The 51137-nt window shown below is 42.2% G+C and overlaps 2 protein-coding genes and 1 pseudogene across 2 annotated transcripts; 2 read left to right on the top strand and 1 right to left on the bottom strand.

Moving 5' to 3' along the window:
* The first annotated feature begins 12836 nt into the window (after positions 1-12836).
* On the top strand, positions 12837-13784 carry LOC115282507 (putative olfactory receptor 3A4). Its single transcript, XM_029928566.1, has one exon. It carries the CDS (start codon positions 12837-12839, stop codon positions 13782-13784), a length of 948 nt encoding a protein of 315 aa, XP_029784426.1.
* Positions 13785-19827: 6043 nt separating this feature from the next.
* Positions 19828-22948, bottom strand: LOC115282734 (annotated as a pseudogene).
* Positions 22949-34470: 11522 nt separating this feature from the next.
* LOC115282549 (olfactory receptor 139) lies at positions 34471-35421 on the top strand. Its single transcript, XM_029928638.1, has one exon. The coding sequence runs from the start codon at positions 34471-34473 to the stop codon at positions 35416-35418; it is 948 nt and encodes a 315-aa protein (XP_029784498.1). The 3' UTR covers positions 35419-35421.
* The last annotated feature ends 15716 nt before the right edge of the window (positions 35422-51137 follow it).

Below are 51137 nucleotides of genomic sequence, written 5' to 3'. Positions count from 1 at the left end.
CCCTCTGCTTTCCATTTACTCAAAGATATCCCACGTTGCCCAAAGGAAGCCAGTCTGCTTCCCATGCCTCTTCAATGCTGTATCTCAGGGTCTTCCTCTGGCTGATGGCAGGCAGCAGTGCCCGCTAGTCACAACCTCCCTCCACTATCATAATCATCACCCTCTATTCCCATTCTCCCAATTAAGAACTCGGTTCCTTCTCATGTTGAGAGATTTTCTGATAATTATAAATAGTGCATGAAAACAATGACAGAGATAGGAAAATTACAGGAGTTTAGAATATCTTGCAACATCCTTGTCTCTGGTGGTGTGGAAACCACCACAATGGCCTCTTGCTCTCTTTTTCCATTTCATGCTCCCTTGGCCAGGAACGGACCCCTTTAGACCCTGCAAACATCTTCTTTTCTATCCATGTGTTCTTTCATATGTGTAGTTAAGGCAGACCAGCAGCTACAGACATGCAAGGATAGTGGGTGAAAACCTCAATCCCAGACCCCAAATTGGGCCCTTATATTGTGGCAGTGTCGGTTTTAGGGGATGCTGCTTAGAAGATTCCATGTAGGGGAGAAGTTTGATGCAGGCCTTTTGTTAGCTCAGAAATCCATGGCTGCTGCTGAGTCACCCTATAGGTCTAATTACAGACTTACGCGTTCTCATTTAGTAGACACTGTGTGATTTGATGCCAATAAGAGCAAAACAGCTCTCCATACATATTACATAATTAAAGAATAATTAAACTGCCTCCCAAATGCCCTCTTGAATCTACTTGAACTTGCATTATAAGATTTCATATTCTTTGATTTCACACTCCCCTGTCTTTGCTCAAACTGTTTATTTTATCTGAAATGTCATCTCGCTAACTCTAAGTGCTCAAATCCTTGAAGACTCAACTAAAATGTTTCTCTTCTGTACAAGTGTTCCTGATCATTCCCCGCCTCAAGCCCCTCTCCGCAAAATTCATGTGACATTCTAACTGCATACTTCAAGGCAATTCTTTCCCTTACTCTCTTACATGGACTTTTCTCTCTAGCGACTCCACTACTTTTCTGCCCACTTTAACTGGCCTCCGAGCATATTAGGCTTGACTCAGCTTTCCATTCTTAATGCTTATCATCACATTCTACATGCAGTAGGTGCTCAATGTTTCTGAAATAAATAAAAGAATCAACTTGGCAACTCTGACCATAAGATCAAAAAGGTTTTGTTGAAAGGTGGCATCCGATTGAGTTACAGTAGTTTGGGAAGGTTTTTTGAGATGGAATCTATGCAAGCCTAGAACAATTAATAGAACTTGAAGAAAGTGTAAGTTTGAGTGAAAGGCACAGAACTACCGCTGTAAGAATATCCGCTCTGTTTATCTAGATGGGGCATTGAGACCAGTTGAGATAGTAGTTAAAACAATCCCTTCATGGACATAGTGTCTTTTCTTGAAAACAGCTCCAAAGAATTTGGCAATTCAGAGGGAGTAGAACCCTATGAATAAAAAAGTCTAGGCCAGAAGACTACACCCCACAGAGATGCCAGGTAACCCTCACTCTGCAAAGGTGAGATTTATCACCACCAAGATTTTACAGGTGTAATAGTCCTCTAGCTGGTCTTTGGTGTTAACTTGCTCCCACATAATGTACTCCTTATTCGCTGACCTAAGTAACAGACTGTAACAGAACTGACTTACTTTCTAAGCGATTTGCCCATCACTGGCCTTGAGAAGTGAAGGACTAGAACTTTCCCAGCCATAGAAGGCAGCAAGTCTGTTTGAAGCCTCCTTAGCTTTCTGAGTAGCCTAACACTTTCATTAGCAAAATAATTTTCTTTCTCAGGTCACACAAATGATTTTACTAACCTCCTTTTGTGTATGTGTAGACCTGGCCCTCCTTTGCAGAAGGAACATGATACTCTTGCACATCACACAAGAGGAAGTGGATTCCCTTGCACAACCCCCAAGCACTGAGATATTTGTAGCTGGCATTATGGAGTCTACCAACGATGGAGAAATGTTGTAGGCCACTGCACTCACTTTGCTGACCAACTACCGTGAAGCCCTTTAAATATCCCTGGGCCAGGCAGAAACCTGGGAGGTGATCTTTGGACAAGAGTCTGTATTCTTCTCAGGTGGCCAGCCTCCTGGGTAAAGCTCAAATTTCTTTCCAATCAAAAAACTTGTCTCTTTACCTTTCAGGGGACAGGCAGTCCCACTTGAGCTCAGTAACATGATGACTGCTGGTCTATGCATCTAGGAAGTCCATATTTTTTAAATGTTTTTATTTATTTTTGAGAAAGAGAGAGAAAGACAGAGCGTGAGCAGGGGAGGAGCAGAGAGAGAGGGAGACCCAGAATCTGAAGCAGGCTCCAGGCTCTGAGCTGTTAGCATGGAGCCTGACATGGGGCTCGAACTTGTGAACTGAGAGATCATGACCTGAGCTGAAGTCAAATGCTTAACCAACTGAGCCACCCAGGTGCCCCAGAAGTCCATCTTAAACAGGATCACCATAGTCACCTCGACTGAAGAGATCCTCCTAGATTCTTGGGTGAACCCCGAGCTATCCTTGCTGAATGTTCACTGCTCCCCACTCTGATATTCCAACTGAAACCTTTATCCACCTGATGATAAAGACACACTCAGCCCACCTGATATAGGGGCCTGGCCCAAGGTTACTTCCTAAGGAACGGGTCCAGCAGGGGGACTAGATTATACAAATGCCCTCATTCTCACTCCAATTAAAAACAGAAGGCAAGCTTTGTCCGAGAATGACAGGTGTTGGCAAAGTGCTTTGGCGCAGGAGGGTGGCAACCCTTTCCCTCACTTGATGTTTTACCCTGGGAAAGACTCTTTTAACCAAATCCTCTGTGAAATAGAAGGTTTGACTTGCTTGGTAACAACTCAAGTGTCTTACTTATTGTTAGGGAGCAGAAGGAGGACCCTGGAGAACACTCACCTTGTTACAGGTACAGAGCCAGTCAGGTTTCTGGTGAAGGGAATGAAGAGGGTGCAGTATCATGCAGGCCCTGGCTCCGGAGAATCCGGAAGGGGCCATATATAAGAAAGCCAGTGAAAGAGAGATGAGGTCATCTCTGTTGTGGGACTCTATCCACTGCCGTGCTGTCCCCTGCAGACCTCAAAAATTAGTCCTCCCAGGGAGGGGTGGGGCTTTGGGGAGCCACAGACTGATAAACAACCCAAGGCTTTAATGATCCCAATAATGATGCTTCACAACTCTGTGATGCTTTTGATTTTCTCAAAAAGGGCTCGCATCGAACTCCTTACTCCACCTCTCATATGGTTCTGTGGGGGCAATCCCATTTATCACCCAAGGACAGTGAAGTTCAGAAAGTTTATCTTTCTTTTCAAAAAAGTCTTAATTTAAATTCAAATTAGTTAACATACAGTGTAATAGTAGCTTCGGGTGTACATACAATATAGTGATTCAACACTTTTATACAATACCTGGTGCTCATCACCCCAAGTGCACTCCTTGATCCTCATCACCTATTTCACGCTCCCCCCTACCAGCCTCCTTTCTGGTAACCATCAGTTTGTTCTCTACAGTTAAGAGTTTATTTCTTGGTTTGCCTCTCTCTTTTCCCCTTTGCTCATTTGTTTTGTTTCTTAAATTTCACATATGAGTGAAATCATATGGTATTTGTCTTTCTCTGCCTGACTTATTTCACTTAGCATAATATACTCTAGCTCCATCCATTTTGCTGCAAATGGCAAGATTTCATTCTTTTTGATGGCTGAGTAATATTTCAATATATTTATCAATCTTCTTTATCTATGTATCAGTTGGACACTTGGGCTGTTTCCATAATTTGGCTGTTATTGATAATGCTCCAATAAACTTCAGGGTGCATGTGCCCCTTTGAATGAGTATTTTTGTATCCTGTGGGCAAATACCTAGTAGTATGATTTCTGCATTGTAAAATAGTTCTATTTTTAACTTTGTGAGGAACCTCTATAGTATTTTCCAGAGTGGCTGCACCAATTTGCATTCCCACCAACAGTGTAAGAGCATTCCCCTTTCTCCATGCCCTCACTAACATCTATTGTTTCTTGTATTATTGATGTTAGCCATTCTGAAGTGATATCTCATTATAGTGTTGATTTGTGTTTCCCCCATGATCACTGATGTTGAGCATCTTTTCGTGTGTCTATTGGCCACCTGTAAGTCTTCTCTGGAAAAATGTCTGTTCACGTCTTCTGTTCATTTTTTAACTGGATCATTCATTTTTTGAGTGCTGAGTTCCATAAGTTCTTTATATATTTTGGATACTAACCCTTTATCAGAGATGTCATTTGCAAATATCTTCTTCCATTCCATAGATTGCCTCTTAGTTTTGTTGACTGTTTCCTTTGCTTATTCCTGAGTTGCAAAGGTGGTTCAATATTCCCAAATCAATCAATGGGATACACCACATTAATAAAAGAACATATAAATGCCATTTGATCCTTTCAATAGGTGCACAAAAAGAATTTGAGAAGTACAACATCCCTTTATGATGAAAACTCTCCAACAAAGTAGGTTTAGAGGGAACATACCTCAACATAATAAAAGCCATATGTGAAAAACCCAAAACTGATATCACCCTAAGTAGGGGAAAAACTGATAGCTTTTCCTCTGTGGTCAGGAAAAAGAAAAAGATGTCCACCCCCACCACTGTTACTTAGCCTAGTTCTGGAAGTCCTAGCCACATCAGTCAGATAGCAAAAAGAAATAAAAGGCATCCAAATCATCATGGAAAAAGTAAACTTTCACTATTTGCAGATGTCATGATACTCTTTATAGAAAACCCAAAAGACTCCACAAAAAGTTTGCTAGAGCTGATACATGAATTTAGTAAAGTTTCAGGATATAAAATCACATAAAGAAATCTGTAACACTTCTATACACCAATAATTAATTAGCAGAAAGTGAAATTAAATAATCAATCCCATTTACAATTGCACCCAAACCCATAAGATAACTAGGAATAAACCTAACCAAAGACGTGAATGACCAGTATTCTCAAAACTATGGAACACTGAAGAAGAAAACTGAAGAAGAAAGACATTGAAATAGAAAGGCATTCCATGCTCATGAAGAAATAATATTATTAAAATTTCTATATTACCCAAAGCAATCTACACATTTAATGCAATCCCTATCGAAATACCACCAATGTTTTTCACAGAGCTAGAACAATCCCAAAATTTGTATGGAAGCACAAAAGACCCCAGATAGTCAAAGCAACCTTGAAAAAGAAAAAAAAAACTGGTGGCATCACAATTCCAGGCCTCAAGTTGTTATGCCCAAGTTTTAATATTGTCCCCCAAAACCAGAGACCACCAGGGAGACTGAGTCACACATGCAAAAGCAAAGGGCTTTATTGTTACTGGCTTATAAACTCAGTCTCACAGACTTCACCAGCGCAGTGGATCCATGCTGAGAGCCCCGAACAAAGGCAGGGTAGGACTTTCAGGAGTTTTGGGAAGGGGGAGTTACAGGAAATTGTGACACAAGTACAGGGGTCCAATCATTATAGCATAACATCATTGGCAGTGACTTTAACCATACACATTGTCCAGAGTGTTCGGGTTTTTACTTTTGGCGAGACCCAATCACAACATTTAGAGTGTTAACCAATTACAGAGTGGACCCAGGACCCTCAGGTAGGGTGTAACTAACCTTAAGTAATAAGTGATTACCTATAGCTTCTATTTCTAGGTCTGCCCTTAAGAATGTTAAGGGTGTTACAAGGGTGGTCCCTCCTGCCTTGGGCAATGTGTGTCTTTTTATTGTCTAATGATTCTGAGAAACCAACACCTAGGCCTCCAGGGACAGAGGGGAAACTGAAAGCCTGTCATGGAGTCAGTTTGATTCAGACCTGTGTCCTTACAAAGTTATACTACAAAGCTATGGTAATCAAAATAGTATGGTATTGTCACAAAAATACAGAGATCTACAGAGCAGAATAGAAAACCCAGAAATGAACCCACAACTATATGATCAATTAATCTTTAACAAAGCAGAAAAGAATATCCAATGGGGAAAAAGACAGTCTCTTCAACAAATGGTGTTGAAAAAACTGGAAAGCATTATGCAGAAGAATGAAACTGGTCTTATACCATATACCCTGTGTCTTTTGATTGGAGCATTTAATCCATTTACACTCAAAGTAATTATGAATAGATATGTATTTATTGCCATGATTACTTGTTTTGTCATTGTTTCATATTTAAGCAAAATTACAGAAATGAACAAAAAAGACACATTAGAGAGCCTGGGGATAATATGTAGAAATTTGATATGTGACATGGGCAGCCTACAGAGCAGTAGGAAAAAGAGACCTTTCAGTATCTCATAGAGAAACAGTGTATCATAGAGAAAAAAATATGACGCAATATCTCCCTCTTGCCATACACACAAATCAGCTTCAGGTAGATGAAGTACTTGTATTGAAGAGTAAAAATGTAAAACCTTGGGGCATGTGGGGAGTTCGGTTGGTTAGGTGTCTGACTTCAGCTCAGGTCATGATCTTGTGGTTCCTGAGTTTGAGCCCCGTGTCAGGCTCTGTGCTGTCAGGCTTGGAACCTGGAGCCTGCTTCGGATTCTGTGTCTCCCTCTCTCTCTGCCTCTCCCCTGCTAGCACTCTGTCTCTCTCTCTCAAAACTAAATAAATACTTAAGAAATTATCTTAATGTAAAACCTTAAAAATAGTCAATGGGATATCTTCATGATCCTCTGTTGTAGGCTAGCTGATAGAATGTAACAAGTTAAAACTTCTTCTGGAATGTAAGGGGTTAACTTCTTCTGGAATGTAAGGGGTTAACTTACTGAATGTTTTGTTGTAAACTGTTCCCCCACACCTTTTCTGTGGTCCGATCAAGACCTTGCTTACAGTAAAGTGCTTAGTCATTGCCCTACTATGATTGGTTCTTATTGTCCAACTATGACTGGTTCTTATTGTCCCACTATGATTGGTCATTTAGATGAGCAAAGAACAAACGTGATAGGTTCCCATCAAAACTGGTGATCGGGCGTGTTACAATGTAATTGGCTAACACAGAATCCTATGTATGCCTATATAAACTCAACGTATCCATTATTCAGGGCCATTCTCTGCTCCTTACCACCTGGAGTTCAGGTTTGGCTGTGCTGTGACTAAAGTTTTGCCTCGCCTCATTTAGGCTTTGGGGGTCTCTTCAACATCAGGCTACTACACCTCTAGGAGCTCAGTCATTCTTAAAGCATTAATTATTTTTTAAAAAGACTAAGAGATTTGCCTACATTAAAAGTTAAAACCTCTGCTCATCATAGGACAATTTTTAACTGAAAAGACAGATACAAATTAGAAGAGATTTGCAGCCCATAGAACTACTCTAAAGAATCCAAGACATAACAAAAACTTCTACAACGAATACAAAAAATAAGTGATAAAATAGATAATAGGCAAAAAATGGGATTTCACAGGAAACACAAATGGCCAGTGACATTAGGAGAGAAAGCTCAGGCTTATTTGTAATTTAGCAAATGCAAATGAGAATCTGCTGGAGACATCATTTTTTTCCTTTTTTCCCCCCAGAGATATAGAGAGTGTGTGCGTGTGCATGTGCATGCACTAGTGGGTAAGGGATGGAGGGAGAGGGAGAATCCTAAACAGGCTCAATGCCCAGCACACAGCCCAACCACTGTGAGATCATGACCTGAGCAGAAATCATGACCTGAGTCAGTTGCTTAACCAACTGAACCACCTAGGCATCCCTGGGGACACCATTTCATACACATTACTCTGTCAGCACAGAGCCTAAAATGGGGCTTGAACCTACAAACCATGAGATCAGGACCTGAGTTGAAGTTGGATTCTAAAGTGGACTGAGCCACCCAGGCACCTCATCATCACCTTAGTTCTATGGTGAAATAACTTTCATTCTCAAGCTGAGAACACCACTGCATATGCAATATAGTTATTGTTGTTTTATTTATGAAACACATTAAAAAGAAAATGAGGGGTGCCTGGGTGGCTCAGTTGGTTAAGCATTTGACCTCACCTCAGGTCATCATATCGCAGTCTGTGGGTTCAAGCCCTGTCTGACTCTATGGTGACAGCTCAGAGCTTGGAGTCTGCTTCAGCTTCTGTGTCCCCTTCTCTCTCTGTCCCTCCCCACTTGCACTCTGTCTCTCTCTCTTCCTCAAAAATAAATAAACATTAAAAATTGTTTTAAGAAAGAAAATGAATGGGCAAAGTATTATTAATCAAAAAAAATTAAAAAGAGATTTTCTAGACTTTTCCAGCCCCATTGCAAAATGAAGTCTGGACAGTGTAGCAAGGTTTTCCTGTTGAGTAAATTCTGTTTCACTATTGTGTTAAGTAAAAATGATGGCAGCCATCATTGCCAGCTGCTGCAGCATTCTCATAAGTCCCAACATTAATTAAATGGTCTAAAAACTCAAGCAAATCTGCTCCTTCCCACGAGGTGATCATTATTACATGAGGGCTTTGAATTGCCCCATGTTTATATAATTAATCTTTTTTTTTCCTTTATAGTTAACTGAATTGAAAAACCTATGTTAACAAATAAGTCAACAGGCCTTGAAGCCAGTTAAAACTCTCAAAACAAAGATATGGGCAGGAAACATGAACAATAGAGGTGGGGGATGTGAAGAATACATGTATCGCTGTCCCTTATATAAAAGAAAGTAGTTAGGTAATATATGCTTTTGTCATAAGTAAGAAGGAATCTAGTCTTGCGAACATAGAATATCAATGGAAAAGACAAGTTCTTTGCACAAATTAGGGGTAGAAACCATTCAGAACACAAGACAAAGATTAGAGAAGCAGAGACTAGGTTCCACTATTATTTATAATAGTGAAAAATTGGGAACAAAATATCCAATGGTAAGGCAAATTTTGGTAAATGCAAATATTAGAGTTTTAGAAGGTCATTATACAAATTTGAAGACTGGGTGGCTCAGCCGGTTGAGCATCCGACTTTTGATTTCAGCTCAGGTCACAGTCTCATGGTCCGTGAGTTTGAGCCCCACTTTGGGCTCTGTGCTGGCGGCATGGAGCCTGCTTGGGATTCTGTCTCTCTCCCTCTCTCTGCCCCTCCCCAACTCATGAGTGTTCTCTTTCTCTTTCTCAAAACAAATAAATAAACTTTTAAAAAATTTGAAGAGTACTACAAAAAATGAAGCTCAAAATATAAAGGTAATTTTTTAAAAACTGAAAAAATTCATTCGGTATTATGCCCCTTTTGGCAAACACAAAAAATGATAAGGTGTGCATATGGCAGAGGGTGTGGGTGTGTGAATGTATATGCGTAGTGAATAAGAGATAACTATTGGGTCAGGCTCGCCTTTTTCACGTGAGCAGGGACCAGATATCTTGCTCACCTCTTGTCTGGCATATTGCCTGGCAGTATTCTCCTCCCTTTCAGTAGCTTAGCAAGAAGTAGGCTCAGCAGTTCAATGGCAAAACCAGGGCTCTGCTCTCCCGGAGACATCCCCATTTAACAAAACTACTTCCCCATCCTGGAGGTGCCAGCTGTTGGGCAGCTGCCTGGGTGCTTCCTTCTCACTTCCAATTCCCAACAATATATTGAGTGTCTGCGGGGGGCGGGGGGGGGGGAGTCCCTCTCCACTGAAAATCTTGGCCTAGTCTGTCCAGTCTAGTGATGGTCACCCTTTACCACCCTCCACGGGGAATAGGGAGAGTTCAGGGATCACTGTGCTCTGCTACTTCTTTGCTTGTGACCTTTCCACAAAAAGTGCCATGTGGTTCTAGTTGTACTTGATGCCTAAAGCCACTTTTAGGAATTAGCAAAAGTAGGGCAGTCTTGGTCTAAAACATACTCCAAACCTTTCTCTTTCTTTATGATGTTGGGGGCCTTGAAGGTTGGAAAACATTTAGGATCAAGATGGTACAGGGTCTTGATGGTACAGTGGGAACAGAAAAATGGCAAAGCATTTGTTTGAGGCTAGAAAAGATGCTGAGTTTGAGGATGGTTAATGTGAGCTGTGTTTCGAGATGTGACGTGAGCTTGTGAGATGATGGAGGTCTGGGGATGCTGCTCCAGGACTGAGATCGGAGAAATCCTGCCCAGGCTCCACCCTCCTCTCGGCTCCAAGCTGCAGGCAAGGCTGGGCAGTTACAACACACTGCTCTTCCCCACCCAAGCCGATGGGCTGAACTAACCCAGAATCCCAAAGTCTCAACTCCACCTCTGAAACTGTGTGAACTTTACCATACTTTAAGACTTTCTGAGGGACGCTTGGGTGGCTCAGTCGGTTAAGCGTCCAGCTTCAGCTCAGGTCATGATCTCACGGTTCGTGGGTTTGAGCCCCACGTCGGGCTCTGTGCTGACAGCTAGCTCAGAGCCTGGAGTCTGCTTCAGATTCTGTGGCTCCCTCTCTCTCTGATCCTCCCCTGCTTGAGCTCTCTTTCTCTCAAAAATAAATTTTTTAAAAATTTAAGAAAAAGACTTTCTGAAATTCATTTTAATTCCATGAAATGCTGATAAAAGTGCAAATACACAGTGTGAAAATTAATAAAGGGAAACATCACTAAAATGGAGTGTGGAAGCCACAAGGGGGAGCTGTCACTCTGCACCACTCCACCTCAGGTCCAGGAAGAACTGTCGATTACAGACCCCAACAGAAGAATGCGCAGGGGACAAGAATTATCAATTTTAGGCCCCAACCGAAATAGATGTACATTGCACCTCTGGCAAGTAATAGACCACCCCAGCAACTCAGCCAATGAGAAATCATCATCACTCTTGCTTTTCTTGAAGGGACAAGAACTCCTCTCAACTTCCTCCTTCTTTATAAAACAACATTCCTCTCTTTTGTTTGTGGGACTCACCTGTGGTTTCTGCCATAACTTGCTTGTCCCAAACTGCAGTTCTCTGATATTCCTGAACAAACTCCTATTTGCTGATAAAATAACTGATTTTTGTTTGTCAGATTAATAATAATAGGTGGTGAAGAACATTTTTGTTAAATAAATGAATGAAATTTTCCATATCCATGAAGGTCATACTTGGAAACATGTTGAGAAAGTCCAAAACATTTTAAAAGTTCTACAGATCATTATGTCTATGGCGAACACACTTGTTTACCTGGTTCTGGCTCCCCCTGGAAGGTGCTAATTTCTGGGGCCTCAAGAGGTAAGGGTGGAGTGGAGAAAAATCCCAATGTGAAAATGATGTCATATCAGCTGTTTGTCTCTATCTCTCTGTCTTTTATAAGCTATTGCCTCTGTGAGGGCCTTTGGGCGAGCATGACTGTCCCTCCTCTGGTTAAGAAGTGTCCATCCTCTTGTCTGGGTGAGTGCCGTCCCAAAACCCCTCACTGGACTCTTGACTTGGTTTACATATCAAGGGAACGGGCTCTGGAATGGCTTTTCCCTTCCCCTAAAATATCAAGTGGGACTTGGATGCTTGAATATGAGAGATTAGAGAGAAGGCAGTGATGATTAAGGTTGCCACTCCTGCTACTGGGAGGATGGCAAGGTTGCTACCAAAATATTTAAGTCAAGAGCAGATTGAGAAAGATCAGTGCAGAGCTGGAGGGATTGACTTGGAGGTGATACTGTGAACAACATGTCCATGTAGAAGAGGCTAGGCCATTAATTGGTGGTGTTTGACCCATTGTGGTCTTGACATTATTCTCAAAAGTAATCATCAGGAAATGTCTTCCTCTGCTTATGCCTTTTGCCACTTGGGAGACCCAACTCCAGCCTTTTCCTGTTCAAGGAGACTTAAACATCCATCCTTCAACCAGAAGTTGAGACTATGCATTTTATTAGTGTGACCACTTTGGGGAAAGGCAAGTATTACCCAACTGGTCATATGGGGCCAGTCACAGCACCATCACAGCTTCTGTCCTTATCTCCATCAGGTCTATGATAGCATGTATCTTGGATGATGTGTGACTAGGGCGATGAGATAGAGGAGCAAGAAGCTAAGTGATGGTGGAATCGGAAGCAGAAGGGAGTTCAGAACCTGGGTATGTGCTTGTTCAGCTCTGCGAGAGAGCTCAACTGGGTATCCACTGATCCCACCTGGGAACTGCCTGCAAATTCTCACCCTACTCAAAAACCTTTTGTACATTTTTCTTAATCAGCAAAAGGTCAGTACTTTGGATCCCAAATTTCCCAAATTCTGTATGGAGAAATGCAATATTTTTTTGCTGTTTAGAAAATCTACAAGGCTGGTATTCCCCAGCTGTGGAGCTGGAGATGTCCTCAATGGTATCTTCTCATTTCATGTCACTATTTCCATTTCTTTAATTTCATGTCACTTTTCTGAAAAGTCCAGACCAGTGCTCAGCTTCATGAGTTAATCTCTTGATAGTCTGGCCAACAGCAAGCATCTCAATACCGCCATCAGACATAATGACATGTTATGTGAAGATGGTGGAGACAGGTTGTGGGAGCGTGCCTTCCCATTCCCTTCCCCTGAAGCCTCCACTTCACCCCCTGGGATCTTGTGTACCCAAATTATGGCCATGCCACCATCCACAGGCTTGAAGTTTTCTTCTTGGAACTTTGGTCTCAGAAAAATCATCTTTCCCTTTAACTTTCAAATATTGCATTTGTTCCCCATTTTATGTCCATTCATTTAGATCTGTTTGAGTCTCTCCAAGGCTGTTCTTACTCATTAAGTATCATATTGATCAAGTCTTTTCCTATTATGTCACAATCTTTAACTCTGTTACATTTTATGTGTCCTTGCATCCTGGCCCTCTCTGGGACATTGCTACACTTGGTGGTTGCTATCAGGAATCTCATTCTCCTTTCACCACCATTGGCACCTCCTAGTTTTTGCTCAGTTCTGCTGCTGGTGGAAGAAGGCCATGGATCTGGGAGCCTCAGGAAACTATTCTGTTGTCACTGAGTTTGTCCTGCTGGGTCTGTCAGAGACTCCAGCTCTGCAGCCCATCCTCTTCATCATCTTTCTTCTTGCCTATGTAGCTACCCTTGGGGGCAACCTCAGCATCCTGGCCGCCATCTTGGTGGAGCCCAAACTCCACACCCCCATGTACTTCTTCCTGGGGAACTTGTCCCTCCTGGATGTCGGGTGCATCAGCGTCACTGTCCCGGCCATGCTGAGGCGCTTCATGTCCAATAACAGAAGCGTTCCCTACAAGGCTTGCCTCTCACAGCTCTTCTGTTTCCACCTCCTGGCAGGGGCCGACTGCTTCCTTCTGACAGTCATGGCCTATGACCGCTACCTGGCCATCTGCCAGCCCCTCACCTACAGCACCCGCATGAGCTGGGGAACTCAGCAAGCTCTAGTGGGCATGTCATGTGTCTTTTCCTTCACCAACGCACTGACTCAAACTGTTGCCGTATCTACTCTTAACTTCTGTGGCCCCCGTGTGATCAATCACTTCCACTGTGACCTCCCACAGCTCTTTCAGCTCTCCTGCTCCAGCACTCAGCTCAACGAGCTGCTGCTTTTCGTAGCAGCAGCCTTCATGGGTGTGGCCCCACTGGTCCTCATCACTGTGTCCTACGCACACGTGGCAGCTGCAGTCCTGAGAATCCGCTCCGCTGAGGGCAGGAAGAAAGCCTTCTCCACGTGTGGCTCCCACCTCACGGTCGTCAGCATATTCTATGGAACAGGTGTCTTCAGCTACATGAGGCTGAGCTCAGTGGAGGCTTCAGACAAAGACAAAGGGATTGGCATCCTCAACACTGTCATCAGCCCCATGCTGAACCCACTCATCTACAGTCTCCGGAACCCTGATGTGCAGGGCGCCCTGCAGCGGGTGTTCACAGGGAGACGACCTGCAGAGTGACATCCCTTCCTCTGGCCTTAACGAATGTCATGGCTTTGCTTACAGCTTCCTAAAGGTATTGCGACTAGTGCAAGTGGGAAGGGAGTATGATGAAATGGGGTTGGAGGCCGGCCTGGGAAGGAAAATACAATAAAAATTATAATAGCTATCACTTATTTTATGATACATGACAACCCTCTTCTCGGTGACCGACATCCACTAACTCATTTAATCCTCATAATAACCTTATGAGGTAGATATATAGTTTCAATTTAGGAAATTGAACCTTAGAGAGGTCAAGTAACTTGCCCAAAGTCACACAGCTAATGGACACCAGAGCTGGGATTTGAACCCAAGCAGGTTACATTTTTACCGCATCTCATTTCAACGAGGAAGGATATCTATAAGGTGCGTGGGGCAGGGGTGGGGGTGGGGAATCGGCAACAAAAAGAACGAAAAAGGAAAGGAAAATCAATGTTACAGGGAAAACGTTATTTAAATAAAATAGAAATGTGAATCAATTTTATTTTTACTCCTTTGACAAATTGACACGTTGTTCCAGGGCAGCTGGGAGAGATTAAAGGGGTTGCTGGAGGCCAAGTTAACAAATAAATCAACAAAAAGGAAACAAGTGTTCAAACCAAGCCTGAGGGAATAGGCCCTGATTAGAAATATCAGAGGTGAGGAAGAGTATGTTCATATTCATTTCAAAAATACAAAAATTATGTGTAATACAATTAGGTAGAGAAAGAGGTTTGGCTCATTGGGAAAAATCTTCCTGACAGAATGGAGATCTTTACCATCTCTGATATAAATTTGAAATCAACCCTCTCCTTCTGCATTGCTGTAAGGAGAAAGCACTTCGCTTATTCAATTTATAAACTTTAAAGAACTTTTTCCACAATGTAATAAAAGTGCACGAAGGTAATAAAAGTTCAAAAAGAGTAAGGGCTCCTCGGTGGCTCAGTCAGTGGGTGCTGGCTCTTAATTTCAGTGCAGGTCATGATCTCACAGTCGTGAGATGGAGTCCTGGGCTGGGCTTTGAGCTGAGCATGGAGCCTGTTGGGATTCTCTCTCTCCCTCTCTCTGCCCCTTCCTTGCTTATGTTCTCTCTCTTGCCCTCAACATATATAAACAGTTTTTTAAAAAAAGAAAGTTCAAAAAGAATAAATTGACCTTTAAGTTTGCCATTCAGAGATAATCATTATGGTCATTAAGCATATAATTGTTAAAACATTTTCATAGTTAATATTTAGTTGCCAAAATAAACTAATTCTATACCTAAATCTCTGTAATCTGCTTTTTTCAGATGTAAGGGGACAGCTTTCCATGATAATTAATATAGATCTTCCTCATTTTTCCCCCATGGTTGCATAGCATTCCTTTGAATGGATGGAACAAAATGAATTTAACAACTACCTGTTAGTGAACTTGTGTTGGTTCAAGTAATATTGTACAACATAGTGCAGTGAGCTTTCTTCTACATTCACCTGTGCACACTCGTCTAAATATTTGCTGAGGGTAAATTCCCACTAATGGAATTCCTGGGTCAAAGGATATGTAAATTTTCAAGGCATTTGAAAACAAATTGCCAAATTGCCATTCAAGAATGATTGAATAAATGGATACTTCCGTATCACCCATAGCTTGTATCTCCGCTGATGTGACAGGTCCAACATTATACCTCAGTGCTCTTCTCATTCTAAATTAATCACTAGTAAAGCTAAAAATGTGTGTGTGTGTTTCTAAGATCTTTTTCTTATAAACTTGGAAGTACTCTTAATTGGTTAATGATATTAATTCATCTCAATAACATAGCAGCTATTATGCTTTCTTTTGTCATACACAGTTTTAAATTTATACATGGTAAAAGGACTCCATTTTCTCAGTCACAAAGTTTTGGCATCTGGTTTTGACATGATATCTAGAGAAATCTTATTTATTTTTGAATGGATGGGTTCTTTGATTCTTTCCCCCACTGATATTAAATAACATTTTTTCCATTTGCTAAATATCCTTATAGTTTAGGGTTTGTTGTAGGACTATTTTTCTAGCACTACACTAGTTAATTATTGTGGCATTATAGTGCAAATCACTATGCAGTTCTTAAGATCTTTCTTGTTATCCCTCTTTCCCTGGCATTGGTGTTCCAACCTCTCCAATTTCTGCAGCTGCCTACTCCCATCAATCATCCTTCTAGATTAATTTTATAATATGCTCATAATAATTCTAATATAGAGCATATCAATAAATGAATTTAGGAAGAGTGGACAACTTTGAGTTGTTAATTTTCCCATTTTGGAACAAGGTATATCTTTTCAGTTCATCAAGTCATCTTTTAGAGTGTGAGAGATTTTTAAAAATTTTGATTTTAATTCCACTTAATACCCAGACAATGTCATATTAGTTTCAAGTGTACAATATAGTGATTCAACAATTCCATACAAAACCCGGTGCTCATCACCACAAGTGCACGCCTTAATCCCTATAACGATTGAACCCATTCCTCCACTCATCTTCTCCTCTGGTAACTGTTAATTTGTTCTCTATAGTTAAGTCTGTTTCTTGGTTTGCCTCTCTTGCTCTCTTTTTTCATTTTGGTCATTTGTGTTGTTTCTTAAATTCCACATATGAGTGAAATCATTCAGTATTTGCCTTTCTCTGACTGACTTACTTCACTTAGCACTATGCTTTCTAGCTCCATCCATGTCATTGCAATTGGCAAGATTCCATTCTTTTTAGGGCTGAATAATATTCCAGTGTGTGTGTGTGTGTGTAGATAGTTTTATATCTATCTTTTTTGAGGAATCTCCATGATATTTTCTAGAGTAGCTGCCCCAGTTTGCATTCCTAACAACAGTGCAAGAGGATTCTCCTTTCTCCACATCCTCATCAACATCTGTTATTTCTTGTGTTGTTGATTTTAGCCATTCTGACAGGTGTGAGGTGATACTTCATGCGGTTTTGATTTGTATTTCCCATATGATAAGTGAGGATAAACATCTTTACATGTGTTTGCTGGCCATCTGGATGTTTTCTTTGGAGAAATATCTGTTTGTGTCTTCTACGCATTTTTAAATTGGATTATTTATTTTGGGGGGTGTGGAGTTTTATATGTTCTTTTTATATTTTGAATTCTAACCCTTTATCAGATATATCATTTGCAAACATCTTCTCCCATTCCATAGCTTGCTTTTAGTTTTGTTGATAGTTTCCTTCGATGTTCAGAAGCTCTTTATATTGATGTAGTCCCAATAGATTATTTTTGATTTTGGTTTCCTTGCCTTAGGAGACATGTCTACTTAAAATTGCTACAGCCAGTGTCAGAGATGTTACTGCTTTTGTTCTCTTCCAGTATTTTTATGGTTTCAGGTCTCAAATTTAGGTCTTTCATCCATTTTGAATTTATTTTTGTGTATTGTAAGAAAGTGGCCTAGTTTCATTCTTTTACATGTTTCTGTCCAATTTTCCCAACACCATTTGTTAAAGAGACTGACTTTTTCCCATTGGATATTTTTTCCTGCTTGCCAAAGATTAGTTGACCATATATTTGTGAGTTTATTTCTGGCTTTTCTATTCTGTTCCATTGGTCTCTGTGTCTATTTTTGTGCCAGCACATACTTTCTTGATCACTACAGCTTTGTAATATAACTTGAAGTCTGGAATTGTGACGCCTCCAGCTTTGCTTTTCTTTTCAAGGTTGCTTTGGCTATTTGGGATCTTTTGTGGTTCCATGCAAATTTTAGAATTATTTGTTCTGGCTCTTTGTTCTTCCAACCCATAAGCATGGGATGTCTTTCGATTTCTTTGTGTCCTTTTCAACTTATTTCATCAGTGTTTTATAGTTTTCAGAGCACAGGTTTTTCACTCCTTTGGATAGGTTTATTCCTAGGTATCTTATTATTTGTATAATTGTGATTGTGATTGTTTTTTAATTTTTTTTAATTTGAGAAAGAGAGCATGATTACTAGTCAGGGGGAGGGGCAGAGGGTGGGGAGAGAGAGAGAGAGAGAGAGAGAGAGAGAGAATCTTAAGCAGGCTACACGCTCAATGTAGAGCACAACATGGGGCTCAATCCCACAACCTTGGGATCATGACCTGAGCCTAAATCAAGATTTGGGCACTCAACCGACTGAGCCACCCAGGCACCCCTGTAATTGGGGTTATTTTTAAATTTCTCTTTCTTCTGCTTCATTTTTGGTGTATAGAAATTACACACATTTCGGTATGTTGATTTTGTATCCTGCAACTTTACTGAATTTGTGATCAGTTCTAGCAATTTTTGGTGGAGTCTTTTGAGTTTTCTATATAGAGTATCACATCATCTGCAAACAGTGAAAATTTTACCTCTTCCTTACTGAGGTGGATTCCTTTTCTTTTTGTTGTCGGATTGCTATGGCTATGACTTCCAGTATTACGTTGAATAAAAGTCGTGAGAGTGGACCTTCCCGTCTTGTTCCCGACCTTCTTTAAATGTTTGGTAGAATTTGCCTATGAAGACATCTGGTCCTGGACTTTTGTTTGTTGGGAGTTTTGTGATTACTGAATCAATTTCTTTGCTGGTTAACAGTCTGTTCAAATTTTCTATTTCTTTATACCTCCATTTTGGTGGCTTTTTTTTTTTATGTTCTAGGAATTTACCCATTTTTTTCTAGGTTGACCAATTTTTTGGTATATAGTTTCTCATAATATTCTCTTGTAATTGTATTTCTGTGGTGTTGGTTATTTTCCCCATCTCCCTTGTGATTGCATTTTTTTGAGTCTTTTCTTTTTTTTATTGATAAATCTGACTAGAGGTTTATCGATGTTATTGATTTTTTCAAACTATCAGCTTCTGGTTTCACTGATCTGTTCTATTGCTTTTTTCGTTTCTCTATGATGTATTCCTGCTCTGATCTTCATTATTTCCTTCTTTCCGCTGATTTTAAGTTTTTGTTGTTGTTGTTGTTGTTGTTCTTTTTCTGACTCCTTTAGGTGTAAGGTTTGGTTATTTATTTGAGATTTTTCTCGCCTCTTAAGGTAGACACGTAGAACAGCGTTTTCTGCATCCTTTGTGTGTTTTCATTTTCATTGTTTCCATGTACGTTTTAATTTCTTTTTTTATTTCGTGGTTGCCCCAGTCATTGTTTGGGGGTATGGTACTTAATCTCCATGCATTCATGGTCTTTCAAAATTTTTTCTTGTGGTTCACTTCAAGTTTCATAGTGCTGTGGAAAAAAAAAGATACATCACATGAGTTCAATCTTTTTTTAATGTGTTGAGGCTGGTTTTATGGTCAACATGTGATCTATTCTAGAGACTGTTCTATGTGCACTTGAAAGGAATATGTATTCTGCTGTTTTAGGATGGAATGTTCTACATATATCTATTAAGTCCATCTGGTCCAATGTGTCATTCAAAGCCATTGATCCCTTGTTTATTATCAGTTTAGATGATCTGTCCATGGATATCAGTGTGGTGTCAAAGTCCCCTACTATTATTGTATTATTATTGATTAGTTCCTTTATGTATGTTATTGACCGTTTTATGTATTTGGCTGTTCCTATGTTGGGTGCACAAATATTTACAATTGCTGTATCTTCTTGTTGGATTGTCCTTTTTATTATTCTACAGTATCACTTCTTGTCCGTTGTTACAGTCTTTGTTTCAAAGTCTACTTTGTCTGAAATATGTATGACTACTCTGGCTTTCTTTTGACATCCATTTGCCTGATAGGTGTTTCTCCATCTACTCACTTTCAATCTGCAGATGTCGTTAGGTTAAAATGTGTCTTTTGCAGGCAGCATACAGATGGGTCTTGTTTGTTTTTTATCCATTCTGACATCCTATATCTTTCCATTGGAATGTTTAGTGCCTTTACATTTGAATGTAAAGTAACTGTTGATAGATATGTATTTACTGCCATTTTATTACTTGTGGTTGTTTCTGAAGATTTTCTCTGATCCTTTCTTGTCTTTATTGCACATTTTGCCAATTTTTTAGTGATACATTTGGTTTCCTTTCTCTTCATTGTTGGCGAGTTTATTAGTGGTTTTTAGTATGTGGTTACCATTAGGTTTATATATCACATCACCTGCGTATAGCAGTCTGTATTAAGGTGATGGCCATTTAAGCTTGAACCCGTTCCTTTCTCCTCTCCTCCCCATGTTCAAGCATATGTTTTATATCCCTTGTTTATTACTTCCTTGACTGATTTTTTAACAGAAATGTTCGTTTTCACTGCTTTTGTGTTTCCTACTTTTATACTATCACTTTTGTTCTCTCCTTTCCACTCAGAGTTCCCTTTGATATGGCTTGTAGGGCCAGTTTAGTTATCATGAACTCCTTTAATTTTTGTTTTTCTGGGAAACTCTCTCTCCCCTTCTATTCTGAATGATAATCCTATTGAATAGAGTATTCTTGGCCTCAGATTTTTCCCATTAATCACTGCTGTGTGTGTGTGTGTGTGTGTGTGTGTGTGTGTGCATGTGTGCACACATTTAATTGTATTGCGACAAAGTAATTTGTACACTTTTAAAGTTTAAAACTGAGAACCATCCTTCCTTTCCAATGGACCAAAAAGAAAATTTTAAAATAAACAGGAACAAAATTACAATGGACAATGTCAATCCCAAATGAGATCCTATAGGTTCTTCTGATTCTCCCATTGAATGGCAGAGGTCAAATCATCATTAGGAGGGAATTTTATTTTAAAAGTGTCATCTTAAACTGCAAGAATGTCAATTAAACATCATGATTAAACAGGACAAAGGAGAAGCCATGTTGTCAAAATGCCCACTTAACCCGCCCAAACATCTCAAACCCACCACTTGCTGATCATCTAGAGCCCCATTTTTAAGGGTTTTCCCCTTTTTTCTTTTAAACAAGAGAAAATAAACAGAAATATATTGGTAAATGCTAGCTGTCCATATTCACATACAAGCGCAGGGTTATCTCTGAGCTCAATAGTCCGAGGAAGAAGGGGAAGCGCTAGATTCCATGCAGCACTACACTACTGGGGGCGGGGGGGGGGGGCATAGCGCCCTCCAGTTTCCAGCAGCGCTAAGGGAGCAGCTTTTTCTTTTTTCTGACAAAACATGGTGGTGTTGATTCCACAAACGTTTTGTTGAGACAGGAAGGGATAAAAAATGAATTTGGAACAGAAAGGGGTAGAGTTTCTTTCCCCACTCTATTCTATTCATGGTATTTCCTCCCAAAATAAGTTGAGAACCGTGGTATAAAGAGAGCAAAGAGACTTAAAATTTTTTTTAATGTTTTATTTATTTTTGATACAGAGAGAGACAGAGCATGAGAAGGGGAAAGGCAGAGAGAGAAGGAGACACAGAACCAGAAGCAGGCTCCAGGCTCTGAGCTAGCTGTCAGCACAGAGCCTGACGCTGGGCTTGAACCCACAAACGTGAGATCTGACCTGAGCCAAAGTCAGAGGCTTAACCTACTGAGCCACCTAGGCGCCCCACAAAAAGGCTTTAAAAAACAGGATGAATGAGCACAAGAGGAGGGAAAAAAATGATTACAACTTGCTCCAAGGGACTGGAGAAAATTAAAAATGAAAGTTTGGAATCCATCAGTTAGTCATTTTTTCCTTCATCTTCTCCTTCTTCCCCCTCAATGTCATCTTCATCTTCCTCACCTTCATCCTCATCTCGTTCTTCGTCAATAACTTCCATTCCTCCTCCTTCCCATTGCCCCCTGTCCTGCCCCTCCCCTCCTCCCCCTCCTTCCCCGCCTCCTCCATCATCCATATCAGGAACCAAGTAGTACTGCAATGAATTTGGCCAAATATCCTCTTTGCTGACCTCTCCTAACTCATCTGCACCCGCGTCAGAATGGTTAGCAAACCAGGTAAAGAAACTTTCTAGTTCCTCTTGCTGTCTCTTCCTGATGGCTATGTTCTGCATTTGACTTGAACATTTCATCAAATCCTTTCCAGATTTCCATTTGATTTTAGTGGACTTTGAAGATGGATCACCACTCTCATTCAGATGAAATTCTTTGGAGAGAACATTTTTTTCAAAGTAAGGGTTTTCATCAAAATAAAAATCTGTAACCTGATTTAGTATCTTCAAGTTTTGTCCCTTCAACTCCTGTCAAATAACGCAGCACCTCTTCATCCTTCTCCCCAGGAGTGCACACACCTGTGGATGGTTGAGAAATGTTGTTACCCCCAAATTTGGGATTTATGGTGATCAATTCTGACCTCTTCTGAGAAAATGGTTGGTGGAGTTTGTTATATATCTGTTCTACTTTCAAAATCTCCTCACTAACTTTTTCATTAAGTCTATTTCATTTTGTACTTCATCAATATGTTCAATTGCTTATTGCTGCTCTTTATCTCCCTTTGGCAAGTGCTGAGAGGTCAATGTCTCCTTTGACTTGGGGGCAAGAGGCAGTTTCTTGAGGTGGGAGACTGGTATTTAGGGCCACGCTGTGAGAAAAGTCCACAAAACAAGGGCAGATGCATGTCCGGAAGGAACTCCAATTACTCTCCCATTCAGCACTTGGAATATATTATGCCACTCCTTTCTGTCATGCAAAGTTTCTCTTAAAAATATCATGAGAGCCTTATGAGTTGTACCTTCTAAGTTAATGACTTCTTTTGTCTTGCTGCTTTTATGAGTTTTCCTTTATTACTCTACTTTGCAAATTTAATTACAATGTCTTGGTGTGGGTCTGCTTTTGCTGATTTTGATGAGCGTTCCCTGTGCCTCCTAGATCTGGATATCTATTTCCTTCCTCATATTAGGGAAGTTTTCAGCTATTTTTTCTTCAGATAATTTTTCTGTCCCCCCTTTCTCTCTTCTTCTAGGACTCCCATTATATAAATGTTATTATATGTTTGATGGGATCACTGAGTTCTCTACATCCATTCTAGTTTTATGTAATTCCTTTGTCTCTCTTTTGTTCGGCTGGATTCCTTTCCATTCCTCTTTTAAGTCATTATTCATTCCATCAGGTGTGTTTCTCATTTCACTTATTGAGCCCTTTATCACTGCTATGTTAGTCCTTATTTCTGTGTTAAGGGCCAAACTCATGTTTTCCACTCTTTTTGCAAGTCCAGAGAGTATCCTTATGATCATTGTGTTAAATTCTCTATCAGGCATATTACTTCTATCTGCTTCACTTAGATCCCTGGCCGTAGCCTTGTCCTGTTCTTTCATTTGGGATAAATTTCTCTGTATCCTCATCTTGTCTGCTTCTCTGTGTCCGTTTCTGCGTAAGAAAGTCGGGTATACCTTCTGCTCTTGAAAGTTAGTGGCTTCATGACGAAGAGGTCCTGGACACTGCAGTGCAGTGTCCTCTGTTCACCAGACCCTAACCTGACACTTGTCAACACAGAATGAACAGACCGTGTACGATTTCTAAGAAATAAAAAAAAAAAAGAAGAGAGTTTTATTCAAGCCTAAGTGAGGACAGCTGCCCGGGATAAACAATCTTCACAAAGAAGAGAGTGCTTTGGAGAAGGAATTTTAATCCAGGATTATATATGGGCTTTTTGTTACATCAAGAATTGCAAGTCATCATGATGAAGGACATTTCCAAAAATTCCAATTATTTTATGCTTTTAGTATGTGCCGGTTCGCAGGCTTCAGAGGTACAGGAACAGAATGTAGGGAGAATTTTCCTCTTCTCTTTAGTTTGGGATGTTCCTTTTAGGTTATTTGCTAATGAAGCGGATGTACAATGTGTGCCCAGGGCAGAAAGACTGCCCATGCTTTGAAGTTTGATGCGGTCATTGTGACCTTGTAAAAGTATAGCTTCCCTGGGAGCCCAGAGCAGGGCCCACAAACATTAAAGTTGAAAATGTCCTTTATCACACTTTAGGAGAGCACCCTTTGTGTGTCGCTTAGGTCCTCTTGTGTCTGGGTCCCTTTTCCTTTCGGTGCGGCCTTCTGCACCGACTCCCTGCCTGTTGGGGGCTCTGCTTGGTGTGGGTGGGACCCAGGCAGGCCAGCTCTGAGGGGACGTGCCCGGGAACTTAAGAGTGGGGCAGCGGTGTTAGCGACATTTGTGCGGGGCCTCTGGTCCACGCCCCATTCCCGATGCACTACGACAGCTTTAAGACAATGTGCCCTGAGCCCTGGGTGAGGCTAGCGGCGTGGTGTGGCGTGTCCTCCTCCGGAGAATTTGTGGGCCTGGCGCTGTGCAGCTCCGCCTCCTGCGAGGAGCAGGTGTTTACGCCCGGAGGCGGGGGAGGAAATAGGCACCTGACAGCTCCCTCGTTTTTGGAGAAGTGCCCCCGCCCCCACGCTCCGAATTCAGTATGAACAGATCTGTCTCCCGTTTGCCCCCGTGTTGTGTAAATGCCGTTTTTGCGTTGCTTCTCTGTGCCCACTGCAGTCCCTCTAAGGGCCAGGGACCCAGCTGTCCCTCACCCTCCGGGCTGCCCAGTGCTGAGTCTGCTGACTTAAAGCTGCCAGCTCCCCTGGGGTGGCTCTGGTGGTTTAGGGTCTGACTTCAGCTCAGGTCATGATCTCACAGTCTGTGAGTTCAAGCTCGGCGTCAGGCTCTGTGCTGACAGCTCAGAGCTTGGAGCCTAATTCAGATTCTGTGTGTGTCTCTCTCTCTCCGTTCCTCCCCCGCTAGCACTCTGTCTCTCAAAAATAAAATAAAAACATAAAAAAAAAATAAAGCTGGGGGTTAAAAGCCCCATTGCTTATACAAACTCAGGGAATTCAGCCGCTTGGGTTTTAAAAGCCAAATGTTTTGGGGGTTCGTGTTTCCTGTGTGAGCTCCCCAGTGTGAATGATGTGAAAATGGGGTTCAGAGCCCACCACCAAGAAAGAATTCTTGAGACATCTTCCGTGCAAAAAGTGGTTTTATGAGAGCACATGGGGACAGGACCTGTGACCAGAAAGAGTGACACTGGGGTTGTGAACGGGGACTGATTATATACCTTCAAGTTTGGAGGGGGCGGTGGTTAGGGATAGTGTAAGTCTGTAAGGAATTTTGGAAGCAAGGTTTCCAGGACCTTGAGGGGGCTAGCTGTTGTTAGGAAAAGATCATTTAGTACTAACAAAATCTTAGTCATGAAACCCTTCAGATCAGTGGGCCATATGCTTGGAGGATCATTGCTAACATATTTTGGGGGGTAGAGATAAAGGAAATTTCCAGAGGAGTGAGTTTCTAGAGGAAGGTCAGTCTGCCTGCCTCAAGGACTTGTCAAAGGCTGTAAATTATAAGGAAATTTAGTACTTTGCTTTCGCCTTTGTTTCCACATCACGAGGGCCGGTTTCTCCGCCTTCTCCCTGCGCTGTCGCTCCCTCCCCCCAGCTGCAGCCTCCTCCCTGTTTCCGTCTGACGCTTCAGATGCAGCTTCCTCTCCTCGGCTCGCTCTCTGGTTTATTGGTATGGATGTGGATGATATCCACAGTAAAATCTGGAATTGTCAGTAACTGGTCCTGTGAGTATCGATGTCCTAGTTTAGGGGCCTGGAACACATTCACAGACAGTGCGAGTTCCGACACCTACTCTTTTTCATTCCCTCTGTTCTCTCTGAGATCACATTTCTACATAGCTCTAAACTTGCTTCCTTTGAAATTGGCCTTTCTCCTGCCTCTGGTGTCTGAAACTGGCACTTAGCCTTGGTCTCTAGTGTTAGAACCACAGTTTTCCTCTGTAACTTTTGATACTCTGACTCCTCTCTGCTCTAAGCCAGGCCTTGAGATGCCCAGCCTTGGCCTCTTGCTTCATCTTGCTGTCTGGGCCATTTTCCAGGAGGACCACACAGACCTTTTGGTTGTTCTGTAGAGTATGTTTCACAGTCCTTACACTGGGCTGTGGGAGCTACAGGGAGATACTGGCTCTGTACGAGTCAGGAATTTCAAGTCACTGACCACAAAACACTGACCAGAATTGCCTACTGCATTGGAACCAGTCCTGAGAAGGCCTTAGGGAGAAGGAGGTGTAGACCAGGCCTAGGTTTAGTATGTCCTGTTACGAATCTGGTGCAAGACAGCACTGTGTGCATAAGAAATACACTTAGCCACCATCTCCCCTGAGGAGTACATCAGAAACTTCATCAGACTGCCCAGTAGACCCCGATATCCCACTGGGAATCTATGACTGTATCACGTCAGTGTAGGCAAACCCTGTACATCACTTATCAGTGTAGCCACCATTTCTATTAATAAGTCCCCACAGGTTTTATTTGATCTGCCTCCTTTGCATATGTTCATCTTGCTTAAAATCCATATCCAGGTTAATTGCCTACAGGAAATGTCCAAACAGGAGGCAGAAGACCTTCTTACACTGTAAGAGCATCACTTGAGGCCTGTGTTCCTGATATAGCTTTAACTATCACCTCAAACAGGATGGGTGTAAAGAAAAATACACCCACACACATCGTGATCAAATTGCTGAACACCAAAGATAGTCTTGAAAGCAGTCAGAGAAGACAGGAACATCACATACAGAAGAACAAAGGTAGGGATGAGAGCAGACTTCCTATCAGGGGATGTGCAGGCTGGAAGAAAATGGAGCAAGTGCTTTAAAACATTGAAAGAAACAAAGTTGCCAACTCAGAGACTTTATCCAGTAAAAATATCTTTTGAAAGCAAAGGTGAAACAAGGATTTGCCCAGAGGAAAAAAATAAAGCTAAAAAGAATTTATCACCAGCAGATTTACACCATAAGAAATGTTAAAGTTCTTGGGGGCGCCTGGGTGGCTCAGCCAGTTAAGCATCCAACTCTTGATTTCAGCTCAGGTCATGATCCAGCGTTTGTGGGATTGAGCCCTGCATCCACCAAACATGGAGCCTACTTGGGATTCTCTCTCACTCCCTCTCTCTGCCCCTCCCCCCTCTCCTTCTCTCTCTCACAATAAAAAAATAAAATTTGAAAACGCTTAAGAAAAATAAATGTTAAACTTCTTGAGGCCAGAGTATGATGGCAGATTCAGGTATTCAGAATGTAAATTGGTCCATCATTCTAAAATGAAGCAATTTTATTTACCATGTCAGCTGACTAAACATGAAAAACCATTAGATGGTCTCAATCCATTCAGAAAAATCATGTGACAAAACTCAACATTCATTCATGGTGAAAACTCACATGAAGATAGAGATGAAACATGATTTATCAGCTTGATAAAGAATATCTGGAAAGAACTTAGAGATATATATCATAGTTAATAGAGCAAAGCTGAATGTACTGTCGTGAGGTCAGGGATGAGGGAAAGAAGCTGGCACTCACGACTGCTATTTAACATTAGTTTGGAACCTCTAGCTAGTACGAGGCAAGACAAAAATAAAAATCCTACAGATTGGAAAGAGGAGAAGTAAAATTGTCCATGTTCAAGATGACATGATCTTCTTTGTTGAAAATCCCAACGTACCAAAAGCTACTAGAACTAAGAAGGGAGTTGGTGAGGCCACAGCATACAAGGTTAATACAGAATATACAATATGGGCTGTGTGAAGTTATATTTCATATATATTAGCAAAATAATGAAAATTTATATTAAAACAACACCACTTACAATACCACTAAAAACATGAAATAGGGAAAAAATAAACAAAATATGTGCAAGACCAATACACTAAAAACTCCAAAACATTGCTGAAAGAAACATAGAAAAACCTAAATGAATGGAAAGGTATGTCATGTTCATGGACCAGGAAACTCAGTATTGTTAATACTCTTCCTAAATTGATCTGTAGATCTTGGCATGTGTTTTATAGAAATTGGCAAGCCGATTCTACATTTTATGTGAACGAACAAAGGACCTAGAGTGGTCAAAATAACTTAGAAAAAGAATAACTACTTTGGGGTATGTAAACTACTGATTTCAAGACTTAACTACTAAACTACAGTAATCAAGACAGTGTATATTGGTGTAAGGATAAACACATTATTCAGTGGAAGAAAATAGAGAATCCAGATGGACGTGCATGTATAGATGGACAATTGATTTTTGTCAAAATTGCCAAAAAAAATAGTCTTCTTCTCAACACATGGTACGGAAACAACTGCACATCCATAAAAAAAAAATATTCAACTCAACCCTTTCCTTGTGCCATATTACAAAAAAACAAAAACAAAAACAAAAAACTTTCAAAATGTATCCTAGATCTAAATGTAAGCACTTAAATTATAAAACTTCTAGAGAAAAAAATAAACATCTTTGTAATTTGGAGTACACAAAGATCTCAGATAAGAAACAAAAAGCATGAATCAGAAAAAACTGATAAATTATATATCATTAACATTTTAAATATTGGTGATTCAAAGGAAACTGTTAAGAAATTAAAAATACAAGACTGGGGAAATGTCTGCAAAACACTTATCTGATAAAAGGCTAGTATCTACAATATATAAAGAGTTTTCACAGCTCAACAAAAAGTAGAAAAACCACCCATGTGTGATGGAGGACAAAATATTTAAACAGACACTTCATCCAAGACATCTGATGGTGAATAAGCACATGAGAAGATGCTCAATATCACTGAGGAAATACAAAGTTAAACCACAATGAGGTACTACTACACACCTAATAGTTTAATGTTAAAAATTCTGATGATACCAAACTTGATGGGCACCTGGGAATCTCACACTTTGCTGGTAGAAATGCAAATGGCATGGCCGATTCGGAAACAGTTTGACCGTTTCTTATAAAAATAAATATTCACCCACATAGAGTCCAGCGCTTATACTCTTGGTATTTTCCAAGGAGAAATTAAGACAATGAACCACACAAAGAACTGTATGCACATATTTATCCGTAAGGGCTAAAATCTGGAAACAACCCAAATGTGCATTAACTGGTGATTAGCTAAGCAGATTGCTGTATGTCCACACAGAGGCACACTACTTAGGTTAAAAAGGGCTGGGCACCAGTACAGCAGACATGCATGAATCTCAAAAGGATTATGCTAATTACATGAATCCAGTTATAAAAAGTCTACTTACTGTATGATTTACGACAGTCTGAAAAAGGCCAAAACATAGGGAGAGAACAGAGGTTGCCATGGGCTATATGGCCTAGAAGGGGGATTGTCCGCAAGGGGGCAGAAGGGAACATTCTAGAGTGGTTGAAATGTTTTACATACTGATGGAGATGGTAGATAACATGACTGCATACTTTTCCCAAAATTCATCAAAACTTACAATTGAAATTACACCTTAGTTAACCCAACTTTTAAAGTTATACCTTAAAAACCCAATGTGAAAAATAAATGAGAGGAAAAGCGGCAGAATCAGCTTAGCTGGGCCCCTGCCAGATCCACCACAGCCCCCTCCCCCAACCCTCGCACCTTTGGATCGGGCAAATCATCTAGCCCTCTGGATCTTATTTCCATTTGTAACATTGTGATTATTTACCACCTTTCCTGCTTTCTCAGAGACATGAGGACCTTGGAGTGATATCACAAATCTAATGTTTCTTTAACAGAGCCCAAAATACTAGGCAGATGAGAGAATCCCCTAAGGACGGAGGTTGTTTGTCTGCGTCTGGCTTCTTGTGCAGTCTCGAAGGAAGTTCCTTTTTAGAGCCTCTAAGTGCTTGTTAGCTGCCAACAGAACCCCAGGACAGACCTCTGGGCGGCTGCCTCACACCCTTTATAAGCGTTTGCAGACAGGCCACTTCGGGTCAGCTTAGCACTCACCCCCATCTCTACTAGACCCCAGGCCGGAGCTGGAGCCAGAGCGCTCCCAGGAAGGTAAGCCCACCAGACTTCCCCCTGCTCCAGAGCCCCCAGTTTCCTCCTGTCTTGAGTAAGTGTGAATGGACATCATTCTAGGTCTTCATGTGGCTTTTTCCTTGTTGATAAAACAAAGAACTGAGTGATGGTTGGATTCAGGGAGGGCAGGGAAATATGGTGAGGTTTTCCAGTCCGAGTGAATGGAAGACTGAAGGACAGAGCCGGCAAACAGAGGACATCAGAGGCAACCGACTGGGCTAAAGAGAAGGGGAAAATGAAGAGTCAGGTAGCGCCAAGGAGGCTACTTAGGTTGGCTGGGGCAGAACAGCCTGTATTTACCTGTAAGTAAATCTAGAGATAATGCAATACAGCCTTTCACATTACAGAAGAAAAAGGGATGGATGAATGGATGGATGGTTGGGTGGATGAAGAGACAGATAGATAACCTTGGAAAACAGCAGGGGCTGGCAGAAAATGAACAAGTTCTCCATTTGGAATAAACTCTTGCATATGTGAAATTCAACAAGTTAAATTTTTTGAGCCTCCTTTTTCTCATGTGTAAAATGATTACCTATATTTTTTTAATTTTTTTTGTTTTGTTTTTAATGTTTTATTTATTTCTGATACAGAGAGAGACAGAGCATGAGAGGGGGAGGGGCAGAGAGAGAAGGAGACACAGAACAGGAAGCAGGCTCCAGGCTCTAAGCTAGCTGTCAGCACAGAGCCTGACACGGGGCTCGAACCCACAAACGTGAGATCTGACCTGAGCCAAAGTCGGAGGCTTAACCCACTGAGCCACCCAGGCGCCCCATGATTACCTATCTTTAAGAATGTTTGCTAAGTTTAGGTGCGCCTGTATGGCTCAGTCGGTTAAGCGTCTGACTTCAGCTCAGGTCATGATCTCATGGTTTGTGGGTTTGAGCAGGTCATGATCTCACAGTTTGTGGGTTCGAGCCCCGCATCGGGCTCTGTGCTGACAGCTAGCTCAGAGCCTGGAGCCTGCTTCCTGTTCTGTGTCTCCTTCTCTCTCTGCCCCTCCCTTGCTCACACTGTCTCTGTCTCTCAAAAAAACCAACAAACAAAAATTAAAAAAGAATGTTTTCTAAGTTTAAATGTAACCTATAATGCAGTAACATATAATACAGTTAAATGGAGTAACATACCTGAAAAAAATTGTATTTATGTAAACATTAGGTTTCTATTTTATTTTCTTTTCCTTCCTTCTTTCCTATCTCCATCTCTCCCTTCTTTCTTTCTTTTTTCTCCAAGGCCCAGTGCTAGCAGAAATTTGTTTATAACACAAATAACATAAGTCCCTGGAGTCCAACTCCACACCTCTTTCTACTGTGCTGAATTGTCATCCTTATAAACCGGAAGAATGAGAGAGGGAGAGAGAGAGAGAGAAGGAAAAGGAGAGGGAGAGGGAGAGAGAGACAGAGAGAGAGAGATGGTGCATGGCCTTGTGGAGAGAAAGAACTATGCAGGGCAAACTGAAACAGAGAAGTGAATGACCCAAGCCTCGTGTGACCAGGCAGGCTGGGAGATGACAGGGGAAGTGGGGACTGGACAGATGCATCCAGGATGGGGAGATGTTGCTGCTGCTCAAAGCAAGAATGAACTCTTGTCACTGTGCTATGTGACACTGGACGGTGTCACTGCTCTGATTTCCAACCCAGATTGGGCTTGTGTTAATTGCATTAATATTAAGCTAGAAAATCCATCTGTGAGGACATTTCATATGGTGACCAGGGATCCCTACAAATACCCTCTCTCTTCTCACCAAATAACCTGCGTGTCCCAGAGGTGGCAGGTGTTGGGGTATTCTTGGTGAGGGCCCCCACCACCTTTGATCATACCCCAGCTCTGCCCCTCACTGTCGGCCTAAACACGGACACGTTACCTTACCTCTTTGTTTCCTGCCTCAGTTTCCTGTCTGTAAAATGGAGATTATAATAGTATCTACTTCAGAGGATTATTTGAGATTAAATGAGGTAATGCCTGTAAAATATTCAGAGCACTGCTTAACACATAGTAAGATCTAATGAAGTCTCAGTTATTATTATCACCTCCCTTATAGGCGTTTTGTGTGGACCGAATGGGGGGAAACATAAAAGTAACCTTGACACAAAGTACTTGATGAATGCTACCTGTCACTGGCTGTGACTCCAATCCCAGCACCCCCCAGAAACCCTCTCTTGTTAGCCGTAAGCTGACTTCTACACTTTGCTGGGCCTCCCCAGCACGGGGAGGGATTCTATGTATCGGACAAACTCACAGTGGAAGAAACTCATCTTCTCCAAGCATGGAACAGGGAGAGATGAACAATGAGGAAGGGATTATTGCCCATTTGTTTTTTACACAATGAAAGCAAGAAGGGTTGGGGGAAACCCTTAGGCTCCTTCATCCAGCAGCAATCGCTGCCTTCAAATCTCTGCACAGCAGACCTCCTGTGGCTAAACAAAATGCTCCCAGCCCAAAGGCACACCCAACCTCAGAGGGAAAGAGATGGGTGGTATCTGTGGGAAAAGACCCTGCTATACTCAGAGGTCTTCTTCCTATGCGGCTTCAACATAAAGTAGTAATTTTTTCTCTATTGTATTTCAGTAAATGGAGAAAATCCCTCTTTCTTTATTAAAAAAATTTAATTTGCCCTCCTTGACTGCTGATATTGATGAAATCTGAGTCATGTTATCTACATGTCCTGTCTCCTTCATCAGACAAGGTCCTCTGTTTCCTAAAGCCCAGGGAGCTCAGTCTTCCAAGTGTCCCTGTCTCCTATCACCAGTTCAATTGAAAGCTCTTTTATTTACAATCCTTCTGATCTAGGTAGGCAGCCTATGAACCTCTCTTAGGGGCAGAGCTGGGGTATGATCAAAGGTGGTGGGGGCCCTCACCAAGAATACCCCAACACCTGCCACCTCTGGGACACGCAGGTTATTTGGTGAGAAGAGAGAGGGTATTTGTAGGGATCCCTGGTCACCATATGAAATGTCCTCACAGATGGACTACATTCAAGTGTTTTCCTACCCAACTACATTGTGATTTCCTTGAAGGCAAGAGCACCTTTTCCCCTTCCGTGTTGCATTTACAACAATCTGACCAGGAAAGGTGTATCTGATGGACAAGCCATGATCCCTGCCCTACCTCCAGCATTCTGGAGAGGTGTATGTCCTATTTAGGGCAAAGGAGGCATTGCCACTCTACTCTGTGTCTGAGTATAGCCCTCAGTAGAGCTGAAGTCTGCCCAAGCCTGACATTGCAATAGAAAACAGAACCCAAGTGTACAAGTGTCAGTGGCTGGCTTCCCACTGGTCCCACTGAGGGACCAGTGATGGTCCCAGGTAGGAGGTAGATTCTGGAAAGGAAGGTATAATCTGTGGGAGACTAGCAGTCTTCTTTGTCCCACTGAGGGTCAGCATTGGCCAGACAGAGAGGTTGAGCCCAACAGATGGCCAACAGTTTTCAGAGAAAAGGACAGAATGGAGGTGTCAGGAGTCAGGTAGAGTCCCCTGTGGTGACCTGTTAGCATAATCAATATTCTTTGTCTTGTGCTGTTGATTTTGAGTGGTCCTAGGTATGACTTTGAGTAAACTACTCCTCCCAATGGTTCAGTTCCCTACCACTTTCTTCATATGCAAGTGCTAGAATGATCCAGGTTATTAATTGTCTCATCAGAGGAGGAAAAGATCAATTAAAAACTGGGCTGCATAAGGAAGATTTCTTTGAGGTGACCAAGGACTGAGCCTTGAAGGATGGAGATTGGATGTGGAAGGGGAGAGTGTTCTAGTTAGAAGGGGGCACTGGCACAGTCCTGAATAAAGGGTGGCCTACCAGAGGCAAGAGTCCAGCAGAAGGGGCCCCCAAAGCTACCCTTCCAGAGCCACTGATGCAGTCACATCAAAGAACTTTGACTTCATGGGTTCACTCCTCAGTTGTCCAAGCATTTGTCAGGTAAACCAAACTGCCACTATGTGCAATAGAGGAGAAGCTGGCTAAATATTCCGTGGAACTTCAGCTCCCCTGTTTTCCCTTGGAAAAGCTCCTGATCTCCCATCCCACCCCCTACAAAGTCATCGTTCTTCCCCATATCACTTAACAGCAACTTCAGTTGTTCAGGCCAAGAATCTTGGAATCATCCCTGTACTTCTCTTTCTCTCGCACCTCATGCCCAGTCTGTTCCACCATCAAAATATATGCAGAATCTTACTACATTCAACACACAGACAACTACATAGACTTAGGAGAACCTTTCTTCTCCGTAGCACACGATGTCACTTATAGAGCCTCAGCAACAATACCTCCACGTCCTGTAAGAGGCAGTTCAGTGTTAAGGTGTAGATTTGGGGAGTCAGCCCGCTTTACAACCCTGGACTACTTATTTAACCTTTAAAATTCTCAGTGTCCTGATTACATAGGTAAAACAGCAGCTACCCCACAGAGCTCTGTGAAAATTAAATAAGAAGATAAATATGAAGTTCTTAGCACAATTCTCAGAGTTTACACTTTAAAAATGTCAGTGCTTTCTTAAATCACCTTCATGTCCGTCTGTTTGGAGCATCTGAGTACTTCTGTACTTCCGTCTGCTCTTCGCTCCTCTCTTTGCTCACTCTCTCTTGCATCTCTTTTTGATTACATGAGATGTCCTCCTACCTTCTTTAGATTGTTGCTACTCTCCTATGTTGTGTTTTCTAGAACCTCATACATTCATCTATTCATTGAGCCAGTCACAACTGCTGCTCAGCCACAAAACACTGATACAATCTTAATAGTTGTCAAAATGCTGGTAAATCATCAGTGTCCTGGGCCCCAGAGTAGTTTCCTCTGCCCTGGTCCCTTCCCTGGGATCCTCTGGAAGGTATAACCTGGATCTCAGCCTGAAACACCAAGTAACGGGTTGATGTCTGGCATCACGGGGACCTGCAGGAAATGCTCAGGCTCTAGGCTGTCAGGTGCCCATGCCACACTACCCTCGCATCCGGTAGACACAGATCAAGGACCTACTGTGTGTCTCTTTCCTCCTCTGGCAGGTTCAAGTCTTCTCCCACCTCACAGCTCTGCAGCTGCCGCCTATGGAGTCAGGTGCCTGGAGGAACAGGACAACTGTCACTGAGTTCATCCTTCTTGGCCTGACAGAAAACCTAAGACTGAAACCCATCCTTTTCGTTGTCTTCCTCTTTGCCTATGTGGTCACAGTCGGGGGCAACCTCAGCATCCTGGCCGCCATCTTTGTGGAGCCCAAACTCCACACCCCCATGTACTACTTCCTGGGGAATCTATCTCTGCTGGACATAGGATGCATCACTGTCACAGTCCCTCCAATGCTAGCATGTCTCCTGTCCCCCCAGTGCAGAGTCCCCTATGCTGCCTGCATTTCACAGCTCTTCTTCTTCCACCTCCTGGCTGGTGTGGACTGTCACCTTCTGACAGCCATGGCCTATGACCGCTACCTGGCCATCTGCCAGCCCCTCACCTACAGCACCCGCATGTGCCGTGAAGTCCAGGGTGCCCTGGTGGGCATTTGCTGCACCATCTCCTTTATCAACGCTCTGACTCACACAGTGGCTGTGTCTGTGCTTGACTTCTGCGGCCCTAACGTGGTCAACCACTTCTACTGTGATCTCCCACCCCTTTTCCAGCTCTCCTGCTCCAGTATCCACCTCAATGGGCAGCTGCTTTTTGTGGGGGCCACTTTCATGGGGGTGTTCCCCATGATCCTCATCTCAGTGTCTTACGCCCACGTCACGGCTGCAGTGCTGCGAATCCGCTCGGCAGAGGGGAGGAAGAAGGCCTTCTCCACGTGCGGCTCCCACCTCACCGTGGTCTGTATCTTTTATGGAACTGGCTTCTTCAGTTATATGCGTCTGGGCTCAGTGTCAGCCTCAGACAAGGACAAAGGGATTGGGATCCTCAATACTATCCTCAGCCCCATGCTGAACCCACTCATCTACAGCCTCCGGAACCCTGATGTGCAGGGCGCCCTGAAAAGGGTGCTGATGGGGAAGCGGCCTCCTGAGTGAGAAGGAAGGGCATCAAAATACCCCTCCCTCCTAGAGCACCCCGACTTTCCCGTGCTGAAGGCATGGGTGCCAGCCGCAGGGGTGTTCAGGGGTGGGTCGAGGGATGGGAGGAAGGAGATAGTATGGACCAGAGTAGAATACAGTTTATCTTGGACTGGGGAGAAAAGCTAAAGCTGGTAGGAGGTGGATTAAAGTCCGGTGGGAGAAAGTTATAATGTGGGTCAGGAAATGGGGCACAAATCAACTATTTTTTTTTTAATTTCATGAGTGTTCAGTTGAAATATATTTAAGGGGCGCCTGGGTGGCTCAGTCGGTTAAGCCTCCGACTTCGGCTCAGGTCAGATCTCACATTTGTGGGTTCGAGCCCTGCGTCAGGCTCTGTGCTGACAGCTAGCTCAGAGCCTGGAGCCTGCTTCTGGTTCTATGTCTTCTCTCTCTGCCCCTCTCCCTCTCATGCTTTGTCTCTCTCTGTATCAAAAATAAATAAAACATTAAAAAAAAGAAATATATTTAAAATGCTAATAAAAGCAAAATGTTTGCACCCTCCACTTGCCTTGTAAGATCAAATACATTTGTACCAGAGTCTGGGCTGCAGGTTTTAGAGGCTTCTTCTTCAGGAAATAAGCCCGGGACAGTGAAATTAAATTGGGGTTTGACAGAGCCTCAGAGCAGGGTGTCAGGACCTGTCAGAACACCTGGCCAATATCTTCTTCAAGGCAACATTACCGCCTACCTACTACCGTTCCAGAAGCCAGTGTCCCCGTCCTGAGTAATCACTGGTGGGAACACCACATCCTCACATCCGGGTGTGAACTGACTCTCACCACTCCTGCACCAACAACAGGACGACGGAGCCCCACATGTTTCAGGAGAAGGAGCTCTCAGAATAGGAAGGTGCCCTCTCAAAGTCTAACAGACGTATCCTGATGATGAAACTTTAGGACACAGTGGGGGCAACTTTTAGTGAGATGAAGGTACTATGGACATTTCTAGGCAAAAAAAAAAGGTGGGGGGAGGGCAATATTGGGAAGATACTGCATATACAAGGAAAAGACAAAAATCCACTTTTTTTGATGAAATAAAGGCAATCACTGAGTTTGTTGTAAAAGAGCAACACTTTGCTGACTGTGCGAACTGATATCATTTCTCCTCAAAACTAAGAGAAACCTGCCTGAAGCTACAGCCAAAGAAGTGACTCCTTCCTGCAGAGAATCAGAAAGAGAGCATTTAGTTAGCAGAGCTGAGCAGAGAGCACCGGAGCGTGCGATCCTGTAACACCCGGACACCGGATCCACTTCACTTAGAGCACGTGAGCGGGGAGGGGGAGTAATGAACAAGTGATCATGTGTTATGACCAACTGTCCTTAATTCATGTTCTGAAGTGCATAGTTTTTTAGGACTACCTTTGCATATTGCAAATATTGTTATTTACCCTACCTTGGTGTTATCATACTTCAGAAAGCTACTTCATTCCCCAGGGAAATCCAAACTGTATGGTTTTTAACTCTGCTATGCATGTATGAGCCATTCATGTTTCATGTAAATCATTTTAATAAAAAGCATACTTTTGTTTAAAAAGAAGTGTGAATGTGTTGACATGAAAATATGTATAGCATCTATTGCTAAACTTGGAAGGTGACGACAATGTGATAATGGGGGTGAGGGGGGTGAGTAGGCAAAATAATCCCTGACGACAGCCCCCCAGTTTAGTCAGTGCTTCCCTCTGTGGGGGAGGGGAGGGTGGTGGGAAGTGGAGAAGCACTTCAGTTTTTATTTTGTGTACTTTTATTTGAAGTTTTTCACTGGATTCTGTAATTTAAAACAAAAACAACAACAAATAAATTGTAGAAAGTGCTAATGGTGACAATGTGGAGTTGGGAGGGTAGGGTGAATCGACTGTAGTGTTTTCTCTCCGGCTTTTCAAAGTGTCCTCTGTCATCCTCATCTTTGAAAAAAGTAGTAAGTTGGAGAAAGTAGTAAGTGTTGTGGAGAACCATCCAATGGCACAGAAGGCCATTGGGTTCACCTGATCATGATTTGGACGCCCTGGGCAAGACGTGAAGCGGTCATTGGCCATCTTGTCCATCCCTCGTCTTCCAAATGATCCCTATCCTAAGAGAATGCTCTCAGTGGGCCTTTCCTCCCCATTTCCTGGCCCTGAACATTTGAACTGTGCCCTCCATTCCACACCAACCCTCATCCTGCACCACCACCCTCCCCCCACAACACTTTTGTGCTGCTGCCTAATTTTGAATCGTTTTAATGCGGTTCTACTCAAAAGTAGTGACTAATCTTGGTGGGGACCCATGTTGACCCTTCCTAGTTTCCTGTGCTGCAAAGGTTGACGGCCTCCTGGTACTGAAAGACAACTTGTAGTCATATTTTGGTCCAGCCACCCTGACTTCAGAGAGCTCATAAACAAATAAATACGTTACATATGTCATCATTACTTTGTGAACTTTCGAGGACATCCAGGACCCACCTGTCAAGCTCAGCAGATGTCATTTTATACATTTTGGGCATCTTCATAGGTGTAGTTGAAGATGCCCTCATATGCATCCCAGTCATGCCTCCTTCCTATCACAAGGCTTAACCATTTATCCAGCACAGAGAAAGGCACTTTTAGCACTCAAGGAAATTATAACAGTAGTAAGTTTTCTCTTTTATGCTATTAGCACATAACAGTATTTATGAAACACTTTGAAACCTATTCCCATTTGAATATTGCAACTGCATAGTTGAATGTCACCCACAACCAGGGCCAGGACTGCAGAGAGAGAAGGCCAGCTTCTATTATCCCCACTTTGCAGATAAAACAAAAGGTAGAGACAGGCCACATGATTTTCCAGAGGCCACAGACAGACTTGGTAGGGCAGCCTCCAACTGCCGACTCGTGGCCCATGATCTTTGCCTCCCTCCCAACCTGCTTCTAATAAGTCACCAAAGAATTAAAAACTAGGGGCACCTGGATGGCTCAGTGGGCAAAGCCTCCGACTTTGGCTCAGGTCAGATCTCACGTTCGTGGGTTTGAGCCCTGCGTCAGGCTCTGTGCTGACAGCTCAGAGCCAGGAGCCTGCTTCCGGTTCTGTGTCTCCTTCTGTCTCTGCCCCTCCCCCTCTCATGCTCTGTCTCTCTCTGTATCAAAAATAAATAAAACATTAAAAAATAAAAAAAAAACCTAAACAGTGATAATGACTCTAGGGGCAGTGAGTCTCATAAATGGGAAAGACAGTGTAGCTGAGTGAAGAGAGCGTTAGTCAGTCCATGGAGCCCCGGGTTCTAATCCAGCCTCTTTTACTTTAGGCTCCATGAACTTTCCAAACATCATTTCCCTTTATCTATAATTAGTTCCTTCCAAATAGCTTGGGCTTTTTTCACTCACCTACCATATGATAAATACTCAGACCCACATATGATGCCAAAGGCTGAGGGAAACTAAGCGACCATGGGCAATTAACTGGACAAAGGATAAGGTTAAAAACAGGTGTTCAAGCCCAGGAGCAATTAATTCATGTTCAGTGGACCTGTGATGTGCAAAAGTCAGTTCTTGGTCTTCAGCAACTGGAGAGATGCCCAGATTGGAGGTAGTAGCAGTGGGCCAGAGAGCTAACAATACTTGAAACAGAAAGAAGAGAGCTAGGGACGGAATCTTGGATCACCAGCCACATAATATTTCACCTGTTTTCAGAGTTTATGTTTGTAGGATCTGGATGGATGGTGATAACAGGGCCTAAAAGAATTCAGGCCTTTCTTTGGTATCAACAGGTAGCTGTCCAGGACAAGATCTGGGGAAAACAAATATGAAGCAAGCATGTTCTATGTGCCAGGAAGCAATCTGAAGCCCATGCTCCTAATGGAATTGAATACGCTGTGGTCAAGTGCAGACAGAAGTTAGGAGACCCGGCTCCCAGACTAACACTTTTACCAGCGGTATAGCCCTGGGCAGGCCAGTTCCTCTTTGTGGGCCCCACTTTTCTCATCTATGCAAAGGAGATCATAACACGCACTTCAAATGATTTTTCTGAGGATTGAATGAATTGAAATACAGAATTATTGAGTTGACAAATGCAGTGGGATTCCCCCACCACTATGCCGGCTTTCCCAGCCGGTGCCCTTTTTACTGCACTGGCCTTCACCTTCCGTGAATGAGCTGGTGAGGGCCTCGGTCCTGGAGAAGCTGCTGTCCTGCACCGCCTCGTCCCCCACCGTCCGAGGGAGCATGATTAATCTCTTGGGCCCCCAAACAGCTCAGTATCTTTTGGTCTATTTACAAGAGGCAGCTAATTGATAAACTTTGCTAACTTCCCCAGCTTTGCAGGACCTCAGGAGTCCCACCCACCCAGGAACTGCTCTAATGAAGGTTCCCACCGAGACAGCCGGGGTCAGGATTGGGGAATGTACAGCTTCCAAGATCCACAAACAGAATCTTCTAATTAGCTCCCAAATGAGGGTTCAGGATAACGCAGCCTGGAGGCTAAGGGAAGGTGGGGTTTGCTGAGTGTCTTCTGCATGTCTGCTAATAAGGCCCGAGGGAAGGGATGCCCTTCCTTTCCTTTTGGTCCTTAAGTCAGAAAGAAACTAGACCTTAGGGAAGACCGTGGAGGAGGCCAATTAGCAGAGGTAGTTGCAATAGTGTCATTAGTAAGACTCATTAGCAAAGTTGTGAGTAGAGGGAGGAGGTGCTCAAACCGCGAATGCCTGGCCAGGAGTCTCAGCCTCCCTGCAAACACTGCCTGATGTCTTCACTTTCCGTCTCATTTTCAGCATCTTGTTCTCAAAACCTTCTCCCATCCAGAATCTGTGTTCTCCTGCTCCTCCAAGGACAGCCTAGTTATTTTCAATCCCATATTAGTAAGTGCACCGGCTTCGTTGGAAGGGTGCATCATTTTATAACTGCACCAGGATTTCCTTGGTCAAAGTCCTGCCTTGACCCTTAAGGTTGTTTCCGGTTTTTCACTCTTAAAGGCAGGGCTCCGATACGTCTTTGCACAGCTGTTTCCTTGAACGGACCATATGTGTGTATCTATATTCAACACTTGAGGAATATTGACAAATTATCAATAGGCAGATTGTACCATTTGGCTTTTCTACCAATCCAATGCAACAGGACTACTTTCCTAGTTTTGACCAACCCTAGGTATTACCATTTTTAAAAATCTTTACAACATGATAAGTGAATCACTATTTCCCATCACTGTTTTAGTTTGTGCTTCTTTGTGAGGGAGGGTGAGCTTTTCTTCTTATATTACTCAAGTGTTAACTCTTTTTTTATATATGCTGCAAATATTTTCTTTATTTACATTTGTCTCTCATTAATGCTACTGGTGTTTTTGATACACAGACTTTTAACATTTTCTGTAGCCAACCACATATTCTACTGTATGATTTCTGTCTCTGCTGTCACACTTGAAATTATTTTTCCCATCTCCAGTTTACGTATTCATCTATATATTTTACTCCTTATTTTATGATTTTATTATTTACATTTTATGTTTTACACTTTTGCATCTCAAATTCATTTGTGTACATGGTGTGACAGAGGGATAGAGCTTTATTTTTTTAATTCTATAGCTCAGGTACCAAGACTGTTCCCAGTAATTTGAAGTACCTCCTTTTGTCAAACATTAAATGCTTTTGTGCACTGTCTGCACTGGACTTTCCCGTGTGTTATACCGTTCTGTCTGTGCCACAGTGTTTCAGCCGTGGTAGCTTTAGACTATGTATTCGTTCTCATCTCATTTGAGAAATCACATATTCACATAACATTTTCATTGATCTCTTTCCTCCCAGATGGACTTGACTAGTCTTGCATGTTTAACTATAGAATCACTCTTCTGATTGGAACCTTCTACCCTTGGAATTTGCATTAGAATGTGTAAAATTTATCAATGCGTTTGGAGAATTGATGGCTTTACAATTTATCTTTCCAGATAGGAGCATGGTATGGTTTTTTCAGTAGTACTTCTAAAGAAGAGCTCTGAAGGCTTTTAAAAGTGAGAACTTCCACCTTTCTATCCTTTCTTTTTTTTTTTTTAATTTATTTCTTTATTTTAAGAGAGAGAGAGAGAGTGCACAAACAAGGGGAGGGACAGAGAGAGAGAGAGAATCCCAAGCAGGCTCCATGTAGTGTAGAGCCCCATGCAGGGCCGAAACCCATGAACCCCGAGATCATAATCTGAGCTGAAACCAAGAGTCACCACTTAATGCACTGAGCCACCCAGGTGCCCCTCTATTAAGGTTATTTCTAAAAACTTTTTATATAGTTTATTTATTTTTGAGGCAGAGAGAGACAGAGCACGAGTGAGGGAGGGGCAGAGAGAGAAGGAGACAGAATCTGAAAAGGGCTCTAGGCTCTGAATGGTCAGCACAGAACCCGATCCAGGGCTCGAACCCATGAACCCCGAGATCATGACCTGAGCTGAAGTCGGCTGCTTAACTGACTGAGCCACCCAGGCATCTCAGTTTACTTCTAAATAAATAATAACTTTGTTACTATTATGAAGTAAATGTTTTAATATAAGATAAGAATACTTTAGGACTCTTAATACATATTGTTAAACTATTTACCAACAGGAACGTTGCAAGGTATACATTTGGCAATGATCCATATCTATTTATTTCATCATACCATCACAAATATTGTTTTTTTAAATTTCTAATCTTAGAGGCAAAAATATATAATAATTTTATTTTGCTTTTTCTACTTACTAGTAAAACAGTATTTTCTTCTGTTGACCATGTTTGCATTTTTCTCTTTTGTAAATTGCCTTTTAAGTTCTTGGCCTATTTATGAAAGGTGATCTCAGTATTTTCACTTCATTTTTTCCTTTTCTTTTTCAGTAAAATGAACCCCTCAGACCAATCATTTCTTCCCTGATGTGCCCATCATTCTGGTTGGGAATAAGAAGGACCTTTCTAATGGAAAAAGAAGCAGCAGGATCCAGTAAAACCAGAGATTTTAAAAGACAGCCCAAATTTTCAATACCTGAATAGTAAAATTCTCTAGAGAGAGAACAAAGGAAATGGGGTGGGGGTGGGGGAAGTAAGATTTTTTAAAAAATTTCCATATCTCAAGAAAATGCCCAGATACAAAGCACAATGGATGAAAACAGATCTACCCAAAGGCAATCACTGTAAAATTTCAAGTCACTGGAATTTAAGAGCACAGTCCCCAGCTCTCTGTGTGGCTGGGAGAGACGGGAACTAACTGTGAGCTCACATGTGAAGGATAAAGAGTTAGATGCACCTTCCACTTCTTGTAATGGCAGGTGAGGGAGCTTGAACTAGGCCTCCTTCTCAGGACAACTGAAAAAGCTGGACAAAATATTTTCAAATATATTCTTGAAGGTATCAGAGCTAATAAAAACAGTGAAGAACTGCCAGGACAGAGCCCAGAGAAAGATGAAGGCCCACACAAACAAGCCCATTCAGGCTTTTCCTCTGAAGCCTTTTGCTGAGTTTGGAGGGTGCAGCCAAGTGACTAAGAGATTACAAGTTCAGGATCACCCCAGCTCAACTTCGGGGACTGACGTAATGTGGAGCTGGGCTAGAGTCTCTGCAGAGGTCTTTTTATGTTTAGTTCACCCTTAAAGTATAGCCTTTCCAGGGGCACCTGGGTGGCTCAGTCGGTTAAGTGTCCGGCTTCAGCTCAGGTCATTATCTTGAGGTTTGTGGGTTCAAGCCCCGCATCAGGCTCTGTGCTGACAGCTCAGAGCCTGGAGGCTGCTTTGGATTCTGTGTCTCCCTCTCTCTGCTTCTTCCCTGCACATGCTCTGTCTGTATCTCTCTCAAAAATAAATAAACATTTTTAAAATTCAAAAAAATAAATGAGTGATTAAATAAAATATAGCATTTCTGGATACCAACCCCCAAAAAAGGCTGTTTCATTACACTTTGAACTCTAATCCTTTTTCTGTAGGACCTTAAAGATTGTCAAAAGCACTTAACTGCCTATTAGGAAAGAAGAAAAGCTTCCAAAAGCAATGAGCTAAACACCCAACCTAAGAAGTTTAAAATGAAAAAGAAGAAGTTAAACTCAAAGAAAGAGGGAGGGTAATAAATGAAGATGTGAGTTAAAATCAATAAAATAGAAAAAATCTTATCACAGGGAAGATCAGCATTTGTTCTTTGGAAAGTATAACTAGTAAAATTGATAAAAGAGAGAAGGCACACATTTAAAAGATTATAATAATGTATGAAAAACTTTATTCCAAAAAATGTTAAAATTTTTGAAAGAAGAAATGTGAAAACTGAAGTTTTACAATTATTAAAGAAATTAAATCTTTACTGAAAAACCTTTAACACACACAAAAAAGCATCAGATGAATTTCCACCTGTTATTTGAGGAATAAATAATGTTAATTTTACACAATCTTTTCTAGAGTATGGAAAAGCAGAATTCATTCCCCAACTGTTTTATAAAAGTAGAATAGCTTTGATAACAAAAACTATCATGACATTAAAAAGAAATTATGATTTCCTTTATCTTTTTATATTCTTATTCATTCTTTTATTTCTGTTTATCTTTTGTCAGTTGAGCATCTGACTCTTGATTTTGGCTCAGGTCATGATCGTGGGATGTGGGATCGAGCCCCACATCTGGCTCTGCACTGAGTGTGGAGACTGCTGAAGATGCTCCCTCTTTCTCGCTCTCTCTCCCCCTCTGCTCCTATCCCCTACTGTGGTCTCTTCACTCTCTCTAAAATAAAATAAAATAAAGTAAAGTAACAAAAGAAAAAGAAAGAAAACGTCAGGCAAATGTCATCATAAGCATTATGGAAAAATTGTAAATAAAATATGTCAGCCGTATATAACATAGAAGCTTCCATATAATAAGCTGGGTTTGTTCCTGATACGCAGAGCTGATGTGTCATTCAAAGGACAGGACCATTCACCAAATTAACAGAATACAAAATGGGGGAAAATCAATTGATCCTGTCATTAGATGCAGAAAGAACATTTGGTAATATTAAATATCCATTCATGATAATAACATGAATACAACTTAGAAGAAAACGTCCTTAATGAAGATTATCTACCGAAACCTACAGCAAACATCATGCTTGCTGTTGAGTGAATGTTTGTGTCCCTTCAAAATCCGTACGTTGAAACCTAATCCCTGATGTGATGGTACTTGGAAGGGGGTCTTTGGGAGGTGATTATGTCAGGAGGATGGACCCTCATGAATGGGATTAGTGCTTTTGTAATGAGACCCCGGACGCTCTCCCATACCATCTGCCGCGTAAGGACACAGTGAGGAAATGGCCATCTATGAGACAGGAAGCAGCTTCTTCACCAGCCACTAACTCTGCCAGTGCTTTATTTTTATACTTCCCAGAGTCCATAACTATGAGAAATAAATTTCTCTTGTTCATAAGCCACCCAATCTGTGGTATTCTGTTCTAGCAGCCCAAACAGACGGAAAGTTGCAAGCTTTCCTTCAGATGCCGAAAGCAAGTGCTGTCACCACTTGTATTCAACACTGTCTTAGAGGTTCTTGCCAGTTTGATAAGGCAAAATAGTAATATTGATTTAAATAATGAGAATTGGAGAGGAAGAACTATAATTATCACTTTTCATAGATTATACATTTGTGTGTTTAGCAAACCCCAAAACTACATGATAAACCATTAAGATTAATAATTGAGATTAGTAGGATTGCTGGATACCAGCTCAGCTGGACATCTATATGCCAGCAACATACAGTTAAAACATAAAAATACCCCCTCCTTCCCCCCACTTGAGTCCATGGCTCGTTTTCAGTATTCAGTAGTCTCCCTTGATCTGTGTCCCTCACTCACCCCCGCTCTCTTCCCCCTTCCTCTCCACTTGTGGGGAGAAGCACTGGGTGTTATATGGAAACCAATTTGACAATAAACTATTAAAAAAAATAATAAATAAATAAATAAATAAATAAATAAATAAATAAAAGGTAGCACTTCAGTAGCACCAAAAATACCAAAATGCCCCAAAATACAGTTGATAAAAAATGTGCAAAAACTTGAGCTGGAAATTTTACAACATAATGGGGAGAAATTTTTAAAGACCAAAATAAATGAAGGGCTATCCATGTTCGTCACCGAAAAATCTAAGATATGAAGAAGTAAATTCTCCCCAGACTGATTGATCTATGTGTTTAATTCAATCCCAACCAAAACCTCAACAGGTGTGTGCTGTGGGGAAGAGGGAAGCAAGGAGACAAGATAAGCTGATTCTAAAATTTTTGTGGATAATGCAAAGGCCCCAAAATAGCTTGAAGAACAAGATGGTGGACATTTTCTACTGGATATCGTGATTTATTTGCAATAGCAACTAAGATGTGTGGTATTGATACAAAGATAGGCAAATAAAGCAATCTAAAATAAAACAGAGTCCAGAAGCATCTTCACACAAAAAAATAACCACTTGATTTACAACAGAAGGTGGCACTGGGGGAAGGGTGGTTTTGTCAACAAATTGCACAGCACCACTGGATTTCTAAACGGGAAGCTACGAGATTTGACCCAGATTGCAAACTACACACAAATATGTCGGTTCCAGGTAGATTGTAGATCTAGATGTAGAGGCAGAAACAATAAAGCTTCAGGTGGATAATAAGGCAGAATATCTTTAGGACTCAGCATAGAGAAAATTCACTTAAATAACACAAAAACATCAATCATAAAGGGAAAACACTCAGCAACTTGATTGCATTAAAATGAAGAACTTCTTTTCATTAGAAGATACAGAGGAGAGAATAAAAAGAAAGCCACAGACTGAGAGAAGATCACTGCGACATAATATATATATATACAACTAACTAACTAGGGAATTCCTACAAATTAACTCAACAAAAAAGTGGACAAGGGACTTGGATATCACATAAGGCGTCCAAACGGTCAATGAACTTATGAGAGCGCAGCTTTGGTAATCAGGGAAATGCACGCTCAGGCGGCCATTCTTCAAAGCCTGACACGGAGCAGGCCAACTCCAGGCTCTAGGACGTCGTCAAATCGTGGTCACTGGCCATCACCTGGGCCCCATCCCCCTCCCTCTCGAACCCGTCTGGGCAAGGCAGCACCTGCGCCCCTGCCGCCAGGTGGCAGCCTCAGCGCGGGGAACACCGGGAGACTCCTCCCAGGCGTCGGAGGCGCAGTCCGCAGCCGGGTCGGCAGGCCCCGTTTTCCCTCGGCGTGAAGGGGCGCGCGGGCCACCATCCACAGGAAGCTCGTGGCCATGGACGACGGCAGGGTTTTTAACAAAATTTGCCCTGATCCCTGGGCTGAGGCTAGAAGTGTCTGTGCAGCCCGACCTCCTGCAGGAGGTTCTGTGCTTATGTTGGGGGTGGGGGTGGGGGCGGGGGCGCGGGAGGTCAATGGCACCTGACAGCTTCTCTCGTTTCCAAAGAAGTTCCCCAACGTGCTCCGAAATCAGTATGAACGGATCTGGCTTCGGTTCGCCCCAGCACTGCGTAAACTGCCGTTCTTATGTTGCAGGCCGCTGTCTGTAAGGGCAACGGTACAGCTGTCCTTCAGCCTCCCAGCTCCCCCAGCGCTGACTCAGCTGACTTTTAAAGTTCCGGGCTCCAAGCTCCACTAGTTTTACAAACGCAGGCAATTCAGTCCCTCCGGTTTTTAAAGCCAAATGGTATGGGGATTAGTCTTCCCCGTGGGCGCTCCCTGGTGTGAGGGCCCTCTGCCCTTTCCCTGCACTAATCTCCCTCCCTCCAGGAGCCTCCCTCTGCCTTTGTGACCGTCCTAATCTTTCAGATGCCGCAGCTTCTCTATATTTAGTTGTGGAGTTTGTCCTGCCAGTCGCTAAATCGCTCCCTGGCTTACTAACTTGGATGTGAATGATAGCCAGGTGTAAGCCTACTCTGCCATCTTCCCAAGCTCCTCTCTTTTCAGAATCAACCATTTTTTAATTAAAACAATTTTTTTCAATGTTTTATTTATTTTTGAGAGAGAGAGAGAGAGAGAGCGAGAGCAGGGGAGGGTCAGAGAGAGAGAGAGAAAGACACAGAATCCAAAGACAGGCTCCAGCCTCTGAGCTAGCGGTCAGCACAGAGCCCGACGCAGGGCTCGAACCCACAAACCCTGAGATCATGACCAGAGCCAAAGTTGGAGGCTTAACCACTTAACCGACTGAGCCACCCAGGCACTCCCAGAATCAACCATTTTTAAAAGCTACGGCCCTAAAATAATTGAAACAGAAGCAGATAACCTGAAATGCTTTAAAAACATCTTTATCAGTATGCAGAACATGTCACTGTTAAGGTAAAATAAATAAGTTAGTGAATAGTGAAAATAATTATTCCGTTGAAATTGCATTATTATACCTAGAGAATATGCTTTTTTAAATTAGCAGCAGAAATGACCAGTAAGAAAGCATCTAGCCAGGCCCAGACCAAACCCTGAGCTGGTAAGACCCTCTCCCATAACCCAGGTCCTGGAAACGGTGCTACTTTGACCACAACAAACTCCAGATAGTATCACTGCAGCTCATTGGATCCTGAAAACCAGTGCTAGAACTTCTCGAGAAATCTGGGAGACTATAGTCACTCTGTACATATTTATCATTCCGTGTTCTACGTGAAGTCCGCTGTGATACCACAGAAAATAAGACGGATGCACCTTACTGCACACAGCTTCCCACAAAAGCAAATGTAAAACTCAGAAGTAAACTGAAAAAAACCATAATGGATCTGATGGATCCAGACCTTTCCAGAGGAAGCAACAATTTTTGCTGGGGAAGTGGAAGAAATTGAGACAAAGACAAATGTTCTTTTGTGAATGTGTGTCAGAAGCCACAGCAATGAATCTGTCACATTTTGTTCCTACCAATCTGTGTTCTTTTTAGTAAGGATAAGGTTAGCTATGCTGAGGTAACAAGTACCTTCAAAATCTCAGGGGTTAACACAACAAAGGTAATTTCTCAGTCAGGCCTGGACATACAGACGTACGGAGCTCCACTGAAGGACCTCAGCTGACAGAGGTATTAGCGTCTCCAGCTGAGAAGCCACTGTCTCTAGGTCACCGGCAGGGAAGAGGGGAAGGGAGGTGCATTGGCTTTTAACTTAGACCAGAAGTGACACGACACGTCTGCTCACAACCTGAACCTGCGTGTAGGGGACGCTGGGAAATGTGAGGGAACGCATGGTGGGCCCTCTTGTCCCTGCTGCAGATTCTTTAACTACAGCAACATAAGCTTACTTATTCAGAGGAGAAAAATATTGGAAAGATATGGGGGAGAACACAGGACCAAAGAGGTGATGGAAGAGCCATCTGCACAGACAGGACTCAGGGAGCCCCGGGTCCTCGATAACACGAAGTCCTGGAGTATCTCTTCTGGGCCTCACCACTAGACTGGCCCTCGTCTTTCTTCAGTTCTCTGCGATTCTTGTATAAGAGTCAAAATCCTGGGGACTAAGAGGGAAAAGAAAAGGTCACGTGGAAGTATCCTCCAATTATCCCTTCGATTTAATATAGCGCCGAGTCAGGACATCGGGGTTTACTGCCCCAGACCAAAATCACATGCCTGGGATGAAGGGATTTCCCCGAGGGTAAATCAAATGGAGAACAGACATAGGGGGAGCACCATGTTAATATCCTCACTTTCATCTCTATCCTGCTGGTCCCACCTACTTCTCCCGCCCTAGCGAAGTCCAGACTCCAGCGACCCTGCATGAGGACCGGTCACTTTGTTTAAAGCAAGAAAGCTGAACTGGAGAAGGTTTTCTCTGAGAATTATTTTAGCTTAGGTGGAACTGGTGAGATTTAAATAGGCCAGGTGAAGAAGCCACTTCATGTCCAGGACATGAGTGGGTCATGTATTTCTCTCACTAGCCAGATGACCCGTGGGGGCTCTAGGAAATTTGAATGTTAATTCTCAGAAGAAAGTCTCTGGGAAACAATGGTGACAGGGCTGCACCCTGAGAGTCAGAGATCTGGAACGAATCCTGGATCTTCAACCTACCAGCTGTGTGACATATGGCAATTTGTGTCTGAGCCCCAGTTTTGTCATCTTTAAAGCAAATATAACAGTGCCCAAGTTTATGGAACTATTGGGACTATTAAATGACAATATACATAAGCAGTTAAGTGTGAGGCCCAGTATGTATTCTAAAAGGGGTAGCTGCTATTATTATTATTATTATTATTATTATTATTAATTGCTCATTTTATTAGTTTTATTTTCTCTCTTCCTTCCTGAGCTTGCATTCTTTGTTCACCCCAATTCATCCATGAAAAGGAGATTTTGGCCTTTAGAGTTATCCCCAGAGAGTCCTTTGTGCTTTTGTTCCTGGGGCTTTAAATATTTTTAATGTTTATTTATTTTTGAGAGAGAGAGAGAGAGAGAGACAAAGCATGAGTGGGGGCGGGTCAGAGAGAGAGGGAGACACAGAATCTGAAGCAGGCTCCAGGCTCCGAGCTGTCAGCACAGAGCCGAATGCATGGCTCAAACTCACGAACCAAGAGTTAACCAACTGAGCCAGGAGCCCCGTTCCTGGGGCTTTAGATGAAAAGGCTCAGCAGGGACATCTTCACTGTGGAAAAGCGTTGGCTGAGCTGTCCCATAGACCAGGGAGCTGACTGCAAAGTGGGAGCCACTGGCGTTTCTCTTAGGGAAAAAAAATTCTGAAGATAGCTGAGACAATACAGATAAAGAAAAAGATGTCAAGATATAAGAGAAAGTTACAAACAGAGAGGGAGGGAGGCAAACCATAAGAGACTCTCAGATGAAGAGAATAAACTGAGGGTTGATGGGGGTGAGGGAGAGGGGAAGGGGGGTGATGGGTATTGATGAGGGCTCCTGTTGGGATGAGCACTGGGTGTTATATGGAAGCCAATTTGACAATATATTATATTTTTTAAATGATGTAAGAGGGCTGGTAGAAGGACTAAAATTAAAAGATCGACAATGCCAAGTTGATGAGGCTGTGGAGCATCTGGAACTCTCAAACATTACCAATGAGAACATAAACTGATAGAACCATTTTGGAAAACTAAGACCATAATGGAAACCTCTAGGATGGTTAAACATACATCGGACCTTTAGGCCCAGCAGTTCTCCTCCTACATGTACATCAAGGAGAAATGAAAACATATTCACAAGAAGCCTTGCATAAGAATGTGCATAGAAGTGAAAGAAAAAGAAAGAAAAAAAGAAAAGAAGAATGTGCATAGCAGCTTTGTTTACAGTTGCTGAAAACTGGAAATATGATAAATATTAATCAATAGAAGAATGAGTAGGAAAACTTTATCACTATAAATCCATACAATTGAGCAAAAGGAACCAAACTGCAAAGAGTACATCCTATGTACATAGTGTATGATCCCGTGCACGTGAAGTTCAAGAAAAGGTAAATCTATCCTATGGTGATAGAAATCAGATCAGCAGTTGCCTCAAGGTGGGGGATGACTAGAAAAGAGCTGAGGCCCTTTCTAGGATAATGAAAATACTCAGTATCTTGACTAGAATGATCACAATATGATAATATGTAATATGTTAGTACATTTTGTCAAAGTTTACTCAACTTACTGACCTAGGCAGTTTACTGTATATAAATTATATCTCAATAAAGGAAAATAATAAGTATCAGGGCTAAAGCAATTATTCTACCAAGAGCAAGGGAACAGACTCATCAAATGCATGTCAGAGAAAAAATGCTTTCATCATGGTCCCAGACCACAAAACAGTCAGGGATGATGTAGAGCAGAAGGAAAAGCAGAATATGAGGA

Source organism: Suricata suricatta, chromosome 17, assembly GCF_006229205.1.
Source record: "Suricata suricatta isolate VVHF042 chromosome 17, meerkat_22Aug2017_6uvM2_HiC, whole genome shotgun sequence".
In the NCBI taxonomy this organism is placed as follows: domain Eukaryota; kingdom Metazoa; phylum Chordata; class Mammalia; order Carnivora; family Herpestidae; genus Suricata; species Suricata suricatta.
This window is presented reverse-complemented; position numbering and strand designations above follow the sequence as displayed.

What these genes read in the sequence shown, in the direction of transcription:
- LOC115282507 (XM_029928566.1), top strand. Translation starts at nt 12,837, where the DNA reads ATGGATCTGGGAGCCTCAGGAAACTATTCTGTTGTCACTGAGTTTGTC.
- LOC115282549 (XM_029928638.1), top strand. Translation starts at nt 34,471, where the DNA reads ATGGAGTCAGGTGCCTGGAGGAACAGGACAACTGTCACTGAGTTCATC.